The 72,089-nt window shown below is 36.8% G+C and overlaps 3 protein-coding genes and 1 pseudogene across 6 annotated transcripts in view; 3 read left to right on the top strand and 1 right to left on the bottom strand.

The window, feature by feature from the left end:
• LOC122347537 overlaps positions 1-1,978 on the bottom strand; it is a 4,087-nt gene extending 2,109 nt beyond the window's left edge. The window contains exon 1 of the mRNA XM_043242899.1: positions 945-1,978. Coding sequence (XP_043098834.1) covers positions 945-1,532 — 588 coding nt within the window. The 5' untranslated portion in view covers positions 1,533-1,978. The remainder of the gene's footprint in view (positions 1-944) is intronic.
• The window catches only part of LOC122347532, a 663,620-nt pseudogene extending 643,179 nt beyond the window's left edge, over positions 1-20,441 (top strand).
• A 13,811-nt stretch (positions 20,442-34,252) lies between these two features.
• igfn1.1 (immunoglobulin like and fibronectin type III domain containing 1, tandem duplicate 1) lies at positions 34,253-58,646 on the top strand. 3 transcript variants are annotated; one of them, XM_043241025.1, is made up of 27 exons: positions 34,253-34,408; positions 39,383-39,470; positions 41,282-41,311; positions 42,118-42,237; positions 42,929-43,068; positions 43,431-43,530; positions 43,642-43,683; positions 43,787-43,832; positions 44,031-44,211; positions 44,326-44,439; positions 45,183-45,351; positions 45,866-46,138; positions 46,661-47,545; positions 48,281-48,400; positions 49,524-49,865; positions 51,889-52,013; positions 52,102-52,246; positions 52,365-52,658; positions 52,768-53,064; positions 53,153-53,332; positions 53,414-53,542; positions 53,799-54,107; positions 54,210-54,295; positions 54,622-54,814; positions 55,521-55,817; positions 56,817-57,143; positions 58,093-58,646. In XM_043241025.1, the coding sequence occupies exons 2-27, from the start codon at positions 39,422-39,424 to the stop codon at positions 58,095-58,097; spliced, it is 4,998 nt and encodes a 1,665-aa protein (XP_043096960.1). In that variant the 5' UTR covers positions 34,253-34,408; positions 39,383-39,421; the 3' UTR covers positions 58,098-58,646. The 3 variants fall into 3 exon arrangements, with proteins under 3 accessions (XP_043096960.1, XP_043096961.1, XP_043096962.1); XM_043241026.1 differs by lacking the exon at positions 41,282-41,311; XM_043241027.1 differs by lacking the exons at positions 48,281-48,400; positions 49,524-49,865 and having other exon boundaries at positions 34,254-34,408.
• An 869-nt stretch (positions 58,647-59,515) lies between these two features.
• On the top strand, positions 59,516-71,879 carry LOC122346420 (immunoglobulin-like and fibronectin type III domain-containing protein 1). 2 transcript variants are annotated; one of them, XM_043241028.1, is made up of 24 exons: positions 59,517-59,711; positions 62,609-62,687; positions 62,777-62,899; positions 62,990-63,129; positions 63,325-63,424; positions 63,526-63,567; positions 63,682-63,730; positions 63,887-64,067; positions 64,326-64,439; positions 64,528-64,690; positions 65,511-65,783; positions 66,325-66,741; positions 67,191-67,315; positions 67,399-67,540; positions 67,620-67,913; positions 68,190-68,486; positions 68,571-68,750; positions 68,838-68,966; positions 69,145-69,453; positions 69,947-70,032; positions 70,140-70,332; positions 70,595-70,891; positions 70,999-71,325; positions 71,642-71,879. In XM_043241028.1, exons 2-24 carry the CDS (start codon positions 62,639-62,641, stop codon positions 71,644-71,646), a joined length of 4,035 nt encoding a protein of 1,344 aa, XP_043096963.1. In that variant the 5' UTR covers positions 59,517-59,711; positions 62,609-62,638; the 3' UTR covers positions 71,647-71,879. The 2 variants fall into 2 exon arrangements, with proteins under 2 accessions (XP_043096964.1, XP_043096963.1); XM_043241029.1 differs by lacking the exon at positions 71,642-71,879 and having other exon boundaries at positions 59,516-59,711; positions 70,595-70,890; positions 70,997-71,180.
• Positions 71,880-72,089: the final 210 nt, after the last annotated feature.

The raw sequence follows: 72,089 nt of genomic DNA, 5'->3' as shown, positions 1-72,089 counted from the left end.
ATGCACCTGATGTAACGGGACTGTGACAAGACCCATCTCTATGCCCTGTACTATCACATTACTGCCACATGCAGTCCTCGTAGAAAACGGCAGTACACCTGCGACCACAAAAGACTGGTTCGCGCCGGTGTCTCTGAGAAGCTTTATTTTTACCTGTTCGGTAGATTTACCCGTAACAGAAATTAACCCTTCCATCACGAATGGTTCATAAGTTGAATCTAGCCTGCTGTCACGCGCAGCTGTATCAACCTCCACTGTTCTCACGAAACCCACGCCTTTAGCCACAGAGCCCTGTTGCTTTCGCTTCAACACTTGACATTCAGCGATCAAATGGCCGGACTTACGGCAATAATAACACTCTCGCTCTTCTTTTGACTTTAAAACATTTGGCTTCGGTCGTGACTGATGGATTGGAAGAACAGACGGATTTTTATCAGATCGGGCGGTGGTGAATACATTTTTGTGTGTCAGTGCAAATTCGTCTGCTAAAATAGAAGCTTGCGACAGAGAGGTAACTTTCTGTTCGTTTAAATAAACAACGACACGCTCGGGAATACAGTTCTTAAATTCTTCTAAAGGACGAGCTCTCGTAACGTCTTAAAATCTGTAACCTTACTCGACGCGCACCATTTGTCAAGTAAAATGCACTTTTCTCTGGCAAACTCAACGAATGTTTGACTTGAATTCTTTTTATGCCCTCTAAACCGCTGTCTATAGGCTTCTGGCACTAACTCGTAAGCGCGCAAGATTGCAGTTTTCACCGTGTCATAGCTTAAACTATCCTCTAGAGCTAGTGTCGCGCACACTTCTTGAGCCTTACCTGTTAATTTGCATTGTAAAAGCAAAGGCCAATTTAGGGCGGACGCAATACGTTCGAACACACTAAAATAGGAGTCGACTTCTGCCTCACGAAATTGTGGTACGAGAGAGATATGTTTACTTACATCAAAAGTGGTGCCCGCTATCCCTACTCCCAACGGAGCACTAGCGGTCTGCACCGGTGGAATAACTGGGGCAGGTGCATTTCTGGCAGCATTCAGCTCGAGCTCACGCAGTTTAATCTGCGTTTCCGCTTCAATCTCAAGCTTGCGAACTTTTAGTCGCCATTCAAGCTCGGCCCGACGACCCTCAACCCGCTCCTGTGCTTCCAGCTGGACTCGCGCTAAGCGAACCTTCAGCCGTGCGTCACCTCCAGACCCTAAAGAGGCAGGAGAAAAAGGTTCAAAGGCCGGCAGGGCAGCCTTGGTTTCGGAACCCTCCACCTCGGCGGCTCCACCCGGCGCCTCATCACCAGACAGAGACAGGTGCTCGTCGGACTCAAGACACTCTTTTCCTGCTCCAGCAGGCAACACCAAAACACCCAGTTCCACTAACTGTTGCAAAACAGCACTCTTTATATCTCTCTTAAGCTGTTGTTTCGTAACCACAATTTTAAAGTGGGCAGCGATACACAATAAATCGTCTTTCCGACATTTATCAATCAACTCTAGCGAAGGCGATTTAAGAAACGTCTCCAAAGCAAATTCAGCCATAATTACGCACGTATCCAATTAACCAGTCACGCCGAAATTACCATACAAAACCGATTTACCAAAAAAAAACCATGGTCACTCCACAACCCACGCCAGCAATAATTAATTACGACGGGTGATAATCTCTTAATTATCTATCCCGGACGAGCCCCCATTAAATGTTACGTACTTTTAAAAGTGGTCTAGGGGTGAGGACGCAACATTTAAAATTAATGCTGGGGCGGAGTTGTAAAAATGACCAGGCACAACGACAGAGTCAGTTTTAGCGGTTTATTATACTCTACTGATAAAGAGAGCGTGAAATATTTACAAAGTGTGAAGGGGAAAAAAAAGAACTAAGAGAGGCGCCAAAGTAAAGAAATAAATATAACAAAACCCCAAACTAAGTAGCCCAATATCCCAGTAAACTAACCAAAGAAAAATGTGAAAAACAAACCGAAATCTTCAGCGCATGCGGCTACCAGAACTACCCTACTCTCACCAAGACGAAAAACAAAAGTACAAAAAGGCGCTCACTCCTTACCTGGTGTGTCTAACATGAAATTACTACGTGCAAAAATGTGTGTCGTACGTCCTAACCCTGTTCTCTTCTCCCCAAGAGAAAGGACAGAATTCTTAGGCAACAATATCAACCAAGATGCCGGAACTGAATGAGTTAGACATTAGCACACACCAGAAAACTGAAACAAATCAATTGTGTCACGAAACACCTGCGTATACTGAACAATGAGCACTGAGCTACAAGCTCTGAGCTACCGACGTAACAAGCAGCGCGCTTTTTAAACTGCCGGAAGACGTCGGGTTGGCTGCACCGGCGACTCCGGAACGATGATGGACAGCCACATCCTCCAATCAGCAAACGCGTACCTGAAAGAACGAGAGATAGGGGGCGGAAGAGAGACCGCTCTCGGGGAAAACAAACAAAAGGACCACACAAACAACCAGACACACACGGCACGTAACATCCTCTCACACGAAAATCCACCAACATAACTGCTTGATTTGTGCATATTTGTCTCCCGATTCAGGTAAGACAACTTTTTTCACTAGAAGAAAGCAAGATAGCTATGTTTTGAAATCGTAATGATGGATTTGTTTATTACAATCATACAGACGTTAACTGATGGACTGGAGTGGATTACTGTGATGTTTTTATAAGCTGTTTAAACACTCATTCTCACGGCACCCATTCACTTCAGAGGATCCATTGGTGAGCAAGTGATATAATGCTACGGTTCTCCAAATCTATTCTGATGAAGAAATCGTTTTGGGGGACTAGAGGGTGAGTTAATCTTTAGCAACTTTTCATTTATGTGCGAACATAATTAATTCATTCCAATATTCAGGGATGACCTGAATACACGCAAACTTTCAGTGAAGTGGAAAATGAAACCTATTGTTTCTGTTTTTTATTTTATTTCATCCGAAGCAGCATGCAATCCAGCAGTGTGACAGTTTTTGGTGTGCAGCATATTAAAGGATTTTAAATGCGGATAACGCATAGTTCATTCGAATGACAAACATTCTCATCCCTTTAAACTGTGTTTTCCACAGCACCGCTATTAACATGAGACCTATTTCTTTCTTTAAAAGCCTCTGATGTTGACATAAGACCTACTTCTTCTCTTTAAAAATGGCAGTTCATTTTTTGTTCTTTATCCCAAGAGATAATTTGGCAGCAGCAGGTGAAGAAGTAGCAGAATCAGTTGTTGTATTATTAAAGTTGATGGCCTTCCGTTGTACGTTTTATCAAGTCATCCATTTATACGTGGGAGTGCAATAACGGCAGCCTTTTTTTAACTTGTAGTTTCAATTCGAGGGCAAAAAAGTGGAACACTTTGTATGTGTTGAGACAACAGAGACTGTCTCAGAGGACTAACCCTGATTCACTGTCTAGTTCCCATCTCAGTATTTCTCACAAGCCTCATTAGATGCAGGTGTGCTGTCTGCACATACAGAGCCCGAGGCATTGATGAGATGCAGCTATGAATCGTGCGTCGTGTGCGTCATTAAATCCTCATTTGTGACTGTAATTGCAACTTCAGGTTCAGCTAGATTAGTGAGAGATTTCGACGTATAGACCAAAGCTAATCATTTCAGGCTGGTTTGATCACTATGTATGGACTGTTCGCTTCCCTTTTAAGTGATTTGTTGGACCTCTGTGATAGATTTTCTGGTTAAATTCGGATTTGTGACTCTGCTGACTAAGGACTGCATTTTACAATGGCTTTTGTCTGAGCCACGGCCTTGTGGTTAGACCTCCGACATATTGAGCGGCGACAAGCGACATATCTTGATCCCATCATTTCCTGTTCTATCTAAACTATGCTTTATATTTCAGGGAAGACAATTTGAGTGGTGCTTAAACTCTCCAAGACAGTGGTAGGGTGCAGTGGGTGGTTGACAGAGCAGTGCTTTGCTATTGTTAATGGTGCTCTGAATGGTTTGCAGTGTATTCTGGGTGATTGCTGTGTAATTGCACTCTAGCCCAAGACAAATGTAATTCTGTTTGATTTTGAAACGTGAAAATTAATGCAACAAGTTTCATCTGACTGACAGGTGGCTGCTTTCCATTCCTACGTACATGCATGCTGTAATCAGCCCTCATGCCTCGTGGTAATACACTCTACGCATGAATGGTCAAATGCACTACTTAGTTAAAGTGTCTTGGCAAGGTATAAATGTTAACAAAGTCAGTTTATCATAAGTGGTTGTAAACTGGCGTCTGACATTTTGTGAGTCAAAATATAGCATCATTCAAATCATGTACAAAGCCCTGCAGTGTTATTATTATTTTTAAAGTTTTGAATTAGTTAAAAATATATGTTATATATATGTATATAATATATTTGACAATAAATTAAGACAATTTTAATTAATGTATTTATTGACTGATTGCAAAAAGTTATTTTGGTTTTAAAACCTCTTTATCTTTAAAACATCTTTAATACATATTTACGTTTAGTACTTCAAATTTAAAAATACATTTTTGAATTTGCATTTAAGTTTCTAATATTATTTAAAAATTTAATCGTGATTAATCACATCAACAATAAAATAAATGTTTTTGTTTACATAATATGTGTGTGTGTGTTCTGTGTATATTTATTATGTATATAAATAAATGTATATATTTTAGAAAAATATGCTACATTTATATATTAAATATATTTATTTATAATATCAATTATATGCATATAAATATAGATATAAATCTGTGTAAATAATTAAAAATATATATATTTTGTGAGTATGTGAGTCTAATAATAATTTTACACAGATCACACATATATTCGAAAACGTTTATTTTTATATGCGATTAATCACGATTAATCGCTTGACAGTAGTCAAATTTTATTTACTATGTTGTTGTTTTTCTTTTATTTGCACATTTTATATTGCATTTAGTCATAAAAACTTTTAGCAATACAAAATAAATATTTTCAGGTATTATTTTAATAATTTATGTTGGCTTTTAATGGTTATTTAATGGTGGAAACAACAACTGGTGGCAACTGGTGTGGGGCTACCAAATAAGGACCTATTTTTAAAGATACCACACTATATTTCAATGGCACACTTTTGCTGATTGTCTGTAGTGGCCAGTGTTGGGTGGTAGCCATCTGTCTCTTCTTCGAGAAGAGCCCCAGCACAGCTGATGTGGTCCTAACCCTTCCTGTCGACTTGTGCTGAAACTACTTTCCAGTCAGTCCCTCTGGATGGAGATCACAGCAGTGAGTCACACTTAATCACAGCGCACAGAGGAGCCAGAACCGAGGTCACGTCCGCCAGAGAGCAAAACACACAGCAGCGTTCTAAAGCAACAGCAGGGGGTTCGCAGCAGTGCCATGGAGTGGCTGGAGCCATTAGTGCTGGGGTGTGTGCCTGTTTGTGTGCCACTGAAAACATGTCACAAACACTGGTTGGTTAAAAATAATCACAATCACCTTCTCATTATTTAGGTAATAGTGCCTTACACCATGTCCCACACAGGCACAACTCGACAAAGCGTCCAGCGATGAAAAGCAATCACTTGCAAGCTAATCCCAGTTTCTGTGCTAACTAGCCAAGACAAATGACACAACAGTTTTATCAGTCATTTGGTTTCTCTTTTGTGGCATCATGCGGATAATCATGCTCACAGCTGCTCGTTATATACAGTGGATGGAGTCAAAAACCTGAGAATGAAAATAGTTTTAATTATTATAATCATTCATTATATAGCATTTTAATCAAATTTTTATTATTTATATGACTTAAAATAGCAATATTATTATCATTGTTAAATGTAATATCATTTTTGTATTTCAAACTTTATCTTTCAATAATTGAATTTCACAATACGTTGTACATTTTTTTAATTCAAACATTTTTTAAATTAATTTTCTCTTTAGAGCCCGCTCTATATTATAAAGTCTATTAGAAAAAAATAAGCATTCATCTCGTAGTTTTTCATTTGGAGTGTGTGCATATTTTCTGTTTTGTTTTTTTTTTAAATTTAATTTTGAATAGTAGTTTTAGTAATTTGTTGAGTGTTTTTCATTTGTATTTGTATTTTTATTTTATAAATATTAGTTCTTTAAATGAAAATAAAAAAAATGTTTCCCTTGTAAACTAGCTAAAATAAGATTTCTGAAAAGAAGATGCTGTTTTGATGGTTTTAGATTTAGTTAACTGTAATAACCTTGATTTAAACACTTTATAATCTCAGCTGTCTGTCATGAATCATGAATACAGTGTATTCTGACGTTGTAGTCATTTGCATATTATGTAGTAGAGAATTGCGCATATTCGAATGTGGTGATGATGCTTGTTGCTTTGGGCATGTTGAGTCACGAGGTTATGACTCTCAGTTGAGATTTGACATATTGACTGTGTCAGTTAGATCAGGGGTTTATTGTGTCAACAAGCCCTCGTGAGATGAAGGTCCCAGGTCATACGAACAAGTCTTCATTATTGCATAATACACTCCCAACAGGCTATTGTGCCATCCTGAAGGGCTTTAGTTTGCAATAATAACCTGCATTATCCCTTACATTATTCCGTGCCTATCAAATAAGTAAATAAATGGACTGAAAATATCGATTTCAGTGGAAATTATTTGATTATGTGGGAAGAAATAGACTGCGGTGTGATATAAAACTAGCACACTGCTGGGTATCGGTTGCCCAGGGCAACAGCAAAATATACAGTTTTATTATACAGACATATTTGGCAACAGAAAGCCATGATTGACCAATTATGACCCAGTATGGCGTGCAGCGATGGCTTTGTTTTCAACGATTTCTAATTTTCACCTGCTGTGTTTTTTTTTTTTTTTTTTTTTTGCTTGGCAGATGTACATACAAACGACCACGCTGACCATCTCGGTGAGTCTGAGCGCGTCTGTGTCTCTGGGGATGCTCTACATGCCGAAGGTCTATGTGGTGCTCTTCCACCCGGAGCAGAATGTGGCCAAACGCAGCACTCGCAGCCTAAAAGCTGTGGTCACTGCCGCCACCATGTCTAACAAGTTCAACCCCAAGGCCAGCCTGCGCCCAACGGAGAAGCCAAGTCGGAGCTGTGCGAGAACCTGGAAACTCAGGGTGAGCGGCTTTGACGATAAACACTTTATTGACACTGATTTTTATATTGCAATAAACCTGTTATTATAATCTTAAAAACTTTAATTCATCATCATTCAATTGCTCGTTTAAACGGATCCGAATTTGAAGAGGGTCGCAAAATCGCGCCTCAGCAGTCTGGATGCTTTAGATTGATTTTTGTTCTAAATGCTCGATTCACCCAAAATCAACACATCTGCTATTATTTACTCCTCGATCACTGCAAACCAATATAACATTCTTTTTTAAAATGTCATTGAGAGGATCATAACAAGACAACCCGCTAATCGTCTGGCTCACTGCACGCAAAGGTTATTTTGGTTTCATTATGTGTGAATCTAACTATTTGCCGTCAGATATGCGCTAGCTGGTGAGTTTTTTAAATTATCAAGAGGCAAATCGGTTGAATCGGTACAGCAGTCCTTACTGAAACCCATCTCCTGCTAAGTTAAATATCAATAAAACACAGCAGCTGATAAACAAGCTTTGTAATACAGCAGTAAATAAAAGCCTGCTGCCTCAGCAGAAATAACTCACATTCTAGAACAGAAGCAAACCTATAGTCGTCCTGAAAGAGAAACGAAAGGAGTCATAGTTTGCATAAATTATATTATTCATTAAGGCCACAATTTACCAAGATCCCAAATAAAATGTACTAATTGGCTTCTGCAGTCAATCAAATTTTGTGTAAGCATTATAGCTATACTAGGGGTAAAAATAACACAAATAGTCGCACATGCACTTGCTTTATTTCAATTTAAGTTTTACCTAAAAGTATTTGGTATTTTTGCACATGCAGATCAGTGATTTAAGTGGTAATATGACAACATATGTTACATTCAGATATGATTTTGTGCTCTTAATCTAATGTGGTATTAATTTGCACACCTTTTCTGAAGTTTTCAGAGGTGATAATTCATTTTGCAAGCACTGTTTAATTCATTTGCAATGACGTTGTCCTTTATTCTACATGCCCCGAATGGCATATTCATTAGGAGAAACCTGCGAAGAGGCGCTATCTTCAGGTTCTATATCTGGAATACAGAATCCTCAGTAGACACAGCAGATTTAAAAATCTTTATTAATTTATTTTTGCATGTGCCATCTGGTTTTCATGTTTTTTATATGCACAACAATTTAGTAAATCACAGACTAAAAGTTTGCTTCACTGTCAACATGAATGTAGTTAGACACTACAACAGTTTTGAGACAGCATCAAATGTGCCTTGATTTCCTTTTAGTCTGTTATCATTTTTTTTTTTCAATTAGCCTCTAGCTTTTGCATTTTCGTTACCTTAATCTGTGATGTGAGGTCAAATGCAGTAGCCAGGGGAGAGAAACAAAATGCAAATATAAACAAATTTCACCCCGTCAATAGACACAGTAAGACATTATTAGTAGTCAAAGTTGACGCTGAGCCAGAAAATTAAACCGAATTGCACTTTTTTGTGTTGAACTATAAATATTCTTTAAAAACAAATTTGTTGTTGAACTATGCCTATTTAAATGGTGGCTGTAATAGCAACTTGTTTCATTCAAACAGAATAAGTCAAATATTATAAATAAGTAATATATTAGCTGACTAATGAATTTGTGGACATTAATGGGCTTTCCTGAGATAAATACAGCATCACCTGATTTTTTGCAAGTTGATATATTGGCTTCCTAGCACTATTTGAGTGATTCCTGGAGACATGATGCATTTCTGTAAGTAATTTCTGTTTCTTTCAACAAACCTTCTGTTGTTCATTCATTCATGAGTGTCAAAACAATAATTATTATTTGTTTTTTGGATACAATTGAGTATTGAGTAACAGAAAGGAAAGCTAACATTGTTTTATGTTAAAAGCAAAATATGTATTTTGTATTTAATTATCCATATCATTATCAATTAAAAGCAAAAAAACGATTAACAGTTTCTGCCCTTCCAAACTACTGTATTTCAGCCAAAACCAAATATAGCTGTTTCAGTGCAATTTTTAGTTCTACTATAATGCATTAAGATATTTGTGTTTGATATGTTGTTTACAGAAACCTTTTTCCCCCCGAATACACAGATCATGTTGAATTGTTGTCAGTGAAGCAAGTTGTTTGTTCGCAGGCAGATGGTGTCACATCTACTATCAGGGGCTAACAGGGTCATGCTAACCAACGATACCTTGACCCCTTTGATGTGGGAATTGTTGCTCCATGCAAGCATAAAAAGGATGTGTGGATGCATACGTAACATATCCACCAGTAAAAGGCAAAGTCCACGCAGAGATACGCAGAAAGAATATTAAAATTCGTAATGATATGAATTGTATGTGACATTTCCCAAGATATATCTGTACATGCACAAAATAAAATATCACACTAAACCGATTCAAAGTATCAGGTTAGACTAGGAAGGCACAAATTATCTGCTTCTATTACATTGCATTTGGCATTCACAGCAACGCACATCCACTCTGCTTTCATTATGTAGCATTTTATATTCATTTTGCTATGTAGCAATAGCCAGTAAATCATATTGTAGGCCTTAATAACAAATAGCTCTGAATTAAGGGAGACATCCAGATAAATGTTGTGACAACAGAATTAAATTTGTGTAATGAAGGTTGCTACATAGATGAAAATTCGCCCAATTAAGCATGGCTAGTTAGCACACAGTGTTTTCAGCAAATATTTACCACTGGTTGCATGACCGTACCAGACTGCTACCAGACCCAGTGTGAATTTCATCTGCTCACTTCCCCTTGTACATTTTCAGCAGCTCTCTATAGCAACACTTTAAATTTGCTGCAGTGGAACTATGTGCTTTTGTAAATGAGCTATTAGAGTCAGTGGCCACATTAGCATGTGCCCTTTTGAAAGATCTTACTAGTTATTTAACAACAAGCAGTTTCTGCGCATAAAGCAAATGCAAGCCATCCAGTAACTCCTTGGCTCAGGGATGTCTAACATTTCATGAATGCATTAAAGGGGAAAAAGGATCTCCTTGTTGATTCTAATTGATTTGTGATCCTCCTTTAAGACTTAAATTGCATTAAGTAAAAGTGTCTGTTAAGTGTCTTAATGTAGCGTAATGTGAAAGAAATGTTGCTATAAAGTGTTAGAATTACTTCTAAGTGAATTACTTGACATTGAATTATTATGTAGAGCCTAATTGTATTTCTAGACGAGCAAGGAATTATTTCTCTGAACGCGTTATAGGCAGTAATCATCATTATATTATTAGCATGGGTGTGTTACAATAACATAGCATTCAAGAAGAGTTGTATATATCTTCACTTTTGTGCACATGGTTGACCAGAAAAAAACTGCAGGGAAACTTAGTATTCTCGTCGTAAGTCGTATCTGACTTATGAATGTTAAAAACCATGTATAAGACGGCAGGGAGTAGCTGGCAGTAGCAATTTTTTATATTTAAATTACAGAGCAATAATATCAATTTAAAGAATATACATAAATAAAATATAAATGTTGTATAAAAACTGTATTATATATTCACTTGCACTTATCCACTGTTACAAATAAAAAAGTTCTCAAGAAATATGTTTTGAAAGAAATAAATGCATTTCTCAAGCAATGACACAATTTATCAAACGTGTATTTACAGTGTTAATAAATGCTGTTCTTTTGAGCTTTTTTTTATTTTTGCATTTGCATATTGGCAAATGAGCATATTACAATGATTTCTGAAGGATCATGTGGCACTTGGAAATCCAGCTTTGCATTATAGGAATACAAAATTAAAATAAAATTGTAATTCTATTTCTTTTTATTACATTTTGTATTATTATTTCTTTCTTTTTGATGAAATAAATGACTTCTTTTAGATACATTACAAAAGCATCTCGGTGCTATTATACTTTACATTTAATTATTCATGCAGTCTAAAGAGGCAGAATGCAACCCATGGAAAAAAAAAAGCCCACAGTCTATCAGTGCAACAGTGCCTTCTGTTAAGGCGATAAGTCATTAACAAAGCAATATGACACATTTCCCACCTTCACAATTTTTAAGGCTGTTTTTAACAATCAGGTGAAGTCTCACAGTCTCAATTTACCCCACATGTGACGTGGTTCACTCTGTTTCCTCTGAAGCACCTAAAGTCACACTTCTGAAGTCACACTTCTTGTCATCTCACCTACTGGCAGTTTAAAAAAAAAAAAAAAGATCTTGAACCAATCAAGATAAGGACAAGACATGTTTGATGTAGCTATTATAATACTGTCAGCGCATATATGTGACATATTATTCACAGGCATAGCGAGATGCACTCCATTAGTGCATCTACAAAGTCAGTACTTGGCAAGCAGTTTTATCACTGATATAAAAGACGTTTTAGGATTCCAAAGTAACAGTCCATCTTTGATATTATTACAATGCAGAACGTGTATAGAGTTTAGTGATGCATATAAACAAGATCAAATTGTAATGCGTGTGTGATGTTGCCTGCAAGGATCATAGAAACTTGCCAAAGAATGAGGATAAGAGGATAAGAATGACAAGGTCAGTTGATTCAACTCAAAATTACGTTATATGAACATCAATAGGTTTTCTCATGTGTCCTTTAAGGAAAAGAGTTTTGCTCTTGGGTGAATTGCAAATATAATCAATAATAATATGAGTCTGCTTTACATCAGCCGTCAGGATTTGTATGACTAAAAAGATCAATGCAGGTCTCCTTGAAATAGTCTCTCGACATCATAATCGGGCATGACCACCATACACAACTGCTGAATAGCTTGTTGAATTCAAAACCGCAATATCATATTTTGTTTGCCTTGGTTAGAGAGTTGTTCTTTTTTTGTTCCACTGAAAAACAAAATGGTCGTAGAATCAATTTTTAGTCAGGAATTGCTAGTAAATTTCACAGTTATAAAGAAACAGCAAGAAACATTGAATTGAAAATTAAGATTTGAGGTAATAAAACTGAAACATAGTTAATTCTTTTTATTTACAAAATTATTTACTGTGCATTTAATACTTAAAATGGTCATCATTTACTCAATCTCAAGTAGTTCCAAACCTGTATGAGTTTCTTTCTTATTTGAAGAATGCTGATAACCAGACAGTTGCCACTGACTTTAATAGTATGGGAGAAAAAAAATTCAGTGGAAGTCAATGGCAACCAGCTGTTTGGCTACCAACATTCAGAATGGTTTAGAACAACAATTAGAGTGAGTAAATAAATAAATGAGCACTTTAAAGTGATTATAATAATAAGTTGATGCATAATAATTTTCAGACGCCTTAATCCAGAAAATAAATGACTGTCAGTTTATTATAAGAAATCATATATAAATACAGTGCCTTGCGAAAGTCTTCATACCCCTTTTTCATACACTCCTTACACCATAACTGTATAGCAAAAAAAAAACATGACATATTGTCATTTATCTGCCACTCTTCTTCTCTTCTTTTCACCTCTAAAGCTCTGTCAGGTTGGATAGAGGCAGATACACATGTTCAGTTTTCCCCAAGAAATATTTGTTTGGGTTCAATCCCAGGCTGTGTTTGGTCCACTAAAGGACATTCACAGAATTGTCTATAAGCCACTCTTGCTATGTGCTTAGGGTCATTGTCCTGTTGGAAGGTGAACCTTCGGTCCAGTCTGAGTTTCTGAATGCTCTGGACTGAGTTTCCTTTAAAGCTATCTCTATAGTTTGCTGCACTGAGCGTTCCTTCTACTCTGATGAGTGCCTCAGTCCCTGCCTCTGAAAAACAGCACCACAGCATGAGGCTGACACCAGTGCACTTTACTTTTGGGATGGTACTCTGCAGGTGATGAGCAGAACTGGTTTCTTTCAAACATGATGCTTAGAATTGAGGTTAATCAGTAGAATCTTGTGTCTCAGAGCCTGAGGGTCCTGAGGTGCTTTTTTGCAAGTTCCAAGTGTATTTTCATGTCTCTTAGCCAAGGAGAGGATTGAATCTTACCACACTGCCATAAAGCCCAAATTGATAAAGTCTTGCAGTGATGTTTATGCATTTGTAGATTTCTTCTATCTCCACATATGATCATGAAGCTCTACTAGAATGACCATCAGGTTCTTGGTAACCCTTCTAACCAAAGCCCTTCTCCATCAGTTGGTCAGTTTGGCCAGGAGGCTAGATCAAGGAAGAGCCCTGTTTTTTAACCTTAACTTCTTCTGTTAAGGTTAATAGAGACTACATGCTTCTGTGACCCTTCAATGAAGCATTTTTTTTTTTTTTTTACTCTTCCACAGATATGTGGCTTGGCGCAAACCTCTCAGTTCTTCAGGCAGTATCTATTCATCTTAATGTATGGTTTTTGCTCTGATATGCATTATCAACTGTTAGACCTTTCATTAAGACACGTGTGCCTTTCCAAATCATACCCATTCAATAGATTTTTTCACAGGTTCCCTTCACTCTAAATGTAGTAACATCTACAATCTTTTTTTTTTTTTTTTTTTTTAATCTGCAGATATCATGCAGCTTAGTTTATTATTTCTGGCTATTAGGCGGAAGGAGGCTTTTTTTTGTTAGGATTAGTTAATGTATGCAGCATATTCCTTCAGGCTACCTTTTAATGACAATTACATTTTTAATGCCTCCTGACAATTTCTGTGCAAGGTCATTTAATTTCAGGGCAGATTGAGCCAGAGAAAGCACCTCTGCATATCCAAGTTCAATGGGCCTTAAGGCCAAATGGGCCCTAACAGGTTCAATTATAACACAGAAACATATAAATCTGTGTTTGCAATACGTGTTGACATGCTACAGCGCTGATCAATATAAAGATGAAGATTTCACACTGTAGACTGCATTCTGTTAACCTTTTGTAGCATATTTATATTTTTTTACATTTAACTACTTAGTTGTTTCAGTAAAATAAATAAATAGCACTCATGAAAATTGCAAAAATAAATAAAAATGGGGATGCTTTTATGAGTGTTGGCATTAGTCGCTGTGTGCACGTAATGATAGCTGAGCTGAGCTGAATGCGCTCATGCATAAAAAGGATTTTAAAATGTTACTCTGAAATGCGTAAGAAACTTATTTCAGCACCAAATTGTGCTTGTTCTTTTATCCGTCTGTGCGGTTAGCCAAAGCTCAATTATCCATTTTGTGCCTAAAATCATTTGTTTAGGCACACGTGTGCAATGACTGTACTCTTAATGTCAGGGATACACAATGTTCGCAGCTGTAATATGTCCAGCATCATTATTATTTAAACATAATAGAACACACATAGCACCCATCATGCAAATACAGTGGGTAGAAATAATTAAATAATAGAAACCATTTGGCGAAGTGATATGGAACTGTAATGTGGTCAAAAAGCTGCTTTTTAGTGCGGTTCACTGAAAATATTCGCACACTTTGAAGCATTCTTCAGCCAATCAGATTCAAGCCTTCAACGGTCCCCGCAGTATAAATATATATAATTTTATATCATTTATTTAATATAATTTTTTTCAAGCAGAAACAGTTTTAACTATATCTCTGAGCATTGCTTAGATATCAATCATTTATTTACACTTGCATTATTTGCACATAGTGTAAAGTTTTGTTGTTATTTGCACAATATGTACAGCACTTTATACTCTAAGTACAGCTTTTTTCACTTATGTTGCTTTCTTCTATTTCAGCCGAATACAAAGCGTCATCTATAAGTAAGCTCATTTCTTGGATGATTTCCCCCAAAAGTAATTTAAGCCTATAGGTTGTATTACAATGGTGTTATGTATAAATTTGCTTGTTGCAAAGAGCTGATGTGTACAAAATAATATGACAACACTTTACATTAAGGTTTCATTTCTTAACAGTAGTAGTTGAACATGTGCTAAAAATGAACAATACGTCTACATAATTTATGTTTTGTTTTGTTTTTTTTTACATTTTTTTAAATCAAATGCTGTAAATTACCTTATGCTAATGAATGCTTGCATTGTTAACAGCGTTAACAAATAAGACCTATAAAGTGCTACCAATAATATTGTGCATCATTTTGCTATAAATGAGACTGCATTGCACCTAATGTATTTGATATATGGTTTTTATCTTTAAATAATTTAGCATGATTGATATTTCCAGTAGCATGTTACCATGCCTTGCAAATGCTTTCACAACCTTTAAAAATGCAACATTGAAATCTACTTCTTAGAGACATTTTTATTTCAAACTCTAGCTCATATATATTTTAATATAACCTTATGTTAGGAACGTTCCTAGCAGAGATAAAATGCTGAAATTAGCTTTTTGCATAAGTATCCTGTCCCTGCATCGCAGACGATCCCAATCTACGCAGATGGAAAACAATTGCCCTGATGAAGACATAATTACCTCACAATTGTGCACTGCCTGCGGATCATTAAAATAACGACCACATTTTCTGGATTAAAAAAAAAGAGTAACCCTACAGTAAAGGGATCATTATTCAGGTGGTGAATATAAAGTACATCTTCAAGGTTGATGTACTTCAGTGTGACGCAACCAGTAAATAAAATCTTTAAATCACTGTAAACATGATGAATGCAGCACTTCAGGTGAACATAATGTACATACAGCTGATACGTTTCTTATAAGGAGAAACGCACTCGGGGGCGTTGAAAATAATCACTTGCATCCAACATTGATTGATACGCACTGTGAAATGCATCAAAGTACGCATACCAGAATACAGCATTTTAGTATACAAGGTTCAATTTCTTTTTCCTCTTCATGGCCATATGATGTCAAACATGTTATACTCTGCAGTGTGATTCATTTAAATGTTGTAGCGCAAAATCAAGAAGACAAGAAGCTTATTTGAACTGTCGTTTTTCAGTCTTTCTGTTTGGTACAGATGCATTAAAATGCTGCTAAATTATTGTAAACAAAGCCTGACTAATATATGTAACCGCTCAACCTGTGTTTCAGGATATGTTGATGATAACTAAACAATGAAGACAGGTAAAGACTTTAATTGTTGGTTATTGCTTGGCTTACTGTTAGACCTAATTGTTAAACTCAATCACGTTCCATTTAGCTTTAATGCTTAAACTGTGCATATCAATTAGCTTATAACAGACAATGCATTGCGCTGACTTTTGTTAGAGCTGCTAAAGACACAAAAAGCATGCATGCCACATTGTTTTTGCAAATCACTTGTTTGCACAGGGCTTTGTAGGTGAGAAACTCTACACTGGGGAGAGAACTAAAGATAGCAACAAATTTGTTTTTTTTTTGTATTTTTCAACCAACAGAGAGTAGGTATGAAAACTTTCAAAACAGTGCATGGCCTAGATTACATAAACAGAAACACAAATTGGGACAGCCGACTCAAATAGAACAGTATAAACCTATGCAAGATAAGATCAAGCACTTCTAATTAAATTTTTATATGGAGAAAGTATCAGTTAAATTTGCTTTGTGTGACAATGTCCCTACCTCTAAACTGAAATGGAGCTATTTATCAGACTGTACTTATGGGTCAGTGCTCCATTCGCCGAGGGAGAGTCCAGATCGGAGAACCGCACCAGTAGCGTTGGGTCAAATATCACCTCACCTTACTTATTTCAACGGCTCTGCATGATTGCATGAGGTAACCTTTTGATCTCCATATAACGATGCAATGAGCTTGAATTTTCCATTGACCCTTCTTCTTTGGCAAGGTTATTACATGAATAGCTGAAGGCAGTGTCACTCATGCAACCTTTGCTGATTGTTTGCACTACACGGCTTTTGCAAGATGGATGCCGAATGACAGGATTAGGCTGCTGATGATGGGTTTTTGTTGAACGAATGCTTTAATAGCAGACTTGTCACTGTTTGCAGGTGACTTGCATGTTTTGGAAGGTATTAAACTGTCCTTGTGTGCAAAAGGATACAACAGTCTCAGTCACGTAATCCATACTTTGGTATAAAGAACGACAGAGTCTGATATCAAACAAAGACACGCTACTTGACTCCTGACAAATTAATAGGGATATCAAAGACGTTGTTGTCGCATTGGAAAAGGACTTGATGAGAAATGAAACATGAGGTACTGCGTCAACGCAGTCTGCTTTTGATAAAGGTCCCTGGGAAAGTGTATCTTCTGAATTACCTCATGAGTTTCACTTCGAAAATGCTATCAAAAAAACATTTTATTGTTAATATATTTAAAGGAATGTTTTGCCCAATCAAGAAAATTTGCTGAAAATGCATTTATGATCAGGCTATCCAAGATCTAAGTGAGTTTGTTTGTTTGTCGTAACAGATTTGGAGAAATTAACATTACACCACTTACTCACCAATAGACCTTCTGCAGTGATTGGACGCCATCAGAATGAGAGTCCAGACAAATAAAAACAAGTAATCCACATAAAAAGCTGCATGTTTGTAAGACACAAATGCATCATTACCCTAGTTTTTACCAGCTTTAATGCTTAAACTGTGCATACCAATTAGTTTATAATAGACAATGCACTGACTGTTAGAAGATAGAAGACTGCTAAAGATAAATCATGCATGCCACTTTGTTTTTGCAAATGACATGTTTGTACAGGGCTTTATAGGTGAGAAACTGGGTAACTGGCTATACTGGGTAAAGAACTAAAGTAAACGTAAAGTTTTTTTTTAAATTATTCCTCAATCCATAATCAACATTCCACGATCCATATTTCTTTCTCTAATCAAAAAGTAATCTTGTCTGAATCAGGAGAGAAATATGCACATATTAACACAATTTACATGTTATTTTAAATTTTTACAAATTTAAATAAATATTTTAAATAAAATTTTATTCTTACAGAATGTTTAAATTCAACCAAACCTGCTGTACAAAAGTAAAAAGTAAAATACAATAAAATTAAAAGCAAGCACAAGAAAAAAAAAAAGGTGGTGGCAGGCAGTTTCATAGCTTAGGACCAGCTACAGCGAAGGCTTTACCGTGGTATTTGCAGAAGATGGCCATTTTGGGATCTATGTAATCTAGCCGGATTGTAAGTGGAGTAAATTGGTGAGATACATAGGAGCTAAGTTGTTAAGAGCTTTATAGATGAACAGCAGAATTTTGTAGTTGATTCAATATCGAACTGGTAGCCAGTGCAATGTGAATAAAATTAGTGTGATATCATTTGTGATTTCATGTGAGTAGGCGGACAGCCGCATTTTGGACCATTTGAAGGTGAGAGATAAAAAGAGAGAAGTAACCCGACATACAAATAATAACAATAGTCGAGTTATGTAGAAATAAAAGCAAGAAATTGTTGCTGCTTAAGAAAGGTTTGACTTTAGTTAACTGACGAAGATGATAATTTGTTTGTCTAATCTGAGACTGTTATCGAGGTGGAAACATCTGAGGTAAGATATGACAGTAAGTGTCATTAAGTAACATCAAATTATTTATGAGCAGAACTTTGATTTCTTGCAGACAGGCTTTCAATCTTTTAAATGTTGTCATTACGTGTATTATGTAACATCTGCATAGCATAGTGGTGCACACCCCAAATTTACTCATAATAGATCACAGAGGTAGCATTTACAGCGAAAATAACAATGGTGCTAAAATCAGTCTCTGGGGTGCACCACAAGTAAGTTGAGCCATCGAAGATGAAAGGGCACCTAAACTAACAAAAAAAAAACGGACAGAAAAGAATGAAACCAATTAACAACTGTAACAGTACTAGCTGGTAATGTGGGAAGAAAACAGGGATGTATAAAAAGTATTATGGATCATATTTTGGCCCGAAGCAACAGTTTAAATTACAAACAAGTATCTTTTCATTTCACAAGACATTGATAGCGAGACATTGATAACTGGGTTGTGTGATAACTGGATCATGTGGATTATTTGTGGATTATTGTGACGTTCTGATCTGCTGTTTGGATTTATGACGGCACCCATTCACTGCAGAGGATTTGTCGCTTTCATTTCTTAAAATCTGTTTCCGATTGAAGAACCAAATTTTCAGCTTTTCATATTTTCAGCAAATTTGAATTTCCTTTAGGCACTTCGGAGACTCAAATGATCTATTTTTATCTCTTGCAGGACTCAGCCCTAAACAAACGTACATCAGCTACAGCAACCACGCAATCTAGGTAAGTGATAAAAGGCCACTACCAAATCCCAGAAGTGACCCCTGGAAGAACGCATTTCAAGATAAATCACTCTCACGTTATGTCACTTATGGAAGTGAGATGGCGGATGGTTGGAAGACCCCCACAGACATGTTTCCATTAATGAAGCTTATGTGAAGTCACACAGGGAGCATCTGGGGAGGCCGAGACTGTTGAGACGGTGTGTCGGAATGACGGTCTGTCACCCAGACTATTCCATTACAGCTTGCTCTATCTATTCCAGATGTCATTGTTAAAGTGATACACACTAATTAAGGACAACATGTCAGTGTCCGCTGTTTCATTGACGCTAACACTCTGTGGTGGCTTTAAAAAAAAGAAGAAGAAAAAAAAGTATTTAAAAAAAATCATTTGGAGCTTTTTCCTCTTGTTTTCTCCTTGGTGATGACAACAGCAAAGACAGTGACCATTGTTTACAGATGTTAAGCATGCTGGTTTTGACATCCTGTGCTGTGTTGTTTTTTTCTTTCTTTATTTCTTTTACTTTTTTCAACAAAAAAAAAAGAGAACCTTCTGGAATGCTGTTGAACTATGTTGCTGTATTGTTACCTCACCATGGGCCTTGTGAAACTGTTGAAGATGTACGAAGTGCTCTTTGGAGTAATGTTTGCTTGTGCATAAGTACACACCTTTTGAGGAACTCAAATTTGCCCTATTGTCAAAATGTGCTATAGTTGTCACAGCCACCTGTGCAAATCTGAAATCACAATTTAGAAATGGTGTGACGTTCGTTCGAAAGCTCGAGATATCGGAACCAATGTTAACCGGACCGGTGCGGCACGAGTAAGTCAATTTCATACAAACACAGCTATCGAAGACTCTTCTGTGGAAATTGGAATAATCACCACTCTCAAGTAAACCAACAGTTCCGAGAAGCTCGGATGATGGAGTAGATGGCAGGATCCTGTATTCATATCTGGAAATGTCAGGTGATAGAGAGAGACAAGCTGATTTGTCTCTTTTAGATGTTTGTGAATTTAAGATTCAGTTCTTATGATTTCTCCTCTCTTCTTTGTTTTTGCACTGTTTGTGCTGCAGAATAAAATGTCTATGTTGACCGTGATAAATGGCAACTTAATGTGTGTTCCTGATTGCTAATGTTTGCTTTTCATCCTAAAAGAGAAAAAAAAAACGTCAGAAACAGTGCCTGAATTAAAGTATTTGTAAAATAAGACATATGAGGTATGTGAAGCATGTTAATTTTTATACATAAATAATTTCTAATAAAGAAATTTTTCAAAACTCATCGTTTTCTGAAAAATCCTCTCTGCAGTGTTGGTGAAGTGTTGGATGTTTATGTGACGTGGCTTGGGCGTACTGCAGTATGGTTTCTGGGTTGTTCTGGGTGGTTGCTAGGGCATTGCTTGGCTGTTACTATGGTGTGTGCTGTAAATCTGTGGGATTTTACTTGCTTTTCCACCGAAAGTCGGATTGCTTAGAAAAGTGATAGCGCAGCTCTCTTTTATAACCCACACATTTTGAGGGAAGATTCGGGTCTGTGGCTAAAATTTGGCTGCAGGAAGAAAAATCTAACAAACAGTAATACTTATACAAGCATAATAATTATAATAATAGACAAACCCTAATCTGAATAAGTAGATTCAATTCTATTGCTTTTTAATTTAAAAATTTTGTATAAAACCCATGAAACATGCAGTATTTAAAACAACCAAGTTGTATTGTCTCTTATTGTGCTAATACACTATTGTATCTATTTTTTATTAATATTCTGAGTCAAAAACACAAGAGGAGTGTTCTCATGCTTAAATGAAATATAAAATATTCTCTTTTGTGCATTTAAATTTCCTTCAAAAAAGCACTTAGTCTTCAAGATTAGGACACAACCTGACACAAAAGCACGGTGGAAATTAAAACAAATGTCATTTGACAAATTTTTATTTTACTTTTTTCTTTTTTTTACGACAGGCAGCCGTCTTTCATAATGTGCATTTCAGAAGGCCCATTATTAAGTGTGAGATGTATCTGCCATCAGTGGCAACAGCGCAGAGGAAGACAGGTGCTATAAAGAAAAGCACCGGTGCTTTGACTCTGTGATGTATAACGGTGTAGCTACCAGACATAAATTATAGGCCATGTTAGGCTTATTTAGGTCTGTCTCGAATACAGCACATAAAACAGGGACTTGATTGGAACGCTACTCCATCTCTCTGACAGTGCTTAGAAACTGATGGAAAGAGCGTACAGTGAAGGGTGGATCAGGATGCTGTGCAAAGGAGGTCATGTTCTCTGAGATCAATACATCTATGTGTGAGTGTGTGAGTGTGTGTGAGAGAGAGAGAGATTGTAATTTGTCAGCTGAAGAAGATTCTTCCTTATTTATGAGTTCAAATTTATTTGAATTTTAATGAAATGTACTGTATCAAATATAAACATTGTAAATTATTATTATTCTCTATAAATATAATTATTATAAAGTACTAATATTATTTAGTGTGTGTGTGTGTATACAGTATATGCATTTATATAATTGTAATATTTATATTGCTGCTTTTATAGCGAAATATGAATATTATTGTGTCATCCTGAACTGTACATTATCTTGATCATTACACAGCTGCTGAATAAGTAAATCTAAAATATAAATAAATAAAATGAAAACTTGAAATATTGATGTGAGTTTAAATTAATTTTATATGTGAGAAGAAAGCGATCATAGGACGGTATGAAACATGAAACAATGTAGGAAAGCGGTTGCCATGGACAACAGTCAGATATACAGTGTGGCTTATATAACCAGAAAATAATGTGACTGACTAATCCGAATCAATTATTCCACAGAGGTATGTAATAATTTATTAATACTGTAATAATTATTCTACACTAGCTCTTTTAACCCAGTCTTGTGTATTTACTGTAATAGCCTATTAAATATGGGCTTTATGTTAACTATAGACTTTGAATGTGGTTTTCAGAATTTTGACCTCACTGTATGCACATTTACAGTTTATGTTTTACATATAATTAATATTTGGAATCTCATGCTTTGCCTAGCTAATTATTTTTTTACGTTTTATTTGCTGATAATTCACACCATCACAGCAAATATGGTCAGTTACAATCCAATGAACTTTGTTAAAAGTAAATTCATAATTTGAAGTTTTCATGTAAATGGAGCACACTGGAGTGACATTTTGGTTGGGTTATCGTTGGTGAAACGTTTACAAACGTAGTCTGACTTTATGCACACTGCTTTTCAGATTTCATTTCAAATCAGGCTCATTCGAATCCATTCGGACACCTCGGAGCTAAACAAAGAAATTGAAACAAACAGTTGCTCAGGTTGATTTCAGTGAAACAGCACCTCATAGTGGCACTCCGTGGGTGTGTGTTTACCGTGTGCGCTGGGGTCTCATATATCACATCCTGGCAAGCCGCGTAAATACTGTAAGAACGACCCTGTAGCTTGTCATCACACAAAATAGACACTAAAGCTATTTAAATTCCCTGACTCAGACTAATTTTGCAGCACTAACTCTACCTTCTGCCCGAAAGAGGGATTCACAAACACTTAAGGATAACGGATTAGGTTTTGTAAATGTGTATTTGCAGGCGTACATGTGTTCGGCGTTGGGAAAAGGCTGTGATGAAAAGCGGCTTTGTTTACGGTTACAGAGGTGTCAAGTTATAGTCGGGCCAAGCAATTTGCACCGAGCCTCAATCTATCAAAATGGCAGCTGGTGCAGCAGGTCCTTAGAGAATTCTCCCGAAGAAAGTATGCTTTATTTGTTCCCTTTATATAGTTTACTGTGTCTTATGATTAAAATGTCAAAAAAGAAAAGATCATGTCAGCCTCCTTTGCAGGTTGAACTCTAACACGCTTTTCTCGAATGTGTTTTCTACCAACACGCTCTCAGAAGTGTCAATTAGTTCCAATTTGAATGGCTGACTTCATGGAGTGTGAGTATTGTCTGTCTGTCTGGAAACAAAGTCGGGTTTACCGAGTATCAGGTTCACGTAATAACCGCATTTAGCTAAATTTGCCAATTTGCATGTCTGTTAGACAGTCCTTTGCTCTCTAATAAGATGTTTGCGTCCAGAAAAAGCTGCAAAGACTAGACTAGACTTTACACCAGTATGTACCGTATACAAGATAATATGAAATTTAAATAACTTAAATGTGATCTGTTCTTTATATTATAGATTAAACATTAAAACAAATACATTACAGTCATATGTATTACCTTTTTTGGTACATTTTTGCCTTTATTAGGGCTTGACAGCTACTGGTCACCATTAAAAGCAGTTTAGATATTTGGCTAAATAACATATATTGCATTGCAGGAAAAGAAAAAAGATGATTATTCAAATCAATGTATTAGGGTATTGGTTCTATCACATTTGCTGATCTTTGAAGACCAGACACTTAAACAATAGAGAACAATGAATAAAAGAATCCAACAGGATCATAAAATACAGAATTAGGTCAAGTGTATTTGCTGAATTGTCCCTTCCTCCCAAAGCATAAATTCACTCTTTCCCCAGTTCTGCATAATAAACTACAGGCTTAGAAGCTGAGCAGATCCCAGAGCTGCTGAACTGTGGATGTGGTCTCAAGTGTTAGTCACGTCACGTTCTGCTTTATTATTATTGTGCTCTTGAGGAAGTCATTTAACCCTAACTTGCAGTGTTGCTCCGGTGGGAATTCCCTGCAGCCGCTCAACACAATAACTGTGCTCTGAAGTATACACCGGCTAATTCCTTTGAATCTAAATGATGGTCTCATCAGATAGTCGAGAAAAAAAAAACAAAACAACACTTGTACAATGTTGCTTTTTGAGAAATCAGAGGCCTTTTGCTCATGGAGTTGGTCATGAGATACAGTAGGCCTATGTTAATTATGTAAGATACAGCCGAGAAATAAGTGCTTATGAGAGGCTTACAAGGTCTGTAATGTAAATACTGTTCTTGTGTTTGTCGATCTGTCTAGCATTATACCTGTCTTTTATTTGTTTTAATTATTGCATTTTTTTTTTTATCAAATTAATGCTTTAGATCTGACAGAAAAAATAATGATAGTGGTAAAAAGGATTTCTATTGCAAATGAGCGATAGAAAATATGCAAAAAAAAAATTTCTAAATTTATAATAAGAAAAAATGTTTATCGAGCAGCATTAACTGAAATAATGACTGTAGACAATTAGGCTTTTCATCGAAGAATAGTAGTAGTTTATTATAAAAATCGTATTACTATTACAATGTGCAAGCAAGTGTAGAATCAAATAGCCATGTTTTTCACTTTGCAGCACATACGACGTGTCTAATATAATTATATTTTGCATTAAATGCCAGTGCGGTAAGCTAGATGAAGCAATAAGCACTGTCAATATCATCTGTTTTACGCTGTGGGGACTCCAGAATGCACTGCTGCGTCAAAACCCTGGGAGGCCAATGCGCTCTCCACTCAGAGCCTCTGGGTAAACGTGCTGCACAGCTGTTTGATTGATTACGAGCAAACCACAGTTGCTTTGATTAACAGCCAGTCTCTAGTTTGTCACCGAAGTATCTCGCTTTTTACTTGTCAGCAGATTGAGAGTGGGTAATTTTGACCAGCGCACTTGTCACTGGTCTCGTGGGGATATAAACGGTAATCACATCACGATTAGAGAGCTGTACACTGCAAATTACTCCATGTTGGTGTTGTGACAGTGTTAATTTACACAAGATGAAAGATGGAAATAGGATGCTCGAGTAATGTGCAAAATGCAAGACACAAGCCAGCAAGCAGCCAAATTAGTAGTGTAATTAAAAACATTAGTTTTCACAGACCATTGGTGCCTTACAGTTGGGTACAACTTGCAAAATGTCAAAAGATACGAATCAACTGAATTCCAAAAGATCATATAGATTCTAATTACAGTTTGTATCTGTAATACATCAGTAAACATTGTAAGGACCAGAAAACAAAAATTAATTAGTTATCGGAGATACTGACAAATTTGTATTAGTACAATATGTATAGCTCTCAAATTTAAGTGCAATTAGGCCTATGAAACTGTAGGTTAAAAAACTTTTTTGGTCATAATTTCCGCTCTTTTTCACACATTGACCATTCATAATGACCCATCGGCGAAGCTTCAAAAAGAGCCTTAGAAGTCCATAAAAAATACACCACCTAAATGAAAGAGTCATTATTCATTGATAATTTTCCACTCCAGTGAGCTGTTAAACTCCACCAGATCATTGTGTGAACAAATCGTTCTTTTGGGCCGGTTCTTTTCAATAAACCAGTTGGTCTGGTTCCCAAAGCGGCATGTCAGACTAAATTCTGAGAAAATATATTAAATAGAAAGATATTTTTTTGTTTATGAATTTACGTTATAGAATGGACTATATAATACTTGGCAAATCATTAAAGTAAATAAAATTGTGTTGTTATCAAAAACTAGAAAATGCATATGTGTTTCATAACAGCTTTTGTATCACACTGTGTTATGCAATTTATCATGTTGCACTACAGTATTTACAGTACATTCATCATAAAGTCTATTTGTCACCTTGTTATAGTGAGCATATACATCAAAGCTGAATCTTAAGCCCCTTGAGGTTGCCCATTGGTTTCCAGCCCTGCGGACTTTGACTTTCCAGGCTTGAAACATTCCAGGCCTATAATACACCCAGGCCGTCTGCTTTATCACACGAGTGTGTTGATACCCCTCTGACATGCAGCCAAGTCAGGTCTTGGTGATCTTTCACCTTTTAAAAGTATTTATTTTCATGTCGTAACACAGGATTTAGTGGTGTTAATTGGATACATCACAAGCCCATCAGTGGCAGAAGGGTCAAGTCAACAGTGAAGACACCATGTCTGTGAGACCTGAAAAATTCACAGTCCACATGCTGACTCCTTATGGGTCGGCTATGGGTTTAGCCTCCTAAAGAGAGGGAAAGAGAGAGAAGAGAAATTACAAAAGACACAGACGCTGAATATCAGGAGACGGGGAAACCATGTTGCCTAATGGGTAACACGAGAACGTACAAAAAATCACTTTGAGCGCGAGGCAAATAGCTTGCCAATTAGCTGTTGGCTAGGAGTGAAAAATGAAGCATATCGACTGCAGCTGTAAATAGAGACATCTCGGTTTTCAGCGCCCCACCCCCAACCGGCTCAACCTGCCCTCGCTGATCACATGATGTACAGAAAATACCATGCAGGCCACCCACTCACACTCCCCTCCCTATCTAGAAGAGTCCTCTGATAGTGCTTCCAGGTGGATTTGATCGACATCTGCAGCACTGGAGGCTTTGTGTATCTAGCACCTAATACATGCATATAGTTGTTTATGTGGAACTCATGATATGTCACTGCTGTTAGTAATATCTCAGGCTTTTTGGGCTGCGTTCAAGGCTGGGATTGTTCTGGTGTCAGCTTTCAAAGTGAAGATCAGGGTAATATTTATCTGGATTATACAGTTGAGCCAATACAATTGCTCCACCCACCTTGGTTACTGTCAGTCACTCAGGGAGCTTTGCAAGATGTTAAGGGTTTAATGTACTCATAAATATAAAAAATAATATTGTAGGACTCCAAATTTTGTACAATCACCTTCCTGCTTATGCATCTGTGGAAGATGCACTATGTGATAGTTTCACAGTTTGGAATTAAATAGAGTTTGGTTGGATGCAAAAGTTTATAAACCATAATTGGTTAAAAACCATAATAATCATAAAGGTTCATAGATTAATTTAACCACAGAACAACAATACTAACATTAAAAGTGAAGTCCATGAAATTAACTTGACTTCCAACAAAAGAAGTTGTTTCCACATTAATGCAGCTGCTTCTCTGCAAAGTATATATAGAGTGCTTCCGCCCACATTTTCAGCTACATGGAAAATGGAAGAATAGGGATTTTAAAAGGTCTTCATTAAAATGTTAGAAGGCATGAGCAAAACATTACATTATACACTTTGCACTATATATATGTATAGGCTATAAGACCTAAAATACTAATAGAATGAAGTAAATACAAAACAAATAATTTTGAAGATATTTGTCATGCATAGAACATCTGTCTTAGTGCTGTCAAATGATATATATATATATAAATGATATATGTAAATACACACACATTACAGTATATTTTTCAAAAATATTTATGTTCATATATATATATATATATATATATATATATATATATATATATATATACACACACACACATAATTGTATATTTAATTATTAAAGGAAATATTATATACTAATAATATCATACTAAAGAAACAAATTCTGTGCTATGGTTAAATTTGCTGCTCTGGTTTCGAATATTTATGGCAGTTTTCTAAGTTTACTGCAAGTGCACCTGGTGTTTTCAAATTGTGTGAACGTCGAACAATGTAAAACAGTTGTAGCCTTATGATTGATTTTGGAAACCGTTCATTTCTTCACACACAGTGACTTAAAATGACTCAGGCTTTGACCTGCTGGAAGCCTTCTAATACCCTCTCGCGGGTTATCATTTAGCCATGGGAGAGCTGGTTAATAGACTCTTGAACTAGATTTCCAGCATAAACATACTACTTTGAAGTTAAAACAGGCCTGAGCGCAAAACATCATTTATTTATTTTTTTCTCATGCAATACATCTTCTTGCTCAACACAATTGTAGCCTGTTTGAACAAATGAGTAAGCAATTAATCCGGTCTGCAAGACCAGAATAAGATTTCAGGTTTGGAACTTAATTGGTGCTGAAAATATGTGCTGCAGCTAAGCTTGTATATCGTGTTCGTGATCAAAATCGTCAGTTGGTTATGCAGTAAGATCATAATTTATACAGAAACAGACAGGACTGGTATTTACAGATTATCATGATGAATCACATCTTATTTGGAAATGAATATTTGCATGCGTGACATGACATATTTATAACTGCAAGATGCAGCAATTCCAACTGATTAACTTTGGTACTGCTCTAAAAATGCATCCTCGCGAGCTGAAATTCACAGATAAGCTGTTGACATTTCATTACGCACATATGCTATTTTCTCCCCAAACACTGTGAATTATCCTAAAAAAAACAAACTGCATTAGCATGTCGGTGTGCTACAACACAAAGTTAATATACTGTTTCTTACCAAAGAGGCTTAGTACTAAAGGTTTATGTAACATTCTCATTCATCTCACAATTTCATTTATGTTGTTCATTCAGAAGTTTTCTTGTCCTCGCCAAAAAGATATCCAGTCATCCATAGATGGTGATGGTCCTGGAAACTCATCTACTGTGCTTAAATTTGACATTTTGGAGGTGAGGTAATCTTAAAATGCTCTAAAAAAACAACAACGTAATTGCTTATACCTATGTTGCAAGCATTTTGTAAATACCCGTCTGCAATAAACTGCTCTAAATAGACCAAGCAAAGTGTTGTTCGAGTCAGTACACTTGCTAAATGAAGAAAGAATGTGCATACTGGATCAGACAAAAACTGGCCTGAAGCATACATGGATGGATTAGATTTATAAACAAACAGCCAAAAATGTTTTTTGCATCAAAGGTGCCAGAATGCTGTTCTGGATCATTGCGGCCCAATTTGACCCCTGCTGGTCCTTGTTGAACTGCCAGCATCAAGCTGGAACTAGAGCAACATTAGAATGATTGTGAAGTAAAATATCAACTAAGCACATTAGGTAATAATAAGGTAATAATTAATCAATTATAAATATTATTTTGTTTAAAATTATAATTGCATGTTTGAAGTATATATATATATATATATATATATATATATATATATATATATATATATATATATATATATATATATATATATATATACATTGAACAAAATTATAAATGCAACACTTGTTTTTGCCCCCATTTTTCATGAGCTGAACTCAAAGATCTAAGATGTATTCTTTGTACACAAAAGGCCTATTTCTCTCAAATATTGTTCACAAATATGTCTAAATCTGTGTTTGTCAGCACTTCTCTTTTCTGATAAAATCCATCCACCTCACAGGTGTGGCATATCAAGGTGATGATTAGACAGTATGATTATTGCACAGGTGTGCCTTAGACTGGCCATAATAAAAGACCACTCTAAAATGTGCAGTTTTACTGTATTGTGTGGGGGTGGTCTGGTGTGACTACTATTTGCTCACGCAGTGCAACACATCTCTTTCGCATTGGAGTTGATCAGGCTTTTGATTGTGGCCTGTGGAATGTTGGTCCACTCCTCTTCAATGGCTGTGAGGAGTTGCTGGATATTGTCAGAAACTGGAACACACTGTCGTATATGACAATCCAGAGCATCCCAAACATGCTCGATGGGTGATATGTCCGGTGAGTATGCTGGCCCTGTGAGAACTGGGATGTTTTCGGGCTGTGCATTATCATGCTGCAACATGAGGTGATGGTCATGGATGAATGGCTCAACACTAGGCCTTAGGATCTCGTCACGGTATATCTGTGCATTCAAAATGCCATCAATAAAATGCACCTGTGTTCGTTGTCCATAACATACACCTGCCCGTACCATAACCCCACTATCACCACTCGATCCACAATGTGAACATCAGCAAACCGTTCACACACAACGTCATACAAGCTGTCTGCCATCTGCCCTGTACAGTGAAATCCGGGATTCATCCATGAAGAGAACACCTCTCCAAAGTGCCAGATGCCATCTATGTGAGCATTTGCCCACTCAAATCGGTTATGACGACGAACCGCAGTCAGGTCGAGACCCCCAAGAGGACGACAAGCATGCAGATGAGCTTCCCTGAGACAGTTTCTGACAGTTTGTGGGGAAAATGTTGCAGCAGCTGTCCGGGTGTCTGGACTCAGACGATCTTGAAGGTGAAGATGCTGGATGTAGAGGTCCTGGGCTGGTGTGGTTACATGTGGTCTGCAGTTGCAAGGCCGGCTGGATGTACTGCCAAATTCTCTGCCTTTGGATACAGCTTATGGTAGAGAAATGAGCACTCAATTCACGAGCAACAGCTCTGGTGGACATTCCTGCAGTCAGCACGCCAACTGCACAGTCCTCAAAACTTACAACATCTGTGGCATTATGCAGTGTGATAAAAGGACACATTTTAGAGTGGTCTTTTATTATGGCCAACCTAAGGCACACATGTGCAATAATCATGCTGTCTAATCAGTATCTTGATATGCCGCTTCTGTGAGGTGGATGGATTATATCGGCAAAGGAGAAGTGCTCACTAACACAGACTTAGACAGATTTGTGAACAATATTTGAGAGAAATAGGCTTTTTGTGTACAGAGAAATAGTCTTAGATGTTTGAGTTCAGCATATGAAAAAATGGAGGCAAAAACAAAAGTGTTGACTTTAGAAAATTTTGTTCACTATATATATATATATATATATATATATATATATATATATATATATAACTCTTGAATGTATTTTTTTAATTATAAAGTGTGAATTTTATTAATCTACCAGTAATTTCCGTAAATGGCCTGCAATTATATAAATGTTCCCTCAATGACAACATCGTGGGGTGTGAATAGATCAGGATTACCTTGACGCAATGTCTATGTGGCAAACTTTTCCCACCTTCCAGTAACCTCTCCACAGCCAGTCATTTAATGAGGTCTTGCCTAAAAATAACAGCTGATTTACATTCTGTCTGGAGTTAGGTTCTGTACATGTTGTTTTGGAATGGCTGTCCTGAAGGTGCTGTAAATCTGGAGTCCCGTGTTAGGGCTTCAGTGGGTGACCTTTTGCCACTCGAAGGGTTCAAGAGTGATGTCACCCTAAGAGTTGCTTACAACAATCCACTCTAGATGAGGACTAACTAGAAAACCAATTGCTTCCTGTGAGGCATGAGGCATGTTAATATTAGCTGTGAAATAAAGCTTTATGTATAGTTGTTTGCTGCGAAGTTTTGATTTTCTGGGCCATTGGAGCAAAAATAAAACAAAACAGAAAGCCTCATGAGTGCCGCATAATTTTTTGAAGTATAATTGAGTCGTCATAACTGAAGTTTCAAATATAGTTAAACAAAGTCAGCTGATTAGATTAGAGCTAGCGATAAAAAAAACCAACAACAACAAAAAAAACCCCACTGTTTAGCTGTAACAGTCTGGATGATGGTGCTAATAAACAGGGTTATAACATCTATTTTTATAGAACAAGAAGGGGTGTTGATGTTCAAAAATAAACAAATATGGGAACTTACTGAAGCGACGTTGCTGACAAGTTGTCACATCGGGAAATGTGCAAATTATGAATGAGAGTATGTGATGGAGGAGGAATAAAAAACTTGTTGGACTCGCAATTGAGAAAAACAGTTTCTGCTAGTCTTAAGTAAAACATGCAGCTTATTTTCTAATCTGACTATTGTCTATTGCAAAAACAAATCTTTATAATATTATTTAATTTACTTTGAAAGTATTACATTTATGTCATTACATTTAGGTCTAGACCAAGGAAAGGCATAAGATTTAAATATATACCTTGACCACTTGACTTACCTTATTCCTAGTTCACAAATATTTGTCTGCACTTAAATTACTTTGTTATTATTGCAAGATTGTAATGACTCTATCTTTACCATTTCATGCGGATTTGGATAATCACTTCATTTGCATATCTACCATAGACTAACACCTCGAATTCAGACTTTTTCCACTTCCTCATTTACATTTGCACCACAAATTAACACCCTGGAAGAAATAATTGACTTTTTCCACTTCCTACAGATGTTGTAATTAATTAACAAGTTAGGCGGCTTAAGATAAAGAATAATGCTGGCATGAGACAATTACAAGTTGCATATTATGTTGAGGTCTTGGTTTTATTGATAAATTAATGCAGGAAAGCTCATCGGTTTTACTTCCCTAAAATGTCAAAACAATACAGCATTGATGCAAATGGTGTATATATTATTTTAAAATAATACCGGACCCTTTGCAGCATTTATTTTACTACTTCAAGACCTTTTGAACTTCAGAACTGACAGCGGCACAGAAAATTCAGAATGACGTTGGCATTAAGTGTGTTTGACAATGTTGTAATTCTCTGAACATTGTTCATTTACAACCAGGGCCACCAGCTGCGTTCACTTGTCACTTGTCTGCGTTAGAGATTGTCATATATAAATGGAAACTTGTAAACCAAGTGCAAATCTTCACAGAAGGTGCAAATATACTCTGAAATATACTCATTTTCAGGCCATCTGTGTAATGTTGTGCAATTTTTGTGAATGTCATTTAAATGCTATATAAACTATTTAAATGGTCATTTTAACAGATGAAGAATATAACTTAAAGAAAATTACTTTCATGTTTTTCTCACATAATTGAATGAAGTTATACAATGTATACAATATGTATGGTTTGTTACTCATAGCACGAGTGGCTCCATGTAATAACAATCAATCACTCATCGACTAAGAATAGGCTTTGTGACCTTAGACCTTGCTTACATAACATTGCTCCTTGCACAATGTAACCCATTCGTCCTGCTTCCATTTGCAGACTAAGCAGCAAAGCCGTGATGCAGTTTAATGAGAGGGTAATAAAAACTCGTGACCCAGTGACCTTTGTGGTTCATGACTCCAAGAGGATTAGCCATCTTTTCTCACATCGTCCCATGAGCGCTCCAGGTCAGACTTCATGTGGTCAGGAGAAATGATATTCTGCTGCTCAGAGTCATTTCAGACGCAATTCAATGGTGTACGTGTTGGGTTTAATTCCAAGTACACAAGAACCGAAAGCACAGAATGTTGAGGAGATTGCAATGAAACACGAGTATCAGCAAACTTACACGGATACGCTAATGCACACTACACTTTTTACATCTAAAATTTGGTCATAAACACATGCTGATAATTATGGAGGGGATTATGTTTATGTTCCAACACAAATGCCTATTTTATCTGACTGAAGTGAGAGTGTTGCTTTCCTAACACCTAAATGCAATCTTTGCTGTACTCCATGATTGTAATCTGAATGATAAACGCATAAACATAATTGCCCAGGGGATTGTTTACTGAATGAACTTAATTATGTAAAATAATAATGTCATGTATTTTATGATTGGATATTTTCTCAAGGCTTTTTCATAATGTTATGTCAAAGGGATACATAGTGGCCAAAATTAAAAAACACATTGAAAATCTGTGATATTTTGTCCATTTAAAAAAAAAAAAAAAAAAAAGATAAATAAATAATATTTTTTATAGGTACATAAGTTCTATATTCAATGTAAAAATTATTGAAAAAAATTATAGTTATAAATTCTACAATAAGAACCTTAATATAATTAAGTTCCTATACTGGAAAAAAATCTTGGAATATCTGTAATACATAGACATTTTACATCTGATGGTATTTTGTTTACAGTTTTTGCTATCAGTTATTACATTTTTACATTTGTACTACTATTCTGGTAAATATTCTGAAAACTACAGCTGCTGTTTTTTCTTCTGTAGAAATTATTTTTTATTTTTATTTATAGTGCTATTAATACATTAAAAACACTGAAAAAGGCACATTTTCAGCAACAGCAAATGTCTTCACTTTCTTTGAATGGGTTTTACTGCTTGATTTACTGCAAGATCACTGATGATCTTAGAAAACAGACAGTAGAAATATGACTTTGCAAAATGTTATGTAAAATCTGTGATTGATCTGACAAAGCGCCTAGTGGATCAGCGGTGCTTGTAATGGCAAATTCCTGTCAGAACACTCTGGCTTTTTTATTTTAGGTCCCATGTTCTCTGTGCAGCTAAAGGTACATAAAACCCTTCATTTATCAGTGACATAAAATCAAGTGATATGATATCTTAAATTGTTTTGTTTTAAGGGAATTAAAGAACAGAAACATCAAAAGATAGAAAGCAGCTTTGTTGCTTTTGCAATTTCAAAAATGATTTAGTTTGATTGCGGCAAAGAAAGCTAATTCATCGATTCATTCTATGACTGTCGATGCAAAGTGTAACTGAACATCTGAGGAAATGATTTTCATCAAAGTTAGGAAAATTTCATGTCATTTGATAATAATGAGGTGTCAACAGGAAGGAGGTGTTCCCATAGTCCCTCCCTTCAAACAGGAAAACTTTTTTGGCGGAAGCCAAGGTTGAGTACATGAGAACAGTGCACACACACATACACACGCAGCTCAAAGGATTTATTACCTTGGACAACTTGGAGGCAGCACTCAAATATCAGAAGAGGCCAGAGCACTTTGAAAGAAGCGAGAGCGGGGCACAGAGAACTGTATACAGGTAGGGATTTTTTGTTATCGTCCTATCAGAACTATCCGAAAGACAAAGAAAACGAAAACAATAAGAGCTTCATATCTTTGTATTGCACAAAATTTCTCTCATCACTCCATGTACCTTGAACAGAGGCTTGTACGTTTTCTGCGGAACACAAACTAAGTGACAAGTTTCACACTCTGTTGGGTGCTGTGAACTATGCCTGTACTTTGACTTAATATAGCGTCTGTGGAGTTTTTACAATCCAGTGCTGACAACCTCACACCATTTTGAGTTCTGAAACCAGACACTGCTTTATAGTTTTAATCCCTGTTCATGAATTTACCTTATAATGTCATTATCTGATCATTATTAGTCTTAACATTGATGTTTTAAAAGCGATTTCGTACAGCTGGTTTGGTGGCCGCACATCAAAACCATTTGAGTCAGTCTTCCCGATTTGGGTGTCAGGGTCTGGAATCTGTGAGAGCTGCTAGTCAGGTGGCATGAAGTCAAATCAGAACAGTTGCAGGGATGTTCTAACTATAGATATGGGTATCACATCAAATGAAGCTAATGTACGTGATACTTTTTGAGTGTGACAGATTGTGTCATGAAACACATCGGTTCTTCCTTAAAATAATAAATGATGTGGACTTTTTATTTTAAACAAGAACAAGTCATGCAAAAGTATATTATAATCAAATATGGGGGGGTGCAGATGCATGCAAATAATGGTGTCCAGGTTGTAGAAATATAGTTATTTATTATATTATATTATACACACAGTTTTTAAGCATTGGAAACCTACATTTAAGTACTCTTTGTGATGATATGAAGCTGTGTATGGAAAAAACAACAGGCCCTTATGGAACAATTAAATCTTAATGCATATGGGAGTTGCTTTAAAATATTCAGTGCGACTATAAAGTGAATGCACGATAACTCCTCGTGTTGGCATATGCCTTGATGCTTTACAATGTGGTGAAGTGTTAAAATGTATTTAAAGGTTTAAAGCTGTTCTTGAAATATAGAAAAAGAAAATTACCAACAGATTGTCTCAGCAATTATTATTCATCAGTACAGCTTGTCACTAACAGTGGCCTTGTGTTAATTTATTTTTAAGTGTCTTATAGGAGGCACAGATTTTTACCCTGCACACTGAGAGGGTTAAGAGACGCGTGGGGATATTTGAGATCCTTGGAGAGTCTATCCACTAGAGCCATTTTAACTGGGCAGGGCTGACAGGATAGAGCAAGAGATTTTATCGCCAATCAGAGAAATAGGAGGGCGATAGACTGAGCAAAATTGGCTTTGCCTATTGCTGAGGGTGATTTTGCTCACTTAAACACCCTGTGGAATCACATCTTCCGTACTCTAAATAAAGTACTGACAAGCAGGCTGATTTATAACACAGTCATTTCCTCACCTAAAACGTGTTGCTTCAATCCAAATCCTAAGGGGCTCATTGCTAGCCTTACCTAAGAGGAAATGTGGACTTAATGCTTGCATCGATATTGCATTGAGTGTGTGCTTGGCTAGTGAGAAACTTAGTTATGCACCAAATGTAATTAGGCGATTACTAAAACAATCACGGCTATGGAAATGAGACTTATTTTTATTAAAGGAATTTATCTTAAAGTATGTTGGTTAAACCCTCTAGAATGAGTCAATTTAGAATTTTAGATATTTCAGACTATTTCATATTGAAAACGCCCTTTGGTGTAGCCGAAGGTAGAACTTACCCATTGAGTTCACATAAATGTCGCCTAATGCATTCTATGCTAATGATATGTATGCTATTACTCCCTAAGCTTCGCTTTTTGTGAACTTTGCCAGTTTTGAGAAATGTAAATAACTAGCGCCAACCAAGGCTGCGCTAAGCTGGCATGATAGCCTATCATTTGACAAATGACTGTGTCCTACTAAACATGTCAGGAGGGCAATTCTGAAAAAGGGAAAAAAGGTTAGCGGTATAGTTTAAAACTTGAGCATGTCATTAGACTTGCTTTTCATATAGTCGTGTGAAGTGGTAGTTTACTCATGCACTGTTATTACTGCTATACAGCCCGGCCTGCCTCTGGCATGTAATTATGTTATGAAGCATGGCTCTGGTTTCTCAGCACGATGAAAATGTCTCCTTTTATGCAGCATTTCTTCTGATCTGAGATACAGGTGGAAAACCCTTGAAGCTAAGCTAACACGGGACAATTTTGCACAATAAACCACTAATTTGTTAAGTAAGGTTGGAATACCTACTTTTAAGCATAGAATACCCAAGATGGCAGTGAGATGGAGAGCTTTCTCGTCCCCATATAAGCATGTGATTGCGCTGAGTGGTGTGAAGCTCAGGTTGCGTGTAAACTGAAGACCTTCAGCTTGGCAAGCTTCAGTCTTGGGATATTTTGCTCACGAGGGTTAGATGGCTCGTTTTCCAAAATGAACAGAAGCCAAAACCTGCTCAGGACATGCTACAAACTGGCACGGGTGTCCATATATTTTGTCTTTCTGAATACTTTGTGCTGTAATCAGAGAATGTGTAATAACATTTCTCAAACAGTTTCATTTAGCAGCCAGATTGTAAAATGGACAAGTGGTGACCCAGTGCAGTACTGAGATGTCTATCAAACAAAACAAAAGGAAACTGACCATTTTATTTTGTAAATGCCTCTTGAATTTTGATGGTTTCATGCTCTCAACACTAAACAAATTGTGGTTGGCACGAACCATGTTTACTCTTGCTTGAAGTGGTCTGTATTTAATCTAGTCTTAGTCCATTTTGTTCTACCTTGCATCATACTGTTCATGATTTTTGAGGATGATGTGATGTGTAAGGTCACAAAATGAAGTTTTGGCATTCTCCTAATTTGGCTGCTTCTACCAGATAACGTCACAGATAAATTTGTGCTACAGTAAAGCACAGCTGTTGGACAACATATGGGAAGTATATTAAAAACTGATATGGTTATCTATTTTGCAATCACGCAGGATCATAAAGGCTAGTTACTTAGTTTATTATTTACATTTAGCTTTTAATTTTTCCCCCGCAGTCCGCAACCCTTTTAGATTCAGAACAGACCTGAAAACTAATTTGAGTTACGATCAACAGTTGAGACAACTGTAGCTATCACAATTTTGGCAAAATGTTCAATTTATAATATTAATATGCGATTGTTCACTGTTCATTGTTAAGATCTTTTAGGAATCTTAAACTAATGCTGATTTATGCTACTTGTAATGGTAAAAATGCATTAGCATATTTATGAACATTTAATAAATGCTGTTCATTTTTAATTTATGGTGCTTAATTCATTACCTAACGTAAATGCATTCAACTTATTCACGTGTTTAAGTGTCCCAGGACTTCATTATATAGTACATGCATTTACTTGTTTAATCTAAAGTTTGATATTATTAGCAAATTTTTTATTATTATCCGAAGCAGTAATATAACTGCTATAGTGTTATTCTCTATGATGCAACCAATTGAAATAATAACTGTCAGGTTTTACGCCAACTGAAATGGCAAGCTAAACCATGCATAATGATGAGTGCAATGAATCACATGCATGTTGAAGGATGACACTCAAATGTCAGATTTCAGAAGCTTGTGATCCACAAAACGTCTGCATTTATATCTCATTATGCTCTATGCAGTGTCTCTAAGAGGCCAATCAGCATGCTATTGTGTATGGAATATGGCACTCGGTCAGATGACTGATGTAGCATAGAATGCAATTTCATAGTTATTTATTGAAAAAGATAGCCACTGTATAAAACAACCTGCTTCGCACAGGATCTGAGATGAGATTGAGACTACCATTATAAGGAGTCAACAGCAAAAAGGGGGACAAGAGTCATCGAGGGCCCTAGACTACTAGATCATTCCAAATAAACAAGCTCTGTGCAAAACCTAGTCAACTTGACAGCTTTTTCTCTCGTTTGGCCAAAATGATTGCACTTATGCTTAAATAAGAACAGAATCCTGCAAACCCATTTCAGACACAAAATATATAATAAAAAGGTAATTGCAACTTTTTTTATTGTCTCACGATTCAGAATTTGTGGTTTGAATTTTTTTTATGCTTGTTTGACTGCCACAATATGGTTTTCACTATATGCTCCAGATTGTATTGAAATCAATTGGAGAGCATGCCAATCCAGATACTTATGAGGTTTCATTTTAGCTAGGACGCTGCCTTGGGGTAGTTCACACATCTTCTTGTTTTCAAAAAGAGCTAGCTAACTTGTCACTGTCTTAAAAAGCAGTGCACATGAATCAAAGACATCTGTCTACCGTTTGTTTACACAGAAAAACATTTAAAACAGCACAAACGGAAGCATACATTCCATGTGACAGTCCTGTAGCAGACAACGCACTAGGTTTTGGAGCAAAGCTAAAAATCTCAAACATATGCTCACCAAAATATTTTCAGCTCTCCTCCTCAAAGGCAATATGTCTCCCTGCAGGAGACAGTTAAATCCAAACATGTCAAAATCCCATATTAGTGCTACGCTAGTGCTAGTACACTAGTGTGGATGCACTGACTGGATCTGAACCATATATGTGAGTGGATTTGAAAAGATGAATGACTAGAGCCGTGGAGGTTTTGCTGACTAGGCCCAAAGCCTCTCTAATGGAACATAATGCACTGCACTGTCACACTGCATCACATCCCAACAGATGGGATAACCGTCGCCCTACTTTGCTCCATCTCTGTGCCTATTTCACCTGGATTGCTCTTTTCCCTAAACTATTTAAACCTAATAGGTTATTTAAATGTGCAAATGCTCAGTTTTACCTATTTTGAGGCGTCTGCTTAATGAGGATAAGTGTTGCAGAAGCACATGGGACGAATATCGTTGACAGATTGAATCATAAAATTAGCTTTCGTACATCTTCTAATTGCATCTTGTACCATGCAAACATTTTTAATCTGTCCAAATGTTTAATAAGATTGAAATTGAATTGACCTTTCATATTGCTTTTCTCACACCCAGAGAAGCTTCTGAATTCTTGAGCCATTGGACTGCATCAAGATGATGAAAAAAGCCAAGGTTTTAGATCCAACTGCTGCCGGGCAAGGCGGTAAGAACAATATAATTGTTCTCTCTCCCATATGGCAGGCTGACACCGGCACCGAACCAGATCCAACTGCTGTATTACTGAATTACTAAAACAACAATCCAGCCATGCTCTCCACGAAGACCAGCTAAAGAAACACGTGGTTGGATAAAACATCCTTTTTTGTTTTGCAATTCGTTCTTTCTCTTTCTTAATGGTCACTATTCCCAGAAGACGCCATTTAGTTAATCAGTTTTCTTTGTATTCATAATGATGAGTATAGCAATGGAATTTGACACACTTGATAGGACATGGGTCTCATTTAGAAATGTTCTTCCACAGCTGCGTTAAAATGCAATGCTGGATTTCGCAGATAAAATCTAATGACCTCCTCTCCATGGTAAAGTGAATAACATATCTGTCCTTGAGGGCTTAGAAGAACGAGATAAAAGCAAGTGTTGAGTCTAACCTAGCCACACACATTTATTTAAACACATGAATGATCAAACAGCTGGTTAAAGTTGTAGGTTGTGGGTTTGGAAACTGGCCACTGTGCACAAGATGCAAATGAAGCGGAGGCTGTGAATGTGGCTTATGCAATCAGAGCCTTCATCAGTGCCTAGTGCGCCCTTCATGTGGAAGCTCACTAAACAGCCCCGTGAGCATTTGCTGTCATTCAGCGAGGGTTTCTTTGAATCGTGTAACCATGGATGCGAGGGACAACCATCAACCAACCAGAATGTGAAGTGCCTGTGATGTGAAGGACAGTAAATAGAGGCAGAAAAGAGCAGCGGGAAAGCTGAACCAAGCTGGAATCGAACCTGTATGCACGACACCTCTTCGCATTTCACGATTAAACCTTTTTATGAAGAATCCACCCTCTTAACATATTTTTATTTGTTCATTTCCATTTTTTATTTATTTCTCACATGCTTTATTTATTTCATTTGCTTTGAGGAGGGGATTTATTTTAACTTATTTGCTTATTTAATTATATTTTTCTTATTCTTTTTATTTTCATTATAAGCCCCTCCTTTTTTTACAATCATGAGTGATAATATGTGTCCCCAATGAAAACATTTCTGCCCCTTTTGGCCTGTTTCACACTGCAAAACTATATTAACTTAAGATGAAAAAAAGAGTTCAGAATGTACAAAACATTCTGTGTAGCAACCAGACGAATGCTGCAGTATGTTTAGTAGTTTCCCTGAGGCGATTTTCACCGCATCTGCTTTTGTATAAAGCACTAGCTACGGTGTGACACGAGACGTGACAGCAAGCAGATATCTATAAGGTACGATTTAATAGGCATTTAATAGCGCCATGCGTATATCACCATGTTCCGTCAGGTTTAGTATGCTAACAAGCTCACTTAGGCAATTTACATTAGCTACCTCAAAAATCGCAAATATAGCAGCCTATATTTTCAGCACGCGTATCCTATAACTGAAATATGCGTTGTGCAGAATCTCACAGCTCCGCTAGGCAGCAGTGTGAGAATAATCACCTGATAATGTATGCTGCTGTGTGAAACAGGTCTCACACTTTTATTTCCTGCCCAGTTTGTCTGCTTTCTCTCTAGTCTTGTCTATTGTAATCTCACGTTCAACCACTTAGTGGTTTGAATAATTATGTTTTAGCCTATTGGTTTAACCTCCCCGTCTTTTCCCCTGTCTTGTGTTTTTTGTTGTATTCGTGAGTATTCGTTTAAATGTATTCGTCCAAACCTGAAAAAGGAAAAAAAAATGCCAGGATTCACAATTTTGTGTTCTCCTTCTTTGTTTCCCCTTCCTTCGTTGCTGTTGAACTGTATTGTTGTGTCTATACTGTACTAGGACTGGAAATCCTACCTCTCAAGAGACAAGGTAAGGTAATATAATGACAGCAACCTGAACATCTGCATGTGTGTCATGATAACCAGTATATGTTTGTATCATATCACATCATAACATATCATGTGTATTAAATGATACATCATAACATGAAGTAAGCCATATGAATTCACAGCAGTGAGCTATTTATAAAATAAATGTTCAGTTTGCTGTCATTTTAAGACAATGAAAAGTCTTGAGCAATATAATAATAAATTATAATGTAATGTAATACAATATATCTGTATAGATTAGTGGTTTAACCAGAGGTATTAATTACAATTAATTATATTTACTGACCAAAACAAAATGTTTCTCATTTTTTGTGTGTCATGTTTCATATTTTTGCTGTTTCTTTATCTCCATTTTTTTTCCCCTCACAATTGATATACTGTTTATTTTGCTGTATGTGTCTAAGAAGTGTGACAAAATGACTTAAGACAACAAAAAGTGTTTTCAGTAATAATGGTGTAAATTTGACAATACATAAAGTGACATTCAAAAATAAACTAGACTCAGTTAAATACTCTATTTATATATTTAGGAATGTCTTTCAATCAGCAAAACATTAATCTGCATATTTAAAGTAAATCAGTAAGAAAATGATCATAGGTGCAAATATCATTGTATGTCTTAGATCCCGACTTAAAAATAAATTTTGTACAGACTGTAAAATGTTTTTCAGTACATACACAGACTATCGTGCGGATGATTATTCAGCATATGTTACGTCACCGTGCACCTGCTGTGCTGTTTTCCCTGATGCTCTGACATTGTACCCTGAATGTGGATTCTCTCAGGCATCAAACGGAGATCTAAGGTTCCCGGTGTTATGATTACACAGTACATTGAGGAACTTCCTGAGGGGATGACAACTCCAGACTTCACACGTAAACCCATCGCCTTAACCATTCAAGAAGGTAAGCACATTAAAAGAGAAGAATCTACAAAAGTGAAAGCAAATATGATTAGAGGCGACAGTTGAGAGCTAAATGATCCTGAATTTGAAATTAACAAGCTAGGAGCACGTACAGAGGATTACCACACAGATTTAGTGCCCTAAATGTCTAAGCTGTGCAGCTACACCGACTTAACTTAGGCAGTAGATGAGTGATTTATCAAGTTCGCTGCTCGTCCTCCAGCTTTAACATGTGACCACGGCTATATATGCACCAAGTGAAAGAAATCAAATAGCATATATCCCATTTCACACTAGTTTAAAATGCACAGAGCAAGAGCATGTAAGCTTTCAATGTATGCCTTCATTTATGTTTTTGATGACATGTAACCGTTGAAGCTATGGGTTTTGTCGAATAAATGGATACAATTTAATTAAACAAAACTAATTTAAGCATATACCATAAAACATTTTTCAAAATGGAGATACGTAAATTCAGTTAAGTGTGTAGTGTATGTGCGCGGTACACATACACACTGGTAAATGTTCATAGAATTGAAAACTGTTTACTGATGACTGTTAAAATTTGCAATTAACACCTCGAAAGTCATGGCACACTAAATAAGAAGAGTATTTCAAGGCACAAGAATGATTTTTTTTAAAGATCTATTTAATAAAAAAGTCTTTTAACAACTTGAATTTTCATAACGCAGGAAAACTAGCCGTTTTTAAAGCCAAAGTGACTGGAAACCCAGTACCCACTGTAACATGGGGTAGAGCAAAAGGAGAAATGAAAGATCCCCAAAAGTTTCAGAACAAATATGACCCCACAACTAATGAACACACTTTGGAGGTAAGCACAGGCTTTTAGTGTCACTTTAAATCCTCTACTTAACCATTTAAGGTGAAGTGTGTAATGGTTTCGTTTTAAAATACCTTCTCATGGCGAAGCTTAACGTAAAGAGACTGTAAGTAGGATGATTCCCACAGAAAGTGTAAACTCTGTTGCCTTGTGCCATCAAAGCATTTCTTGCTTCGGTTGTTTGAGCGGCCCAACACGGCATCATTCTCACAACCAGCACAATTCTGGGGCAGGCCTGTTCTCTTTAGCAGCTCAGACGTTAAACACTTCACCTTTAAATGTTCATTTCATCTTTTCAATCAATTATTGCCCACGATTCATCAACACAAGCTATCTTTCTTTTCCTTTCACAGATACCTAAAATCACCATTGATGAAGCGGACACTTACAAATGCTATGCCTTAAACGAGTATGGAAAAGCTGTTTGCACTGTTGTCCTAAATGTAATTGAAGGTAGGGAGCACACTTCTTAAAAGCCCTACTTGTTTGTTACTTTCATTACCAAGTGTCCACAAAATAGAACTTGTGCTAGAAAAACAATTTTTCTTTTTTTTTTCTTTTCAGTTGGATTTAAAAAGGACAGAGAATTGCAAAAGGCTGAAACAGGTAAGGTACTTTTGGTAGCTGATTTTCTTAGCATGACAGTTAAAATATTTAATGGGACACTTGAATATGGCACACACAAGCATTCACTTTCTGCATTTTGAAGCTCCAACAGGTGACCCAACAGATTTAAGAAAGATGCTCAGGAGAGGGTGAGACATTTGTTTCCATTACATTACACATTAATGCCATGCCATCAGCAGTGCAGTTTCACTTTAGGCTCTTTTTATATGTCTGATTCTTGCCATAGTTAATTAGCCCATCTCATATTAAAAAATCAGTCACGTTAACCCAGTTAAGTGGTAGCATTTGGCCTGAAGTTCATATTTGTCATTACAATCTTCTTAAAGTGCTGGCAAAAAAGAGGACAAAAAGGAAGGTGACATTGACGACTCTGTATGGGAATTGCTGCTGAGTGCTGACAAGAAAGACTATGAGCGTATTTGCATTGAGTATGGCATCACTAATTTCCGTGGCATGCTGAAGAAACTGGTCGAGATGAAGAGGGAAAGAGAAGAGGAGCAGGCAAAGGTAAAAAGCTGCCAAAATGACAGAAGGTTTTTCAAGAACAGTTTTCGCATTTTCATAACAGGGTGCATAAATCTGAGGACCAATTGTTATGTTCTGTTTGTTTCACTGATTTAGTTCATCCAGCATATCAGCAGCCTCAAGCCCATTGAGGTGAAATCTGAGGATGCTGCAGCCTTTGAACTGGAAATGGAGCTCAAAGACCCCAGCAGCCGTATTTTTCTGTATAAGGTGAGAGCTGTGAATCAAAGGATGTAAAATACCAGTGAAAAAATCTGACTGGTACAGTAGATCAATCCTAGTTGCAAATAATCAATGCCTCTCATTGAACGCTCAACGTTTGTGATAATCAACAGACAGCCACTTGCTAAAGCACCAGATATTTAAGAGCACTTTAACAGTAAAATCATGGCGGACATAACCGCGCTCTACTTAGCTCTTCACACCTAAGTCCTGTAGGTGGCGTACTACCATTAGACTGAATTCAGTAGACTAGATATGTGTTTCATTAAACACATAAACCTTTCTGGATTACAATCTGGCATCACAGCAATGCATAGAATTATTCTAGCTGCTGTGAGAAAAGGCTATAAACGATCTGCCACCTGCAGTATTTCCCACCAAAACAATCTACCCGTACCACTCAAATTAGCAAACACATTATTATAAGTTAACCGTTGTGAATCAGGCTACAGTAAGGCGATAGTTCATTTTAATAAAAAAAAGTTACAGACTGCAGCTTTAACATGCATTTGTGTGTGGCTATAAAAGTACGATTGTGATTTTATTGCTACTGTATTTGACTCTGACTTTGCATATTTTGCAAATGAAAAACCTGTTTAGGCTACACGAAAGATGCTGCACTTGTATCTACTCAGCCAGCATGACAAGCAATCAGTCACAATGATGGTTTTTGTCAAATTTTTCTATAAGTGTCATGAGCAGTCATCAGTTATTCTTTCCCTTTTGTTCAGGATGGCGTCATGATTCCATACAGCAAAGACGCTGAAAGCGAATTGAAGCATTGTCTGAAACAAGTTGGCAAGAAGTTCGTCTTTACTGTTTCAAGTCTCAATCCAGAAGATGCTGGAATCTATCAAGTGGATGTTGAGGGTGTCAATATCTTTTCAACAGATTTCAAGAGTACGTTTTTTTTTTTTACAGAACATTTGTCTATTTGTCAGTTAACCTCTTGCTGAAAAGACCAGCATGAATTCCCCTGCCTGTCTATGCCGCCTTGGTGTTTCTCTGGCTGGTTAACCAACATAAAAACACGTCTGCACTGGATGTGAGCTATGCGCCGTTATGCCTCAAAAATAAATTGATCCCATTATAATCAATAAAGCTGTCTACACTGGAAGCATCTATTTGGTTGCACACTGGACGGTTGCATAAAAGTCAGAATGTCATGTTTCTGGTCTACTGATATAAATTGTCTTTTGCTAAATATGTATATACAGTTGTGGCAACACTAGCATTTTAATAGTACTGTATTTATATGCAAAGTCAGTTTTTAACTAATGTAGTTCTATTGAAAATCAAGCAAGTCGTGCTGTTTATGCTAGTTAAGAAGCTTTGCTGGTCTTTTCAGCAGTGCTTTTTCAGAATGCATAATCCCATGGATTGACTAAGGTGTGTTTATCCATATTTAACACAGTTCCCCCTGTGGACTTTGCCCTGAAGATTAAGGAGGTGACGGCCGAAGAGAGAGAGGATGCCATGTTTGAGTGTGTTTTAAGTCAGCCTGTTAGTAGGATTACCTGGACCCTAAAAAATACACCTCTCTCTAACAACGAAAAATATGAGATTACTTGTTCTGAAGATAAACTGGTCCACCGTCTGAGAATTATTGATTGTATGCCTTTGGATGCTGGAATCTATGCTGCTATAGCTGGCATTAAGTCTAGCAGTGCTTGGCTGATTGTGGAAGGTAAGTACAACTTTTTTTTATTCTATAAATGAATAAAAAAATGTGACCAAATTAAATGCATCATGCTGATTAACTGTGTAGCACATACTGTATACAATACCTAAATAGATCATTTTTTTCTCCTGAACACAAAAGAAGATACTTTGCAGAATGTTAAATAATTAAACCATTTCTGGAGCCCACTGACCTTATTTTATGTTTTCTTTTTTACTAAATTAATTAATTACTAAATTAAGATGCTACGTAAATGAATTTATAAATAATTTAATTTCATGATACAATAATTATGTACAAATAATTATGATTTGTTGTTTAGTATTCAATTAATAAAAAATTATAGCATGTCAACATTTTGTCCATAAATAAAGATGTAATATTTATTATAGCTTTAAAGTCAGTATACTGTTCTTTCTAAAATTACTTTTTTATTATAAATAATTGTACTACATCCTGTAATTTTACTTAAATCAATAATAATTTCAGTGAGCACTGAATTGGTTTGTAATATTTTTTCCAAACTAGCTGACAAAGATCCTGCAACAAAGGGAAAGAAGAAAGCCCGTAAAACCACTATGGCAGGTGGTGGTGGGGAAGAGTTGCTAAAGATTGCTGCTGAGCAAGCAGAGCGGAACAAGAAGGAGATAGCCGAAGCTTTGGAGGCTGCTAAGAAACTCCAGGCTGAAAGAGAGGCAGTGGAAGCTGAAGCTAAAGCCAGAGCTGCAGCTGAAGCTGAAGCGGCAAAGGCGGCAGCAAAAGCAGCAGCAGCTGCCGCAGCCACAGCTGCTGCTAAAGCTGCACAGGACGCACTGGCCGCAGCTAAAGCCAAAGGTAAAACTGAGGCTGAAGCTAAAGCCGAAGCAGAAGCGGCAGCGCGGGCTGCAGCAGCTAAATCCAAAGCCAGTGCTGAGGAGGAGGCCAGGAAGCAGGCTGAACTCAAGGCCTTAAGTGAAGGTCTGAGTGCTGAGCAAGCTGCTGCGGCAGGGGCTGCGGCTGTTGCTGCGATGAATGCACAGGCAGCTGCTGCGGCAGCAAGTCTTGGGAAGGCTGGAGCTGCAGGTGGGGTTGGAGGTGATGCTGCAGCAGCGTTAGGAGCAGTATGGGCTACAGGAGCTACAGGGACTGGAGAAGCAGGTGGAGCTGGTGGAGCCGGTGGAGCTGAAGGAGCCGGTGGAGCTGGAGGAGCCGGTGCAGCTGGAGGAGCTGATGGAGCTGGTGGAGCTGCAGGAGCTGGTGCAGCAGGAGGAGCTGATGGAGCTGGGGGTGGAGGAGCTGATGGAGCTGGAGGAGCCGGTGCTGCTGGTGGGGCCGGAGGAGCTGATGGTTCTGGAGGAAGCGGTGGTGAGGGAGGAGAGGGGGGAGACAAAAAGCGTCAAAGAGCAGGACCTCTTGTACCAGAGACTGTCATAGGTAAGAAATTATACAAGGAGACATTAAATATATCTTATACATTATATAGATTCATTCTTGCTTTTAATTATCATATTAAAAATATTTACTGTAATATTTCAGCAGTAACTCATTCTTACAGAAAATACAGTCTTGAAAAGCAGTGTCTACACACACGGTATTGTACATAAAAAGAATTGAATCAAAAACCGTTTTGTTACAAAATATTAAAATGTAAAAACTTTTAGACACTTCAGCAGCCATTACTCTGGTTAAATGATCTTTAAAAAAACAGTACGCTGATAATTATAACAATAATAATAATTAAACAGAAACATTTCTTATGATTATCAGTGTTAAAAATGTTTTGCTGTTCATTTTGTGATTCATTTATTCCAGAACAGCATTTAGTTGAAGGCGTTTTAAAAAAAAAACAAAAAAAAAAAACGATGTAAACTTTTTTTACTGTCGCTTTTGATCAGTATAATGTATCCTTGCTGAATTATTCATTTCTTTTGGTGTAGTGTGTATACAGTATATGTATGTATTTGCGCACACATACAAACTCCATACTTTTGAAATATCAACATTCAACAGGTTTTGCTGATGTTACGCTGCACACACATATGCCATCATCACAACACACCTACATCCTAGAGATGTTTACGGTAGCTCAACTGGGACACACACAACAAAAACAAAGCATTGCGCATCCTATCATCATTAATTCACAGTTTACATCAAAAATCATGATAGGAAACTCAAACACACCCAGCAGAGTTCCAGATGTGAGCATGGAGCATTGTAAGCAGGAAGGGGAAGCTGAGGGCCGTAATCGTGTAAGACAAGGCCCACTGATACCAGACACAGTGACTGGTAAGAGTGTGGGATGAATACACTAAATCCGGCTATTCTGTATTAAAATCATGTGTGGTGATTACACAAACTAAATAGTTTACTAAACTAATAATTGTTAACATCAACAGTAACACAAATAGCGTTTACTTCAATGATTGATAAAATATTAACCGAATACATGGATCATGAGAAAGATATTTCATGTTACATTAACAACCTATTTAATATTTTTTAAATAAAAACTGTTTTTTTAAGCATGAACATTAATTTTCAGTGATTAAGAGTGATTGATATATATTTAAATAATACTTTTAACATGAGGGGTGCAGAAGTTTTTAAGAAATATATTACTGCAACTAGTGTAATTTCCAATAATAAGAGGTCATCACACTGACAAATAATTATAATTATTATATAATAATAATAATATAATGATTATAATTAATCTTTTTTTTATTTTCTCTATCACTGAATGTTTCATATAATCCATAACATTTTTCAGATAAGTATGCTCCTTTGTCTGTCTTATTAGCTTGTTTGTGTCATTTATTTTTGTTGCTTACGGAGATGTTTGTGTTGTTGGTTTGTCAGTGTTTTTCAGTGTAACGTTTCAAAAATGATTGTTTAGTTTCCATGTTTGCAGCTCTATGTTTGGTAGCCCCTCCCACTGTGAAAATCTCATTGGCTATATAATTAATATCTGCATAGCTGTACAATTAAACATCATGATCTGACTGGTTGTGCAGCATTCAGCAATATATCAGTTAACCATTAATCATACTATGGCATACATTTATAATATATATAGCCTTAACAATTTATGTGTAATAGGAAGAAAAACAAAAATCCTTAAAAGTCATTATCGCTAAGCTTTGCGAAGCAGGATTTTTTGACCAATGACATTTTATTGTGGGTAGAATTGACCAACATGTCACAAAAGGAAAACTGCACTTTAGAGGCTAGCCCTCGAAAAATGTTCATTGTTTGCATTTTTGTCATGGTTTTTGTCATAGTTCTCTTAAATGTTCTTGTTTGTTCTAAGTGTTTTTCTTTTAATTCTAAATGTTCTTTCCAAACTCTTTATCGTATTAACGCCAATCTTCAAACTGCTTCACCGACTGAATGAACGGCATGAATGAAGGTGGAGGTAAACCATCAGATAAAGAAAAACCAGCAGGGTCTGGCAAACCATCAGGTTCCGGTAACCCATCAGGTTCCGGTAACCAGTCAGGTTCAGGAAACCCGTCAGGTTCTGACAACCCTTCAGGTTCTTCCGGGAACCTGTCTGGGTCTGGTAGCGCTTCAGGTTCTGGGGACCCACCAGGCCCAGGGAAGCCACCAGGTCCCCAAGGCCCATCAGAGGGCACCACTGAAGCTACAGAGGAAGAAAAAGAAGCTGAAGATGAAAAGGACGAGTCAGCTAAAGCTGGCAAGCGTTCAGGCCGTAAAAAACAAGGCCCACAGGTTCTGGAGGCAGTTGTTGGTAAGAGACGATGCTTCCATGCAAATGTCAAAGTCATTCAGTACTTTTAGGAATTACTGTGCAGTTTCTTGTAAAAGTCTAATTAAGTCACATCATCTGAACCATAAACAAAGTTATCCAAACACTTTCTATTAAGTCACATGACTGTACAGACATTTTTGCACATTGTTAATCAGAAACCTACTTTAACTGGACATTGACACTGGGTGGTTATCAAGCATTTATTCGTTATACCACAGTCTCCCTGAAGGATTTAGTTCTTTTTTTGTTACTTAATTTAGTTTTAATTTAACCATTCTGTACATGTTTTGAATCTTTTTTTCTGCGGGACCAAACTTCTCAAAACATACTTTGGGACTTGCTGGACTTTCATTTAAAGATTATACCCTTGGGTCCCACATCTATAGAACAGGCTTTGTAAGCATATGCATATTCATATCAGCAGTTCTTGGACATAATGTGCTTGTTGAAACTTTGTGAAGGCATATCTGATGAGCATGCATAAAATAAGTGAGGGATATATTGAGCAAGGCAGGATGTAATCAGTAACTTTAATAACCTCTTTAATTATGTTGATTTGAGTAGGCGGGAAAACTTTTGTCGTTGTTGTTCACATGATGCAAGTGGGTGTTGGATAACTTTATTTAGTAAAGGAATAATTTTAAAATTTAGTTTTTAACATATTTATCCCATTCCAATCTTGTATGTTGTGTTTTTTATGGAAGACAATAAGAATAATAATTAAATCATTGTTTTGTTTCGTTATTTTAATTTTATTTAAATTAAATTGTAATTATTTTGAGTATATTTTATATTTTTATGTATTATTTGTCTGTTTGTATAAAGAATCATATGATTTACTTATGGTGTTTTGTCATGGAGGCTCTATGTAAAAATCCTTTATAAATTCAATTTATGTATTACCAACTAACAACAATATACAGGTTTGAAAGAACAACTCTGTGTAAACAATTCCTTTAATTAATTTAAAGAAAGACTCAATATATAATTGGAATGAGGACCAATACTTTGTAGAAAATGGTTTTATTGTACGATTTAATAATAAATGCATTTTTTTTAAATAGTTTCCACCCAGTGTGCCAGCTATTTCTTATGCGCTGTGCGTCTGCTCTTTGTGTAGATCAGTATGCGCTTGCTTTGTCTTCACCAAGCATGCTTGTCTTGCCAAAGGCCAATCACCTCGCTCACTAATCAGAGGAACCAGGACATGATAAGATCTTAATAAATGCAGCCAAATAGGACTTCACAAACTTTAATTACAAGAAGACAAATGAAAGATTTTATATGCCTTAGAAGACCTGAAAATTCCAGCAGAAGTCATTCCAGCAAGATCTTTAATTGGCAAAACACTTGGCGTTGTTTGCAGTGACTCAATCAGCATTTACCTGGAGATTTTAAAGCAAATTTTGATAATACGAAATGGCAAAAAGGGGGTAAAATATTCCTGTTAATCTAATAGAACAACTAGTAAAACAAGTTTTGTAATACAACCAAAACCAGAAGGTTTACCCATTAGTGGTTATGCTAACAAATAATTAAAGTGACAACTAATTCAGAGAATTATCTGAGCTGAAAAATTCAACCAAGAGTGATAATTATGTACTATTAGAACAGAAAGAATGCCTGTACAATGCACTTCAAAATAAGTGAGGTTAAATGTGCAGCGGCTATTCAGAAATGCTTCATAACTGGTCTTTATCAGCATGATGAATTCTAAGAAGATACAGATTCTAAGAAGTCAGCACTGAAGACAATGGCGAGATATCATAAACCATTTTTTTCCATTTTTTTTTTCATTCACATTTCAGTGAAAGGTAATGCATTTTAGCATACGGTACAAAATATGTATGTCCATACTTACTAAGCGTACAATCTCACTGTTGTAGAATTGCTACAATAGGCCTCAGTTAATTTGTGTAGACTACAATTCAAACATCATGCAGCAAAATGATAACCATGCTTGAATTGTTAATGAATAATTTTGTTCACAAATCACTTGCAGATCCTGGTGTTCACTTTTCTGCTGGGCTGGAAGACTGCAAAGCCATTGTTGGAGAGGCAGCTGAACTGGTCTGCAAGCTTAGCAGTGCTGACTGTGATGGTGTCTGGTCCAAAGATGGCGATGAGGTATAATGAAGTCACTTTGTGTATATATATAATTTGATATATGGTATATTTGGTGTATGTGTAAACTATTGCTCAAATTTCTCTGTAGATTACTGCCTCCACTGAGGGTATGACTATCAGTAAAGAGGGAGCGGTTCACAAACTGAAAATTGCTAAAGTAACAGAAGAATTTTCTGGAAAATATCGATTTGAAGCTGATGGGCGTAAAACCGAATGTGTGATTGCTGTTGAAGGTTTGTTTTTTTACTATGTGCTCCTTTGTGCTAATATATAGGCAAATGTTTCCAATTAATGTTTATACTTTTTTATTTATTCTATTGTGTGTGTGTGTGTGTGTGTGTGTGTGATAAGATCCGCCAAGATTCAATGCCAAGGAATTTGAAGAATTTGTAAAACCGATTGTGGTCAAACACAATCATAAAGCCACCTTCAAAATTCCATTTATTGGCCGTGAGCCATTCAAAGTCCAGTGGTACAAAGATGGTGAAGAGCTCACACCAGACACTCACTGCAAGATTGAGATTTCAGAGGCTGAAAGCCGTCTGCTTCTCATCAAATTACAGCGTAAAGACAGCGGGGAAATAAAAATCAAAGTCAAAAATGAATTTGGCACAGCGGAAGCCATTTCTAATCTAGTTGTACTTGGTGAGTACAAAAAGGGAACAAATTAAACAGGTATTTTTAATATGAAAGCTGTACAGTTTGGTAACAAAATTACTCTCCATTTTGCCTGACAACTTTTTACCTTATTTAGATAAACCTACGCCCCCACTTGGACCACTGGAGATCGTTGAAGCATCTGCCAACTGCATTGAGATCAAGTGGAGACCACCAAAAGACAATGGTGGTTGCCCTATTAAACATTACATACTTGAACGTAACCAAATTGGACGCAACACGTGGAAAAAGATAGGCCAGATCCCAGGTGAAGCCCACTACAGAGACACCGACGTTGATCATGGCAGAAGATACTGTTATCGTATCAGAGCCGAGACTGATGAGGGCATCAGTGAACAGATGGAGACTGAGGATGTGCAGGCTGGCACTAAAGGTAAAAGATCTCTCAGAGTACATTTTTGCTAGTCAGTTGCCACCCAGACTAGCCTTAAGATAAACCTCTGAACTGTCTTACTTTACAGCATATCCTGGGCAGCCATCTGCTCCTAAAGTAGCAAGTGCCTTTAAAGACTGCATTAACCTTACATGGACTCCTCCGACCAACACTGGAGGCACCAGTATTTTAGGTTATAACTTAGAGAAACGTAAGAAGGGAAGCAACTTGTGGGGCCTAGTCAATCAACCAGATCAGCCAATCCAAGGTTTGTATTTCACATTTTTTACTCAAGATACTTTAAAATACTGCCTGCTAGTAATGTTTTCCTCTCAATTACCATCTTCAGCAAAGAAATATGCTGTAAAAGATGTTGTTGAAGGAATGGAGTACGAGTTCCGCGTGTCTGCCATCAACATATCTGGAGCTGGTGAACCAAGTAATCCCTCAGAATTTGTGTTTGCGAGAGATCCCAAAAGTAAGTCATTTCTCAGGTTGCTCATTATCTTCAAAAAGAGAAGAGGAATTCAGCATAAGTATTCTCAAGGCTGTAACAGTACATTTTGAAAAATTAGTCGTGGCCTCCCCTCAAAGATATGCAAAAATAGCAGATTTAGGTCAGAATTTTCTGGGCTTCAAAATAACAAGCTAATTTGAACTCCTCTTGCACTTCTCCCTATTTTATCTTTCTTTTTTTCTCATGCAAATGCTTTTTTCTCATTTTTTTCCATCAGAACCCCCTGGTAAGGTCGTTGACTTTAAAGTGACGGACTCCACCTACACTACCTTGTCACTGTCTTGGACTAAACCAAAAGAAGAGCCTGGTGTTCAGGATGAGGCCAAGGGATATTTTGTTGATGTCAGGCCTGCTGAGAACACAGAATGGGATCGATGCAATACAAATGCCATCATCATGACTTCCTACACTGTAAAGGGACTGAAATCAATGGCCATGTATTGGGTTAGAGTGATTGCAGTCAATGAAGGTGGAGAGGGTGAGTCGCAGGAGCTGGACAACTACATCTTGGCTATGCCTCCTCCAGGTGAATCACCTCATCTATGGTCAGAAAGATAACTGCTTCTCATTTTTTTTAAAACTGTACTGGATATCCCACACAATTAACTCTGTGTCTTGTTTTTTTTAGTGAGACCGAGATTTACAGATTCTAAAATCAAGAGCTTCATGGTGGTCAGAGCTGGAAATTCTGCACGATTCAACATCAACTTTGAGGTAATAAGCGACACTAAAGCCATACAGTACCTTTAAAGACCAAACAAGGGGTTTACAACTTTTTATCACATAAAGTTTGTCACTTGTTGGAAGACAATAATTAAATACTGACTGCGGTGCAAAAGGCTGCAATATAACTGCTGTTGTCCAGAATCCAAAAAATGTAGTGAAAACTTGCATTAGGAAATCATTTGGGACTAGCAGAATAGCATACCCCCTAATTAATACTCATGAGCCAGGTTATAACATGCTTACATACACTTTTTAGATCCTTCCTACTCCTCTCATTTAAACTATTTTTTGCATTTGATACCTCTCCTTTACAGGCTTCCCCTTGGCCTGATGTTATCTGGCTTAAAGATGGTATCCCTGTGTCCAAACGTGTCACTATAAGCAATGCTGAGGGAGGCTCTCAGATCCTGATCCCATCTGCAGAACGCTCTGATACAGGAATCTATACCATCATAGTGAAGAACATTGTGGGACAAGAGACCTTCAGTATTGAGATTAGAGTTACAGGTAAACCAGTCTGTGAATCTGTCATCAAAGATACCATCTTAAATGGCATAACCAAAAAAAAAAAAGTGTTAAAATATGTTTTCCTAAATAGAGCCAATCTGTCACTGGTTGAAAAACAGATCACGCCACGCCCTCAACTCACACTATTGGTTAAGCCGTGTTGCTATCTTGGCATAACAAACCAATGCTTTGTTAGTACAGTACTGTACCACAGAGCTTTAGTGCTTGTCATTTTATGAATTTTATTAATGATTTATAGGCTTTTCATATTAGGCTGGGACAGTTAAAGGTATTTTCAAAAAAAATTACACCAACGTACTGTTACGCTATTCAGTAATAATTTAATATTTAAATTAATACTAATGAATGAATTTAATTTATTAATTATTAGATTTACTATTACCAGTTTTCAGTGTAGCATAATCCTTCAGAAATCACTCAAAAATGGCAAAATAGTTGTCCTGCTACTATATTGATTCTTTGATGAATAGAAAAAATAAAAAGCACATTTATTTAAAACACTAATAATCTTCATGGTAACTTTTTTGATGATTAAAAGTATTAGTTTCTTTCAAAAAAGGTTTTTGAATGGTAGTGTAGATTTATAGATAGAAATATTCAACCACGCTTGCTCTGTAAAGGAATGTACGTGTAATAGGCTTGATCTGCCAGTCATGATGAACTACGACTGATTGTTTTGGTGTAGACGAGCCAAAGCCCCCAGGCCCCGCAGAGTTGGATGAGAATGTTCCGGGCACGGTGACAGTTTCCTGGGAACCATCCCCAGACGAGAAACGCGATGATCGCCTGCATTATATGGTGACCAAGAGAGACTCCAGCAAGAGGACCTGGCACACTGTAGCAGACCGTATCTTCAACAACCGTTTCACAGCCTGTAACATCATGCCAGGGAGAGAATACCAGTTCCGTGTGTACTCCAAAAATGACATTGGCTTGTCTGCCCCTTCGGAGTCACCAAAATGGCTTATCACATGCAAGAAAGGTTTGTGATGCATGGGTATGGTCATTTGACTTACTAGCATTATTAATATTCAGTCCTAATGTAAAGCCAGCAGTTATTTTTACTAAAAGTAAATTTGGCGGATGCTAAAAATACTACACTGTATAACAGTAGATGCTGTTTGCGCTAAGTATAAATAGCAATATATAGCATAAGTGCTGTTATTCACAGAAAGTCTAAGTAAAATTCTATTTTTACTCAAAGAAAAAAAATATCTGAGCAGTGATGGGTAAAGTTAGCTATTTAGACTCAATAGTTGTGCACCAACTGGTGAACCAACATCAAATATATATAGCAAAAATATAAACAAAAGTAACAAAAAAGGCCTGAAAAATCTACATAAAATGTATTAATACTACTATGAACTGCAGAGGAAAAACAATGCGCAAAGTCTAAAACACTAGGCCAAATATTACATCACAGTTTAGATATTTAATTTTGTTTTAATTTACTTTAATAATTTATTCATTTAATGTCATTTTTTTTTTACAAAACTTTTAAATTTAACATTAACTAACAATAAAAATAGCTAAAGCATTTCATTTTAACGTTTACTAATATATTAGTTACTTCAAAAATTTTAACTGTTAAACCTAAACTAACATGAAGGAACAGCTGCATTTTATGAAATAACATTAACAATTATTAGTTATTGCAACTTATTCTAATGTCACCATAATATCATAATTTGTCATGACAGATGAATGTATGCCAGAAATACCAAGTTTGATAGAATGTCCTTAGTTTGGGTAGATAAAAAAGCATTTTTTACCCAGACTATACTTCATCATATGTTTAGTTGCATTCTATTATTGAGTTTTGCACTGATTTAGATGATATCTTTTTATGCGTGTTCTGCCACTAGGGGGTGTCTGTTTACTGTAGACACCCTTCCAGCCCATGCACTGCACAGGGCCACACCCACTAACATATCAAGTACACACCCTTAATTAATAGCTTTTTTACTCCTATTTTTTGCAGAAAAATTCACTCTGAACATCCCAGAGTCCAAGACCTGCAACTTGGACAGTGCTCCAAGGTTTATGGTCCCCCTGAAAATCCACACAGCCCCGCAAGGCTACGAGTGCTACATGAGCTGTGCCGTGAGGGGCAACCCCGCACCCCACGTCACCTGGTACCGCAACAACGTCAGCCTCAACACTGACACCAACTACTACATCACTAACACCTGTGGAGTGTGCTCCATGCTCATTCTCAGAGTTGGAGCCAAAGACATGGGAGAGTATAAAGTCATAGCTGAGAGCCAGCTGGGCAGAGCAGAGTGCACCACCAATCTCACAGTGAGAGGTAAGGGTCTACATGAAGAACTCGGCTCGCTGGATGAAATTTGCACCATTAAGCACCTGATGACGGCTGGGTTTCCCAAAGCTCTAAGAACAATTTTAAAAGTTATATTTTATCTCTAGGCAAGGTTCCCAAAAGCATCATCGTCTGCTTAAGTACTATTTAAAACCATATATAAATCCACAGACCTTTTTTAGCATTAAAAACCATATCTTTTGTAAAATCTACCTTATTTTTACTATATTCATGTTTAATTACTTCCAGTGCCTCGACAAAATAACATATTCAGCAGCATTTTCAAACTATTTTCAAGATACTGGCAACCACTGTGACTTGACAGTAATAATTTATGAACTTTTTACGTAATAACAAGCAATCTGTGTGCTGAATTTGGAAACAAGCATTGATCTATCCATGTACGGCGTGATCTTGCATGATCACTGTGGCCACTCAGAAAATTCAGTTTTACAAGGCACCACTAATTATCTATATGCAGTATAATGTTTTTAATTATTTCTTAAGCAATTCTAAGTAGAACTTGGTTAACACCTCTATTTCAGATATTTAGTGTTTATTGTAAATTCAGTCATTTTAGAATATTTCATACCATTTCGTTCCATTTAAATATATTTTAATAGATAACATGAACTAACAATAAAATAATTTCAACATTTATTAAAAAATTATTAAAATTAATAAAAGTTGTATCTTAATATTACTTAATGGACACAAGCTTACTGATATTGTAACAATTGTTCTAGTAATTGTTTATTTATCAACTAGTAATACATCTGAAACAAGATATTCAACTACTGCACCAACTAACCATATGATGTATAAATATATTTATAAGTGTGTCTTCAAAAAATCCTTAGAGTAACTGGTTTCAAACATTTTTAGTCGCCTTAACCTTATTTTATTTAACATATTTCTACATTTCTTTATTTTTCAGAATAAAACCTCGACGTGGAGAGGATGGCCCTTTGTAGAGCTCCAGTATTTTTGCAGAAAGATGGCTCTTGAAAATGCTACACACTGTGTGGTCTTATGAGACAAAATGCATGTGAAAAACTACATATCGTCTTACTGTGTGTAATAGCACAAAAACCTGAAAACATACAGAAAAATATCTGTGTTGTGCCGCTTGGGTGGCTGATGCTTAATACACCAGGCTTACCTAATCCTGTTTGGCAATGATTTTACTTCAGCTTAGTTCAGGTTTGGGGGGTTTTATTGTTCTTGTACGCTATTTAATTTATTAATTTATTTATTCTTGGCTTTTGTGTACGTAGGCTGCTCTTTCACACTTTCACAAATTCAATTACACTACAGTACCGTAAAAAAAAAAAAAAATGTGTAAAGTGCTGATTTCTTGCATTCATTTTTTTCTTTTTGCTTGTCTGGAAATGCTAAAAAGTAAAAGGAGCTTTTGCTTCTTCGGATATGCTTTATCAACAAAAATGGTTTGGTGTAAATAAATAAAATATTCAGGTTCTTTGAACAGTGCACTTGTGTATCGACCGTTATTGTACCTTATCATTACAAATCCATTACTCTTGCGTATGAATTCACAAAGCACAATGATACGATTATTAATCCATGGTCCTAAGCTCCTAAAATTCTCAAGAGCTACGTTTTTCTGAACACATCTATTCATAAAGAGAAAAGCTGATAGAAATATTATACTGAAGTACCATAAGAATGCATACAGATGAAACCAGGGGGACTTACTTATGAGTAAAGCCTGAACATGCTGTCCTTGTTATATTTGGAGTGTTTTAGTGCCAATAAATTTTTTAAACGGCCTGACAAGGTCCAGCACATGTAACATCAGTATGGTGGTCCTGTGGCGTTATGTATGCGCTCATGTGGAGATGTCAGACTTCAGAATCACTACATCATGAAGATTTATGACCTCTATGTCTCCTCTGATCCATATATGGGCCATAACTCCCTGGCCTGAGCATACCAATGTAACTTTAAACTCGTATCCAACAAGCTCAGGATTTTCAGTTTTGTCCAATTAAAGTTTAACGCTTCCCATAAATCATTAAGAACGATATTTTATCTTCAAAACAATGTATATTTACACTATACATAAACATCACATGAGATCTGTTCTATTTTGTTAATATATGCTGGATTAATGACCCACAGCAAATGTTTTATACGGTACGCACTTATAATGACAAATGATATATCATATTTAAAGAGAACCAATATCAGTATGTTCGAAAATCTTTCGCACCGTTTTGAGAAGCGCAAGCTTACCTTTCTCACTTCAGGATGGATGAAGCTGCTCCCTCCGCTGTCACTGGTGGTTTACTCCTGGAGTTTCTTATTCGGTGGATAGTTCATAAGCTTCATTCTCCAGCCTGGTCCCATATCTAAGGGAGGAGTCACAGTTCCTCATCACACTCATGTCTTTGATCAGAACTCGCATGTAAGCCTATCCCTCGGCCAACACCCCGAAGAAGCAACAGGACACCTTTGAGGACCATCTCAAGTTGGGTCGCAAAGGTGAAGTCGGCACTCAAAGCTGAATAAAGAGCACGGGACACAAGTCACAAAGTAAGTAGCCAATTCAGTTTTTAGCATTTACACTATTCTGCTACATTACATGAGGAATATTCGCGAGGAGCAATGTACCTGGCCAATCAGAACGATTTGGGGTTGTCAGACATGACTCCTGAATGGCCTAGAACACAACAGACTAATTTTAATATAACTATGTACTGACTTTGTGCTATTTATGTAGAAATGAGATCATTTGTAGAGCCTTTTTAACGAATTTACATGCTACATTTTTGGAATGATTGAGCCTTTTTGCAAGGAAAACGGAGCATGTATAGTATTGACTGTGCAGTATGATTGTTATAGCCAACAGTAAAATAAGTTGCTATGGCATTTCGCTGAGATTGTTGTTTCTAAACACAAATGGAGATGAAAATGTTTGATTCCCACCGGAATAGCTCTCAGTAAGATGAACAGAGACATCTGTTGGGCCAAAAAAATATGCATGATGGTCTCTATTCCTTTCAAAGTGGCTTCCTATTATCATTTAATGATGAAAGGATGCTACACCATCTGTTTTCTTGGTTTGGAGCAATGTGTGTGACATGCAGCTTTTACATTGATCTATAAATGTAAACAATGTTTATTTTAGGTCATTGTGTTATTTTGGCCCTACATCACTCCACAGCAAACAACTCTGGTCAATTATACTGGAGTGCAATTATTTATAATGGGTCATAGGGACAATGTTATCATGAAAATAGGTCAGTAATTAAGAATTCTATACTATATTTCATCAAATGTTTGCATTTACGTCACAGCCAATAAAATATAAATATATAAACGGACAATGATCAATAATTGACAACCTTTCAATACGCTGTTAATGTGCAGGTCTATGCTTAAGGCCATCCTGAGAGCAGGGAAAGCAGGGTAAAGGAAAATATAATTTAATAAGTCATCAAATCTGACATTAAAATTGTCAAAGCAGTAAGAGAAGCTTTGCTGCCATTAATGGGGGGTTGACATCTCAGGACACGAGACCCGTTCTAGGCCTCCCTTGGGCATATTTATAAATCAATCATATGTCTCAGTTGCTAGGCATGGCTATTTTTCATCTCCTACAAATATGGTTATCCCTGATAAGAAGCTGTCTGCAGATAAACTTATCTTGATGTACTGCTTACGCTATAAATCAGCACCTATTTTATAGTTTTATGATTATCACACAGAATACAAACTCTGTGTGGGTATGTTTGTGTGCGTGTGTATCTAGTTCCAAACACACATATATGTGTGTACGATTTTTTATTACCATTTATTATTTGGATGCACAAATATATGCAACATATCACCTAGGCAACTGCTACACATAAATATTAAAAGGAAACCTATGGCATAGTTTATAAAACCTTTCAGTCTAGCTTTTATGAAATGCATCTGGGAATAGTATTACTATCATAGGAGATTGTGGAGAAATAGAGCATTGGAAAAATGCTGGCGCTCTGTATTTAAGTGCGTCAGAGGTGTTTTGATGGATAGTTTTATGAGGTATGTGACCTATAACAGACAAAAAAATGCAGGGCTACTTGACTTAGACCAGTGGGCACATGCTGTAGTGTTAATTGAGAAGCAAAGTCCTCAATTTACCATCGCTTTGAATTACTACTCTACAGAATGTGGCAATTCTGATGATTCCGATCTTTATCGTGCTATTCTCAGTAACTCTATTCTTTGAGAATCAATTCTATGATACTACGGCATTTGATGATTTTAATTATACACCTTTGAAATCTGTGAATCTAGTTTCGAGAATGTCACTTTAGGTCTTTCATACAATATGGCCACAAGTTGTATGAGGTCACAACCGCTCATCAGTTCACCAAAATCGAAACTAATGAGGCTTTATGGTTAAAAGAAGCTTTAGAAACCCTTCCTGCCTCAATAAAAACACAGTTCTAATCCAAAGACAACATAATTGCTGCATATTTCTTTCTAACAATTTTCAGCTACCACCTCCAGACACAATTATTGTCTCTATCTTCATTCTAAGAAACTCATCTAATAGAGACTTCAGGAGGTATGAGGTTTACTTGAAATGTGTCAGCATTACATTCCTGTAGCAGACATATTGCTTAAATCCTGAGGTTGCGGATCGGTGTAAGTGACACTGTTGCCAGTTTTTTTTTCCCTTCCTGTGACTTGCCCATGAATTACATTCTAGACAGCTGGAGTGTTCATGTTGCTGCAGAGAAAAGCTGACAGAAGCGCTTAGCTTAGCCCTGCTGCTAAGCTCCATGCTCCCTGCCTCAGGGAACAGACATGATCAGAGTCAAAAATTCATTATGCTTCCTCATCGGAAACACGTTTAGCAAATTATTGAACTCACAAAAATCACTAAACTTCAAAGACTAACTGCAACATTATCATCAAATACACTTAAACAACAATAAGTAAAAACTGAATTCATTTCAAACAAAAAATTGCATTTTAAATTCCAAAAAATGTAAATTAAAGTCTGGAACATGCAAAATTTTACAAAAGAAATTAATAGCAAAGAATCGAAAACTGAATTTATTATTCTCTAATAGTGATTTGAATTATAGATAAAGCGAGGTTCGGTGGCTCAACAAAGCTGAATCGTTTAGACCGATTTGTGAACCAAATCAATGGTTCAGTGAGAAAAAGAAGAAGAAGAAAAAAGCTTCGTTCAAAGGAACAATTTGTTCTCTGATCCAATTATTGAGTTCAACTCACTGACTTAATGGCCCGGTTACAGCAGTTTGCAAATTAACAGAGTATAAAATAGAGTAAAAGATACCTTTTTCCAAAAACACTTCAAACACTATCTCCTCATAGAGAAAAGAAATACAGATTTGGATAGATGAGTAAATAATGACAGAATTGCCATTTTGTAATGATTGTGGGTTAGCTATTTCTTTTTGATCCCACAGGACCGAGTTCCCTGAATCCCACATGCCAAGATGAAATTTACAAAAAGCAAGGAAGAGGAGCCCACTGCTCCTGGGCAAGGTAGATATTCACTGAGAACCTTTTCAAAATCCATTGATTTCATGTATTAAAAGTATAACATCTTTGAAAATTTTCTTTTCATCCCTCAGTGGCCATTAGGAAGCGATCTAAAGTCCCAGGAGTAATGATAACACAGTTTGTGAAGGAAATCCCAGCAGGAAAAAGTCATCCCGACTTCACCCGCAAACCCATTGCCTTAACTATTCAGGAAGGTACAGTGCTGCAGCTTAAAGCATCTGTAATGCTCAAAGAATAGACTGTTTCAAAAGTACTCGACTGACTTTGTTAAACCCTCCTCACAGGAAAGCTTGCCGTTTTCAAAGCTATCGTCACGGGAGATCCAACACCAACTGTGACATGGGCTCGAAACAATGGAGATGTATCTGATCCTGAAAGATATGTTGCTTTGTATGATCAAGTCGCAGGAGAACATCAATTACAGGCACTGTACTGTTTGCAACTTCATAGCATTAATTATTCATTAAAATCTACCTGTATCCATATAATGTTTCTAATTCTGACATAACCTTAGAATTTTAAAGGAACAGCACTTATTCACATCTGCTATTGCTCTATTAGTAATTAAAAATGATAGCGTATTACTGCGTTAATGAAAATAAACCGTGTTGCCCAACAGATGCCCAATGTTGGAGTTGATCAAGCAGACACATATAAATGTTACTCAAATAATGAATATGGACGCGCTATAGTCACAGTCACGCTCAACGTAATTGAAGGTCAGTACAAAACCTCCACTAGAAATTTGTGTTAAGCAGAAAGTACAAGTAAAACAAGGGAATCAATTATCTGACTCAACAAAACAATTCTTTTTTTTTAGTTGGGTTCAAGAAGAGCAAAGCAATGCAGGAAGCACGATTAGGTTGGTTTGCATTCAAGTCCTAAGTGAATCACTAAAGCAATAAACAACAAAATATTTTAAATGCAACCTCTCCTGCAGAATAAAGATGAATAGAGCAACTATATTTATTTTCAGAGCAACGAGAGAAAGCAGCAGTCGATTTAAAAAAGACCCTGAGGACCCGGTAAGTTCTTGCCGATCATACCAATGATGGTTCCAGCACAACTTGCATTCTGAATAGCCTGTTTATCTGTTTATTTTAAAATGCAAAAGCCACTACATGTGTCCAGACTCTGGACGTCCTGGATAAGGGTTTTCATGGTGTATTATGCTTTTGCAGAGCCGAACAAAAGGAGGAGAAGAAAGATGGAGAAGTTGATGAGAAATTCTGGGAACTGTTGCTGAGCGCTGATAAGAAAGATTACGAGCACATCTGCACTGAATACGGGGTGACTGACTTCCGCTGGATGTTGAAGAAACTGAACGAGAAGAAAAAGGAAATAGAGGAGCAGCAGTCGCAGGTGCATTTTAAATAAACAGTGAAAAAGTTCTAGTTAAGGCTTAAGCAAATCCATCAAACAAAAAAAATAAATGTCATAGTTTTCAACATATAAATACACCGGCGCTGGAAATGAATGTGATGTGTGAAATACCTCACTGGTCTCGATTACTATTTTTGCTCAAGAACTGCATGTGCTAAATGCCTCTGTACATCTAGCTTCCAAGGTGTCTTTTCAAAGTCTTGAAAATATATTTTTAACTTGCTTTTCCTCCGACAGTACATTGAACACCTGAGCAACCTGAGACATATTGAAATCAAGACGCCTGGATGTGCTGAATTTGAATTTGAGATGGATCTCAAAGATCCCAGTGCCAGAATTTTCCTCTTTAAGGTTAAGCGATACACACATATTTGATCACTTCAGTTTGCAGTTAAAAAATAAAACTGAATCAATTTACAAAACATATTTTTTGTCACAGGATGGTGTGATGGTTCCATTTAACTCTGATACAGATGAGAAGCATTGTCTGCGTCAAGTCGGCAGGAAATTCATATTTAGTGTACGTGGTTTGAGTGCAGAAGATGCTGGATTGTATCAAGTCGATATTGAGGGGGTCAATGTCTTCTCCACTGACTTTAAAAGTAAGCTTAGGCATTTATAAAGAATAGCTCTTACGTGTGTAAAATTAAAAGTTCAGTCAGTCTGTCAGTATTTACTAACCCTCGTATATTTTTTATTATGTTTAGGATTTTTTTTTTCTGCGAAATGTCTGTAAAATTAAAAGTGGATGTTGATATACGGCATAAGAAATATAATTTTTGTGTTGATTAACCCGAAACTTATACACTGAATTCACAACATTAGCTTTCATATACCATCTGTACTTGGACAGAAAATAAAAACATTTAAATGAAGCAAACAAGTCTACAGCGATTTAAAATTTAACACTCGGCATTGCAAAATATGACATTTTGCAAAATATGTGCAAATCGAATGACGCCTTTACACTGTTCCAAGTAGCCATTTATTTAGTACTATTAAAATATTTTTTTGACTTGAATAAAAAACATTTTTTTATGTGTTACATACTAGAGTTAGATGTTAAAGCATGCTTGTTTTTGATTACACTTTATTTTGATAGTCCACTTTAGATATTGTACTAACTATAAGTAACTTTGTGACTACATGTCAACTAATTTTCATTTATTTGCAACCACATGTCTACTAACTCTCCGAGTAGACTGTTGGGGTAGGTTTAGGGTTAGTAGAATAAGTTGCAAAGTTTCTGAAAGTCAGTAGGTTGTGATAAAGTGAAATAAAGATATTAAGCAGACAGTCTACTAATACTCTAATGACTGCTAGTTCATATGTAGTTGCAAAGTTACTTACTGTTATAGTAGAATGTCTAAAGTGGACAAGCAAAATAAAGTGTTACCTTGTTTTTTGTCTCTACCTCTACAGTTCCAGCAGTAGATTTCTTGGTAAAGATTCAGGAAGTGAAGGCTGTGGAAAGACAGGATGCTGTGTTTGAGTGTGTCTTATCTGCTCCACTACCTAAGATGTCTTGGATAGGCAAGAACGTTGCCCTGGAACAGGGTGAAAAGTATGACATCTCTGTCTCTGAAGACATGCTAATCCATAGACTGGTGGTGAAGGACTGTATGCAAGTGGACAAAGGCATCTATGCAGCTGTGGCTGGAATGAAGTCTTGTAATGCCTGGCTGATAGTGGAGGGTAAGATTAAATTTAGGGTAAGATCCCTCACATTTATCGGCTCAATGGATGACCAAGTAAATTGTGCTGATCCTCACATATATAGTGTAAAGGCAATGTGAGAAATATACCAATGTAATTTCAACCAATACATTTAAATGATCACTTTATTGATTCAGAGCAGATTTGATTTATAAAAATTCTAGATTAGAATCTTTTGTTAACAGCCAAAAGTTTGAATTGTTCTAATGAATGAACAATTAAATGAACATTGATTGCTGCAATTACAAAGTTTCAGTATGGACCAAGCTGACAAGCGCTAATAAGTAATTTAATCTGAAACTGCAAAATTGACATTTTCAAACAAACATTTTATATGTAAATGAATAAGGAGCAAAAAATTAAAACTGATTGCTTGAATTGTTCAAGTGGCCATTTATGTCCATTATATAATTGAGAGGAGGGCCTACGTGTACAATTCCATGTAGACATCCAGCAAGTTTTCCACTCAATGACCAGAATATTAACACCCCATTGCTATGTTGGTCTGCCCTTGGAACAGCTGACCCAGATCCGAACCAAAGGGGCAAGAAGGGAGCACGCAAAACCACTCAAGCAGGAGGTGGAGGCGAAGACCTGATCAAGATTGCGGCAGAGCAGCAGGAGAAGCTGCAGAAGGAGCGCGAGGAGAGGATGGAGCAGCTGAAACAGATTCAGGCTGAACAGGCTGCTGCCAAAGAAGCGGAGAAAAAAGCGGAAGAAGAGAAACCAGCAACTGCTACACCAGAACCGACAAAACCAAAGGCAAAACCTAAACCCAAAGCCAAGCCTAAACCAGAAGGTGCAGCAGAAGAGCCAGAGGTGGAGGAGGAACATCCAGAAGAAGAAGCTGCTCCACAACCACCAGATGAAGAGGCACCAAGTGAGGAGCCAAGGAAGAGAGTGAGAACTGGGCCCTTGGTCCCAGACACCATTATTGGTAAGATTACTATGCTGATTTACTAGTTCTATTATATTCTATTAACTTCCATTCTTTTGATCCTTTGTATGTTTAACTACACAATAAAACTCAGTCAGTCATGCAGTGTGTTTATGATTCACTAAAAATACTCTTAAATATATCAATAGCTTGAAGGTTAGGTTTCAGTAGTCATGCTGTAAGTTTTTAGTTTACTAAGTAGAAAGAGTTTTTGCTTGAGATGTCTCTGGTCATGCAGCAGTTTTCACGCTGAATAGTAATGCTGGAAATGCTTTCAGAGTATTTTAAGACAGTGTTTCATCTGCATAAGCAGAAAAAATGCATATGCAACAACCTTATTTTTTTCCCAGCCATATTTTCTGTAGATCTTGCCAATGCATAATTTTTCTGATGATATAAGTTCAAGATTTATATAACTTCAAAGTGTTATCAGTGTACCTGTTGTTCAGATCCAGGAGTTCACTTCACCAGCGGACTGTCAGATGTTCATGCCATAATTGGTCAGTCAGCTGAAATGGTGTGCAAACTCAGCAGTGAAAAGTGTGATGGCATTTGGTATAAGGATGGAAAAGAGGTAAGAATGGATTTTGGATGTTCAAAGTCCCAGTGTAATAAAGAATAAAACCGAAATAAATATTATTAATTTCATCTGTATAGATAACAGCCACAGATGATCTAAAGATTGTCAAAGATGGAGCAGTCCATAAACTAATTGTATCAAACTGCACAGAGGACGACAGTGGAAAGTATCGCTTTGAGGCAGATGGACGTAAAACTGAGGCTATGTTGGTCGTGGAAGGTAATTAACATTATATGTACAAAACAAAAGTTAAATTTTCTGAAGCAGAAACTCAATAAACTTGTATACTGTGTTTCAGATCCACCAAGGATGAATCAAGATGACTTGGCTAAATTCTCAGAGCCTGTGATAATCAAGGTTGGCCAAAATGCAACTTTCAAAATGGACTTTGTAGGTCGTGAGCCAATGAAAATACAGTGGTACAATGAGGGTGAGGAGATGCTTGAGGATAATCACATCAGGATTGAGAAGTCGGATAGTCACAGTCGCCTTCTACTTGTGAAATGTCAACGCAAAGACAGTGGAGAAATAAAGCTGAAGCTCAAAAATGAGTTTGGAACCATCGAGGCCTTTTCAAGGCTTATCGTTCTAGGTTAGTACATGAAAAGCCATATAACGTTCACATGCAATATTTGTATATATATGTATATATATATATATATATATATATATATATATATATATATATATATATATCTCAGACAAATAAGGTCCTATTCTAACAAACCATGCATCAATGGAAGCTTTCAATTGATAAATAATGCTAATTATGAGTTTTGTTGTCCAGGGTCACATATAACCTAGTTCACAAGACATTATACACTACCTTGTACCACCAATATTCCAATATATCTTTCTTGTAATTCAGATAAACCCACCAACCCAATGGGACCCGTTGAAGTATTAGAAGCCTCATCATCTTGTGTGGAGTTCAAGTGGAAATCCCCAAAGGACGATGGCGGTTCTCCTATAAAAAACTACTATATTGAGCGCAACCAGATTGGACGTAACACCTGGACAAAAATCGGAAATATCCCTGGAGAGCCCCATTACAAGGATACTGACGTGGACCATGGAAGGAAGTACTGCTATCGCATAAGGGCTGTGACTGAAGAGGGCACCAGCGATGTTTTTGAGACAAATGACATCCAGGCTGGCACTAAAGGTGAGGTTAAATCGGTTTAGATCTTAAATAGCATTACAAATTGCAGGCACTCATTGTCATATAAACTGTAATGATTTGTTCCAGCATTTCCTGGACCACCATCTACACCTAAAGTGGTCAGTGCCTTTAAGAACTGCATCACTTTGGCATGGACACCTCCCACCAACACTGGTGGAACCAACATTGTTGGCTACAATATGGAGAAACGCAAACGGGGCAGCAACTTATGGGGTCAAGTGAACCCCCCTGATGAGCCAATCAAAGGTTTTCTTTAGTTTTTGTAAATCTTATAGTTCTTAGTAAATTCTTTTGTTTATTCTCTTGCCTATTTCACTCATTGTCATCTCCAAGGCAAACAGTATGATGTGAAAGATGTTGTTGAAGGAATGGAATATGAATTTCGTGTGTCAGCCATCAACTTCTCTGGTGCTGGAGAACCAAGCACACCCTCTGATTTTGTGATAGCCAGAGATCCAAAAAGTAAGTCAACAACACTATAATATTTATCACATTAACATATTTTGTAAGCATTTTTATGAGACAAGATGTCAGATGTTCAAAATCTGGGGGAATAAAGCACAAAGGAACAAGAAAAAAATAATAAAAAGTTCACAACTAAACTACCTTGACCTTTTTGTGCTTCAATTTGGGATTTCAGAACCCCCTGGTAAAGTCATTGACCTGAAAGTCACAGACTCCACCTATACCTCTTTGTCTTTGAGTTGGACTAAACCGAAGGAAGAGGAAGGTGTCCAGGATGAAGCTAAAGGTTATTTTGTGGAATTAAGGCCAGCTGAGAACACAGAATGGGGTCGCTGCAACTCAAACCCACTTATTTCAACTTCCTATACAATTCTTGGCCTCAAGTCTATGGCTATGTACTGGGTCCGAGTGGTTGCAACCAATGAAGGAGGTGATGGGGAACCCCGAGATCTGGACAACTACATCATTGCCATGCCTCCACCTGGTATTATATGAATAGATTTTTATAATGTGTACACTAAAAAGTTGAATTACACATATTCATGTTGCAAAGGCTTTTTCCAATGCAATGTGAAGACTTTTATACTCTTTTATTTCAGTAAACAAGGAAAATTTGTGCTTGTATTTTTGTTATAAACCTAAATCAAGATCAATCAGCCAATAAGTTGTATACAGTAAATGTGAACTTTTTTCTATCATACTAAAAACATGCTATGATGCGCCTCAAATAGTTAAAGAGAGATGCCTACAGTTCCAGAGTAGACTTTACTATTAATCTAAATTTTAGAAAAATTATAATAAAAATTATAATAAAAATTAACCCTAAATCTACTCTGAGACACATGTAGTTACAAATTAATGAAAATTACATGATGTTACTTATAGTTGGTAGGATATCTAAAATGGACTAACAAAATAAAATGTTAGTAACTTTAAATATTGTCATCAAATTTGCTACTGAAATCTAATTTTTTCAGTGAGGCCAAATTTCACCAATCGCAAAATGAAGAGCTTTATGGTCATGAGAGCTGAAAATTCAGTGCGGGTCAACATAAACTATGAGGTATCCCAATGCAATAGAATAAAATGGTAGTATTTACTAAACAGGCATTTTCCTATACTTAGATGACTTAGCCACTTATTTAATAAAATATTAACTCTCATATCCAGGCATCCCCAATGCCAACTATAATCTGGCTGAAAGATGGAATGCCTGTGTCCAAACGTGTGACCGTGAGCAATACTGACGGGATGTCCCAGCTCCTGATTCCCAGTGCTGAGCGTTCTGATAGCGGGATCTACACCATCATAGTCAAGAACATAGTGGGTCAGGAGACGTTTAGTGTGGAGATCAGAGTGACGGGTGAGAACCAACCACACAAAGCCTGAAATTTATTTTGTGATTTTGCATGCAGAATGTGTTTCCAGATAAACACATTTGTTTGTCCTGAAACAACATCAACCAATCAGATTTTAGGGTTAGACTTAGTGCTGAGTCTTCAGCAATTTGTCACCCGTTCCAGGACCAAAAAGTTGTTTATCAGGGACCACATCCTACTTGGCAAGATCTCTAAGATAATATTGAGGAAAATTATGGATTGTGTGGATACCTGGCATGTTTGCAGATGATCCAAAGCCACCTGGCCCAGTGGAGCTGGAAGAAAATGTCCCTGGCACACTGACAATTTCTTGGGAACCATCTCCTGATGAGAAACGAGATAATCACTTGCACTATATGGTGATGAAACGGGACTCCGTCAAACGCACCTGGCATACAGTAGCTGACCGCTTGTTCAACAACAACTTCACAGCAGTCAACATCATGCCAGGAAGGGAATATAACTTTCGCGTGTGTGCCAAAAATGACATAGGCCTCTCAGAACCATCTGAGTCCCTGACATGGGGTGTTGTGAGAAAAAAAGGTGAGCTGGTTGGTACTTTTACCTCTGGTTCCGCTCTCAATAAAGAATATTAAATCTGCTCCTTAGAAGTCTTTGTACCATTTAGCATGCCTTCTTATCTCCTGCAGAAAAATTCAGCCTCAACTTAGCCCCATCCAAACCTTGCAACTTTGACTCTGCTCCCATTTTCACGGTTCCCCTGAAGATGCACACTACGCCAGAGAAATATGAGTGCTACATGAGCTGTGCTGTGAGAGGAGACCCCATACCTCATGTCACCTGGTACCGCAACAACATCAGCCTCAACACTGACACCAATTACTACATCACTAACACCTGTGGAGTGTGCTCCATGCTCATCTTGAGAGTCGGTGCCAAAGACAACGGAGAATACAAAGTAGTGGCGGAAAACTCTTTAGGCCGTGCTGAGTGCAGCACACAGCTGACAATCTTAGGTATGATTTGAGTGAAAATACAGCTGTAGATTGACTTTGCGAACATGTAGGTGGACATATATGCTGAACTACTATACTATAAATATCTATAAATAGGTTTCTGCATGAAAGTAAATTAAATAAATATGTATATACCACATTCTGTTGTTCAAAATTGTGTTTTTTAAAAGTAGCCTCTTGTGCTTAATTATATATATAATTGTATATATTTTATTTATTTTTTGGATCAACAATTTAAACATTCTGCTGGTTGAGAAAATACTATAATTATTGTATCCTTAAGCAATAATTTAATCTCTGCTTTTTCATTTTTCAGAGTGAAATATCTGTGTCAACTGGAAGACTCCACTGACTCATCTTCAATTTATAAATGTAAACATAATTAAAAGCCTAAACTTGGCATTTACATTTATTAATGTCAGCTGCACATGTTTGACATTTTGAGTCAAGTACAATATTTTATTTGTTTCAAAGCATTTATGCTACTTGTTTTGTCATCTGATTGTTGTATTTTCTGTAATCCATCACTAATAAAAAAAAACAAGTGAATTAAACATTTGTTTTGCCACATAATATACTCCTGCGAAAACTGTATAAAGCCGTTTATTTTACGTATGTTGTACGTGACCCCAAAAGGGCAAAGGTTATAAACACTTAAACATGAAAACAAGTAACATTTGCTCTTAATAGCTAGTAAACCTGCTTGCAAATGTCAGTGCTGTGCAATAACTTTCCCTGTAAATATTTGAAGTTGGCCATAAACC

Source organism: Puntigrus tetrazona, chromosome 6 (assembly GCF_018831695.1).
Source record: "Puntigrus tetrazona isolate hp1 chromosome 6, ASM1883169v1, whole genome shotgun sequence".
In the NCBI taxonomy this organism is placed as follows: domain Eukaryota; kingdom Metazoa; phylum Chordata; class Actinopteri; order Cypriniformes; family Cyprinidae; genus Puntigrus; species Puntigrus tetrazona.
This window is presented reverse-complemented; position numbering and strand designations above follow the sequence as displayed.

Bases quoted from the DNA above. Each gene is read 5' to 3' on its own strand.
- igfn1.1 (XM_043241025.1), top strand. From the start codon at position 39,422: ATGATGAAAAAAGCCAAGGTTTTAGATCCAACTGCTGCCGGGCAAGGC. The intron at 41,312-42,117 runs GTAAGGTAATAT...GGATTCTCTCAG, and splicing joins CCTACCTCTCAAGAGACAAG to GCATCAAACGGAGATCTAAG. The intron at 49,866-51,888 runs GTAAGAGACGAT...AATCACTTGCAG, and splicing joins GGTTCTGGAGGCAGTTGTTG to ATCCTGGTGTTCACTTTTCT.
- LOC122346420 (XM_043241028.1), top strand. From the start codon at position 62,639: ATGAAATTTACAAAAAGCAAGGAAGAGGAGCCCACTGCTCCTGGGCAA. The intron at 64,068-64,325 runs GTGCATTTTAAA...TTCCTCCGACAG, and splicing joins TAGAGGAGCAGCAGTCGCAG to TACATTGAACACCTGAGCAA. The intron at 70,333-70,594 runs GTGAGAACCAAC...GCATGTTTGCAG, and splicing joins TGTGGAGATCAGAGTGACGG to ATGATCCAAAGCCACCTGGC.